Source organism: Oryctolagus cuniculus, chromosome 12 (genome assembly GCF_051225735.1).
Source record: "Oryctolagus cuniculus isolate XC-2025 breed Fujian yellow rabbit chromosome 12, ASM5122573v1, whole genome shotgun sequence".
Lineage (NCBI taxonomy): Eukaryota > Metazoa > Chordata > Mammalia > Lagomorpha > Leporidae > Oryctolagus > Oryctolagus cuniculus.
In genome coordinates this window covers 105,284,916-105,354,445 of record NC_142878.1, presented here as the reverse complement: position 1 = coordinate 105,354,445, position 69,530 = coordinate 105,284,916, and the positions used below count along the sequence as shown (strand labels likewise).

The 69,530-nt window shown below is 53.5% G+C and overlaps 2 protein-coding genes, 1 long non-coding RNA gene and 1 pseudogene across 4 annotated transcripts in view; all 4 read left to right on the top strand.

Annotated features, from left to right (window-relative positions):
- The first annotated feature begins 18,662 nt into the window (after positions 1-18,662).
- LOC103345137 (sorting nexin-2 pseudogene) lies at positions 18,663-19,573 on the top strand (annotated as a pseudogene).
- A 3,350-nt stretch (positions 19,574-22,923) lies between these two features.
- On the top strand, positions 22,924-35,208 carry ANKRD34C (ankyrin repeat domain 34C). The gene is made up of 2 exons (XM_002721598.5): positions 22,924-23,617; positions 33,435-35,208. The coding sequence occupies exon 2, from the start codon at positions 33,479-33,481 to the stop codon at positions 35,090-35,092; it is 1,614 nt and encodes a 537-aa protein (XP_002721644.2). The 5' UTR covers positions 22,924-23,617; positions 33,435-33,478; the 3' UTR covers positions 35,093-35,208.
- A 10,607-nt stretch (positions 35,209-45,815) lies between these two features.
- TMED3 (transmembrane p24 trafficking protein 3) lies at positions 45,816-53,678 on the top strand. 2 transcript variants are annotated; one of them, XM_089309542.1, is made up of 3 exons: positions 45,816-45,955; positions 48,195-48,443; positions 53,054-53,678. In XM_089309542.1, the coding sequence occupies exons 1-3, from the start codon at positions 45,938-45,940 to the stop codon at positions 53,288-53,290; spliced, it is 504 nt and encodes a 167-aa protein (XP_089165668.1). In that variant the 5' UTR covers positions 45,816-45,937; the 3' UTR covers positions 53,291-53,678. The 2 variants fall into 2 exon arrangements, with proteins under 2 accessions (XP_089165668.1, XP_008246659.2); XM_008248437.5 differs by lacking the exon at positions 45,816-45,955 and adding an exon at positions 46,300-46,567.
- A 14,218-nt stretch (positions 53,679-67,896) lies between these two features.
- LOC149123206 (uncharacterized) overlaps positions 67,897-69,530 on the top strand; it is a 2,548-nt gene continuing 914 nt past the window's right edge. The window contains exons 1-2 of the long non-coding RNA XR_016218590.1: positions 67,897-68,062; positions 68,462-68,681. This is a non-coding gene — a long non-coding RNA (uncharacterized LOC149123206). The remainder of the gene's footprint in view (positions 68,063-68,461; positions 68,682-69,530) is intronic.

Here is a 69,530-nt window from a genome sequence, read left to right as displayed (position 1 = left end):
TCAGGGTGGGGGGCGTTGAGGCCAAGATCAGAGACAGAGGGTCATTCTGAGGGCTTTTGTAGCTGAGCAGGTGCAGGTCTCCAGAGAGGGAGGAGAGATGGGCAGGACGCGGTGACGGGCTGATTGGCTGACGGTGGACCTGGGGCCCAGACAAGGGGACTCTGGGCTCCGGTATGTGGCGATGCCAATCAAGGAGGAAAGGTGCTTTGGGGGCTATGCAAGGTCTGACCCTGGATGTGTTGCTTGGGCCCTGGATGCCCAAGAGACATCCTCCAGGTGGAGGGATGCTAAGTGGCTGAAAGGAAGAGAGACCCCTGGGCTGGAGGCAAACGTGTGGGCGTCACTCATCTTCCACTTTCACTTGCAGGAGGACTGAGGTCCCCCCAGAGGCTCTGGCCCAGGCAGTGAGACAGGGCTCTTTCTCCACCTCCAAGAGGAAGGGCTGATGGCTGGACTGATGTGGCCAGTGCTAGGGTCTTCACTGTGCCTGCAGAGAGTCTGATCCTGGGGAACTGTCTGGAAAATGCGGCTTTTCCTGTGCAATCCACGTCGGGATAAGAGGACACTTAAAATACCCATTGACTTTTCGGGACTGAGAAGAGTCAGGAGGTAACGCCTGTACTCTGCTCATTATGCAAATCAATCATCCTGCGGCACACACAGGGCAGTCGGACCGTTCACGTCCCCGCCCCCACCCAGGGTCCTGGATTTGGCTGCAGCTGCCGAAGCTCAGCCCTCACCTTCCTGTGTGTATCTGACAGCGTGCACTTGAACATGATCTCAGTGCTCGGAAGCAGCTTCCTCCACTGAGATAAGAAACGCAGGTGATAGGCCGGCGCCGCAGCTCACTAGGCTAATCCTCCACCTTGCGGCACCGGCACACCGGGTTCTAGTCCTGGTCGGGGCGCCGGATTCTGTCCCGGTTGCCCCTCTTCCAGGCCAGCTCTCTGCTGTGGCCAGGGAGTGCAGTGGAGGATGGCCCAAGTGCTTGGGCCCTGCACCCCATGGGAGACCAGGAGAAGCACCTGGCTCCTGCCATTGGATCAGCGCGGTGCGCTGGCCGCAGCGCGCCGGCCTGGCGGCCACTGGAGAGTGAACCAACAGCAAAGGAAGACCTTTCTCTCTCTCTATCTCTCTCACTGTCCACTCTGCCTGTCAAGTCTCCCTTGTCTCACTTCCTGCACAACCAGGTCGCTTTTTAGCCAAGGAGAAGTGGCCCGGACGGGCCAAGTAGGTGATGCTAGCAGTCAAAAGCGGATCGTGGCTTGTTGGGGTATGAGTCAGAAATATCCCAACGCATTTCAAAGCCGGGAGTTCACAATGGCAGTTTTTGCTGTCTTCACCATTAATGCCTGTGCCCCTGTCTGGATACTCGTTAAGGCCAGTCACTGTGACACCCGGTCTCCCTTGCTTTCCACCCACAGGGCTGCTTGCACGGCCTTGAGGGTGGGGCACAGCACCCCGTCCCGGGATGGATGGAGCCCCACGGCTCACCCCTCTGGACCACAGCGGGCTCCTCAACCTGCGACTGAACTATTTTTAAACGCACTGTCGCCATGGCAGCGGAAGAAGGGTTGGGAAAGATCAGGCTGGCGGGCAGCTGTGAGGCTGCTGGCTGCCTTCTGGCCTGCCTTGGTCTCCTGTGCCGCCGGGGACTGCCCCTCCTCCACTGCGGGGTGCAGCCAACGGCTGTTAGCATTCCACCTGGCAGCTGCTAAGTCGGCAACGTGATGATGTCATCTCCTTTCTCCAGGTTGTAGATACCCTGGCTTCCAGACTGGATGGGTCTCCTGCAGCACCAGTCTCCCCCAGCCCAGGTGGGCGCTGCCCCCAGGGACCCCTAGCACTGTGTCCCTGCCTTACCGCTCCAGTCCAGAGAGCAGAGCCTGGCTGTCTTTTTTTTCTTTTAAATGAAATTTAGATCTATTTATTTGAGAGGCAGAGAGATATTCCATCCAGTGGTTCACCCCCTCCAAATGCTAGCAGTGGCTGGAGCTGGACACCCAATCCAGGTCTCCCTAATTATTTGAGCCATCACTCTGCTTCCCAGGGTCTGAAACTCCCAGGGACTTGGAGCCAGGAACCAGGTCAAAAGCATACGCACTTGCTAATCCAAATGCCTAACTCTAACTCGGGCTTATAGACTCACCCAAATGCAAATAAGTGAAAAGCCATGCTGAAGGCCGTCTGCCGTCCCCCAGCTCAGCTTCCCAGAGTTGCCTGTCCTCATTCTGTGCCCGTTCTCTGCACAAGTCTGCCTGGGACAAGGCCACCAAGGGCCTCCTGTCTGTCTGGGCACTGTTGAGTCTTTAGTGTCACCTGCACACCTGCCTCCTGTCTCCCTCATCTCCTGCGTCCTGGGCGCCCTCTCTCGACTCTCTGCCCACTCCTGACTACCCTGCCTCCTAAGTCTCTTTGAATGTGCACTTTCTCAGCCATCTCTCCTGGCCCCTCTGTTCTCCGAGACCCTGCCTGAACTTGTCTGCGTCCATATCTTCCCAGCTCTGTCCACACGAGCAGGTCCTGCGTCTCCAATTCACACCACTCTCCCGAGCTCCAGGTGCCCACTGAGACACCCCACCGCCCATCAGCGAGTCTAGACAGAACCATGTGCCACGCATGCTGCCTTGCCCCGCCTTGGGTTTCTGTCTTGGGGATGAGTCAGAGTCACATCCTTACTGAAAGGTTAGGGACTCCATTCCGAAGGAATCAAGGCGGGAATTATCTCACTCGCAGCATTTGGGGGAGGAGATGGGGAGGGGCTTCAGGGCCAGTGGGGCCTCCTCCATGTGACACTCTTCTGCCGTGTAGACCCTGACACTCGACAGACGGCAGACACAAGTGCTAAACGAATGGGAACCCCTGAGTCCAAGCGCAATCAGCTTTTTGCAAAATGCCTCAGCAGGATGGGCGGCAGGTGAGTTGGTCCAACTGTAGCCCAGAGCAGGGTCTGTGGTGGTCTGGGTGCAGGGAGGAGACCTCAGCCTGCCCTCTCCCCAGACTGCGTCATTTCTTCGAGGGCCCCCTGGTATGGCTGTCAGAGACCCCCTTGCAATCACTCAAGAGTCCTGGGTCCAGTGAGGGATTGTGACCTAGCCTTGTTTTCCTGTTGTCTTCTGCCTCTTTCTATAGTGATTCTTAGAAAAGGGTAGGGCTTGGGACCGGCGCTGTGGCTTAGTGGGTAAAGCTGCCGCCTGCAGTGCCGGCATCCCATATGGGCACTGTTGGAGACCTGGCTGCTTCACTTCCGATCCGGCTCTCTGCTTTGGCCTGGGAAAGCAATGGAAGATGGCCCAGGTCTTGGAGGAGGCTCCTGGCTCCTGGCTTCAGATCGGTGCAGCTCCAGCCCTTGCAGCCAGTTGGGGGATGAATCAGCGGATGGAAGACCTCTCTCTCTCTCTCTCTCTCTCTCTCTCTCTCTCTCTCTCTCTCTCTTTCTCTCTCTCTCTCCCCCTCTCCTTCTCTCTCTGTGTAGCTCTTTCAAATAAATAAATAAATAAATCTTAAAAAGAAAAGAGTAGGGCTCCATACTACTTGCAAGGAGTTTTCAAAGAAGGATTTATTTGCTTATTTATTCAAAAGGGAGGAAGGGAGGGAGGGAGGGAGAGAGAGAGAATTTCATGAGTTGGCTCACTCCTCAAATGCCCACAACAGCTGGGGCTGGGCCAGGCTCCATCCAGGTCTCCCACATGGGATGCAGGGACCCAAGTGTGGGCCATCTTCTGCTGCCTCCCAGTTGCATCAGCAGGGAGCTGGATCAGAACAGCCAGGACTTGAACTGGCACTCTAATACGACATTTGGGCATCCTAAGGAGTTGCTTAAACCTCTGCACCACGATGCCAACCTCTAAATAACATTAAAAACAGATTTATTTTATATACTTGAAAGGTGGAGTTACAGAGGCAGAGAGATCTTCCAACCACTGGTTCACTCCCCAAATGGCTGCAACAACTGGAGTTGGGCCAGGCTGAAGACAGGAGCCAGGAGCTTCCTCTGGGTCTCCCACATGGGTGCCGGGACCCAGGGACTTGGGCCATCTTCCACTGCTTCTCAGGCACATTAGCAGGGAGCTGGATCAGAAGTTGAGCAGCCAGGACTTGAACCGGCATCCACAGCAGATGCTGGTGCTGCAGGTGACAGCTCAACCCATTATGCCACAACCCCGACCCTGTAAATAACATTTTTAAAGTGAAAAAATATCTATTTTACAACACAGACACTAGCAAGAAGAGTGGCATTGTTTTTGCATTTTTGCAAACTTTCTCAATGTCTGATTTCATGGATAACTGGATTCTCGTGTTCTGCACGGAGCTGGTTTGCACTAACTGTTGGCTTAAAACAGGAAGAAATCTGCCCCTCCCCCATGGAGCTGGCACATGAGGGTGAATGTTAGTAGCCTTTTCAGATGTTGGGGGTTGATACTCAAGTTTGACAAATATTAGTTTGCAACATGTTAGTTGCAATGTGAAATCTGAACTGGTATTGCTGAACTTTTTTTTTTTTTTTTTTGACAGGCAGAGTGGACAGTGAGACAGGGAGAGACAGAGAGAAAGGTCTTCCTTTACCCTCCAATGGCCGCTAAGGCTGGCGCACCGTGCTGATTCAAAGCCAGGATCTGAAGGCAGGAGCCAGGTGCTTCTCCTGGTCTCCCATGGGGTGCAGGGCCCAAGCACTTGGGCCATCCTCCACTGCCTTCCCGGGCCACAGCAGAGAGCTGGCCTGGAAGAGGGGCAACCGGGACAGAATCCAGCGCCTCGGACGGGACTAGAACCCGGTGTGCCGGCGCCGCAGATGGAGGATTAGCCTAGTGAGCCGCGGCGCCGGCTGTTGAACGTTTTGTACTGCGTTAGATAAAAATCCGGTGTTCTCTCGGCACTCTGCATGCTTTGCCCACACAGGGCTCGTTTTCATTGTGCTTCGGTCACGGAGGAGGGTTAGGTCGTGGGAATATTTCAAATGCTGACATGCGTCGTGACGCAAGGCAGACCCTGGCCTCTGTGGGTCTCATCCCCGCGGCCACGGGAACCTCTCCATGTGCCGGCAAGCCGGCAGGTGCACGTTTGCCTCCGTGCCAATTTTCATGGGAAAACTCGCATTTCAGGGCTCGTTTTTGACACTCGACTTTGCCTGCCAGATACCCGAATCTGGACTGGCCATCCTTTACGTCCGTTTCTGACGTACGTACGGGGGCACGTTCCGTGGACAGCGAAGCCAGCTCAGCTCTGAGCCCCGCAGGTACTCAGGCTGCAGCAGCGACGGCAACACTCCCGGGCGCGGCAGAATCGCTTTACCGCAGCTGCAGAATGCGCCTCCCGGGGCGGCGCTGCGGGGTGGCGGGTAAAGCCGCCGCCTGCTATGCCACGCCGCCATTATTGTGTGTGGCCGCCGGTTCGAGTCCCGGCTGCTCCACTTCCCCGCCAGCTCCCTGCTAGTGGGCTGGGAAGGCAACAGCAGATGGCTCTGAGCACTTGGGGCCCTGCACCGATGTGGAAGACCCGAAAGAAGCTCCTGACTTCGCCAGTGGTGCGGCCACCTGGGGAGTGAACCAGCAGATGGAAGACGTGTGTGTGTGTGTGTGTGTGTGTGTCTCTCTCTTTCTCATTGTAAGTCTTTCAAATAAATACATAAATCATTTAAAAAAAGATGCATCTAGAAAGGTAAACACAACACAATAATTTTTATTGCTTCATGCAGCACATTGCTAAGTGGAGTTGGCCTTTTAAAATTTATAGATATTGGCCGGCGCCGCGGCTCACTAGGCTAATCCTCCGCCTAGCGGCGCCGGCACACCGGGTTCTAGTCCCGGTCGGGGCGCCGGATTCTGTCCCGGTTGCCCCTCTTCCAGGCCAGCCCTCTGCTGTGGCCAGGGAGTGCAGTGGAGGATGACCCAGGTGCTTGGGCCCTGCACCCCATGGGAGACCAGGAGAAGCACCTGGCTCCTGGCTCCTGCCATCGGATCAGCGCGCTGCGCCGGCCGCAGCGCGCCGGCCGCGGTGGCCATTGGAGGGTGAACCAACAGCAAAGGAAGACCTTTCTCTCTGTCTCTCTCTCTCTCACTGTCCACTCTGCCCGTCAAAAAATAAAAAATAAAAAAATAATAAAAAAAAAATAAAAATTTATAGATATTTAAATACATTTACATATGTATATATTTTTTACTTTGGACGGGTGGCCATGAAGAACACATCGTCTACTGTGGCAGTTCCACATCCCGTGGAGGCTTCAGCTCCCTCTGCAAATGTGGAAGCCATGAGAAAGGTCAGGAGTTGTTTGAATGTTATTTTCAAAGTGGTGTCAGGGATCCGCTTAGGGGTCTGTGGCTTGGACTTTGAAAAGTGCTTTTTCCTAACTATTTATTCCTTATTTGAAATGGCAAGAGTGAGAGAATGGGAGAGAGATCTATTCCATCCACTTTATATTTCCATGGCTTTTTTTTTTTAAGTTATGTGCATTTTACTTGAAAAGCAGAGAAGCAGAGAGACAGAGGGGCAGTCAGAGAGATCCCCCATCCCCTGGCTCCCTCCCCAAAGGCCTGCAAGAGCTGGGGCTGGGCCAGGCTGAAGCCAGGAGCCTGAACCTCATCCAGGTTTCCCACGTGGGTTACAGGGCTCCAATACGTGGCCGGGATCGGCTGCCTCTCGGGGTCTGCGTTAGCAGGAACCTGGATTGGAAGCAGAGCCAGGACTCCGACCAGGTGTTCTGACCTGGGCTGTAGGCGGCCCCAGCAGCGTTCTGCTGGCAGGACCCATGGCCTGCCCCTGTCATCTCTCTCTCTCTTTTTAAAGATTTATTTTATCTATTTGAAAGACACAGTTACAGAAAAACGTAGAGACAGAGAGAGAGGTCTTCCATCTGCTGGTTCACTCCCCAGATGGCTGCAACGGCCAGAGCTGTGCCAATCCGAAGCCAGGAGCCAGGAGCTTCTTCCAGGTCCAGGTGCAGGGGCCCAAGCACTTGGGCCATCTTCCGCTGCTTTCCCATAGCATAGAGCCATAGCAGAGAGCTGGATCGGAAGAGGAGCAGCCAGGACTCGAACTGGTGCCCCCACATGGGATGCCGGCGCTTTAAAGGCCAGGGCTTTAACCCACTGTGCCCCAGCGCCGGCCCCTGGTCTCATATGGAATATCCGCTCCCCACCCACTCAAGGCACTGTTCTGCTTTTCTTCCTTGGTCCCACAGCCTGCAGATCGCTCCATGGCAGAACAGAGGAATGAACTCAATATTGTCAGTGGTGCCACCGTCACCACCCACATCGGTCACCCAGACAAGTCTCCGTGCAGTCCGTCCTCTCTGCAGGCCCCAGCCCCGCACCTGCGTCCTGTCTCTAATGTTCCTTCCTCTGCGTGCATTGTGCTGTCCAGGAGCGCGTGGGGTCGGGCCCCTGTCACTCACCCTGTTTGGTCACGTGCGCTGTACTGCGTGTCCATGCTTTGCTCATTTTGACGGTCTCGTTGTGTCGCGTCATGAGGCGTTTGGGGGTGGTTATGTACAGTGCTGGGAGAGCACCCCCAAATGCACCATTGAATGGACGTGCATTTTTCAGCACTGACTGGGTTTGTAGGGATGCAAGTGCCACCCACCGCATTTCTTTCTCCAGCGGCACAGTTGGGCTGCGGCTTATCCACCCAGACCCATGCTGATGGGGGAGCTGCTTCTCCTGTGTACTATTACAAACAGGGCTGCAATGTAACCTGCGCACGCGCCATTGGTTCCTTTGCCAGAGTTGTCATTCTGGTACGGCTCCCTTGTGGGTGTCCCATGCGGTGTCTTAGCTGCTGTGCCCTGAGTCTCACGGAAGATGCCTGGGTGGGTAGTGTGTGGGTTCCAGTAGGTTGCTTAGAGCAGGAAGCTCCAGCTGCTCCCCCTGCACCAGATGTTGGAGAGACTGGATCAGGCGTGGTCTAGGTGCTCTCTCTGGTGGGGAACTAAGCCATGAAATTGAGCCACAGGGGGAGAAAATCACTCTGGTCTGGTGGAGACCGAGGAAGAGGACAGAGGGTACAAGGGGCACAGCGCCACCCCCTGGTGGGGACTGGGAGGTAGCGAGGACCTCCTTCCTGGGTGCTGGCCATTTCTGGGGCCTGGTGGCTTGTGATCTTGGCAGTCGCCACTCCTGCTGCAGGTGGAATGATAGTTCCACCAAAGATGTCTACTGGGGCTCAGGTGTGCCCGCCCCCAGTTCACCTGTCGGAGGCTTAGTCCTCCAAGTACGTTAAGGCTGTCACGAGGTGGGGTCCTTGGGAGTCCACTGAGTCTCTATTTCTCCCAGATCACCTGGTCTTGGGCACTTTGTTATGTAACAAAGCAGCCAAGGCAGTGCCCATGCTCGCCGTGAGACCTGTGAGCCCGTCACCTTCCACGGCCCTTTGTGGAGGCTCTCGAGCTGGGAGACTTCTCTGGGTTACCCCAGAGGAACGCGTGTGCCCTGGGGTCCTTTGGAGAGGTGGGAATGATGCAGCCAGGAGCCACAGGAGCTGGCGATCCCGGGTGCAAGGCTGCTGTGAGGAGTGAGCGGGGGGCGTGTGTGTACAAGTGTGCAGTGCGCCCCAGCTCAGCCGGTCGCGGGTTTCCATTGCTGCTCAGCCCTGCCCCCGGGGCTGAAGCCTCATCCCTGAGCACCCCCCCCCTTCCCCTCCCTCCTGGCTTCACCCTGCCTCCCTGTTTAAATCCTGCTTTATTTATTTTTTTGGTTACTAACAGAGTTCAGCATTGAGTAGGGTGTTTGTTGGCCATTTGCATTTCTTCTTCTGTGACGTGTCTGTCTACATCCTTTGCTCCCTTTTTCATGAGTTTTCACCTTGTTCTGATTCATCCACTTGTCACGTAAGCTGGGGCCATTCCCCCAGCGCTTGCTCTGTCTTTTCATCCTGTTTACCCATCAATCACTTCTTTTGCAGCACTGAGCCTTCATTTGATGCTTAAAAAGTTCTCCCTTATAGCAAGGTGATACGTTTTCTCTAATATTTTCTTGCAATGCATTTATGATTATATTATGTGAATTTTAACCCATCTAGAATTTGTTTGGTGTAAGAAATGATGATTTCATTTCTTAAATGCCCAGTTCATTGCCAGTGGTTTAGGATCCCGTATCTGTCATGCACTGACTTTCTGTATTTACTTAGCTTTAGTATCCACTAATCTATTTATCATCAATGTAGTTCTAATGATTATCAGTGTAGTAAATTTATTTTTTTAAAGATTTATTTATTTGAAAGTCAGTGTTACACACACACACACACACACACACACACAGAAGGAGAGAGAGAGAGAGAGCGAGAGAGAGAGGTCTTCCATCCGCTGGTTCACTCCCCAGCTGGCCACAACGGCCGGAGCTGCGCTGATCTGAAGCCAGGAGCCAGGAGCCAGGAGCCTTTTCCGGGTCTCCCACATTGGTGCAGGGGCCCAAGGACTTGAGCCAACTTCTACTGGCTTTCCCAGGCCACAGCAGAGAGCTGGATAGGAAGTGGAGCAGCTGGGACATGAACCCTTGCCAATATGGGATGCCGGCACTGCAGGCGGTGGCTTTACTCGCTACCCCACAGCGCTGGCCCTGTAAATTTCCCATACAAAAATGTGCTTGGATCTTCCAGCTTCCTCCCATGCGATCTTCATTTTTGACATCTTAAGCATTTTTCTAAGCAAAATGTACATAATTAAGATTGAAAACAATGTATCTTTGTGATTAGTGGTTGTGTGAAATTTCTGGATTAATTCTAAGGACTGTTGGCATCTTTAAGGAACTGGTGATTCTAACCCAAGCACATAATGTGTGCACCCCTCCCCCTCACTAAATTCATGGGACATGTCCCCGGTACCCAAGCTCCTAGGGCTGCACTTAACCAAGTGAGCCACAGCACCGGTCCCCTAGTGAGAACATTTTTTACATATCCAGGAATAAGTTTAGCAAGAACGCTCTAATATGAAAGAGATAATGTGCTACTGAGTAAGATGGTTTTATTAAGGGCAAGGGCTGGTAATACACTGAATAAAACATTCAACAGAAATCCCAATCAAATCCCAGTCTCCTGTGTTAGAACACTACATGATGATTCAGAGTGAGTCCAAAAGATCAAATCCATGATGTGTTTCAGGAGCTGGCAAAGGGAATCCGGGGAGAACCCAGTCCCACGACGTATGAAGCTGTGTTATCAACTTAACGTGGTCAAGGCGAGGGGACACAGCACAGATCAGTGGCACAGGGCAAGTTCTCACCACAAATTATTGTTTGACAATGATACTACTCAATGGACTGCTGGCTCACTTGGTTAATCCTCCGCCTGCGGCACCAGCATGCCATATGGGCGCTGGATTCTGTCCTGGTTGCTCCTCTTCCAGGCCAGCTCTCTGCTGTGGCCTGGGAGGGCAGTGGAGGATGGCCCAGGTCCTTGGGCCCTGCACCCCATGGAAGACCAGGAGAAGCACCTGGCTCCTGGCTTCGGATGGGTGCAGCGCCGGCCGTAGTGGCCATTTTAGGGGTGAACCAATGGAAGGAAGACCTTTCTCTCTGTCTCTCTCTCTCTGTCTGTAACTCTACCTGTCAAATAAATAAATTAAAAAAAAAAGTCTGATCCTTTTCATATCAATGTCTTAGAATTCTTAGAATGCAGAGTCCCAGGCCCCTCCCAACCCTCCTGAGACAGAACCTCTGAGGATGAGGCTTGGCGTGTGTGCGTGTGTGTGTGTGTGTGTGTGTGTTTAAAAGATTTATTTATTTGAGAGACAGAGTTACAGAGAGGGATGGGGAGGGAGGGGTCTTCCATCTGCTGGTTCATTACCCAAATGGCTGCAATAGCCAGAGTGGGCCAGGCTGAAGCCAGGAGCCAGGAACTCCATCTGGGTCTCCCACATGAGTGGCAGGGGCCCAAGCACTTGGGCCATCTTCTGCTGTTTTCCCCAGGTCATTAGCAGAGAGCTGGATTAGAAGAGGAGCAGCTGGGATATGAACCGGTGCCCTTATGCGATGCCAGTGTCACAGGCAGTGGCTTAATCCACTCTGCCACAATGTACCCTATGATGGCTTGAATAGTTGGGCCCCGAACACCCACGTGGGAGAACTGGAGAATGCTCCTGGCTCCTGGCTTTGGCCTGGCCCAGCTCTGGGTCTTGCAGCCATCTGGGAAGTGAACCAGCAGATGGAAGATAAATTTAATAAATAAATTTAAATAAAAATTAAATAAATAAAAACAAAGACTTTAAGTAGCTCAATCCTCCTGTGTACCCAACAGCTAAAGCAGGTGCATCTACATACGCACTCACGTATGCATTTATAAATGGCGCTGCCAGTGGTGAGCCTGGCGGTTAAGATGCTGGAGTCGCACATCAGCGTAGCTCCAGCTCCTGACTTCAGCTTCCTCCCTGCGCAGACCATGGAGACAGAGGAGACGCCTCAAATGCTTGGGTCCCTGCCACCTATGGGGGAGCCCTGGAGAGAGTTCTGACTCCCAGCGTTGGCCCCACCCACCCCTGGCCATCGTGGGCATTTGGGGACTGAACCAGTGGACGGCAGCTCTCTTTCTGTTTGTCTGCCTCTCTCTCTGTGTCTCTCAAATAAAATGAATACATTCATATGTAAATACATGCATACACACATACATGCAGAATTGGCACTTCCAACATATGAAGGTTTTTTTTTTTTTTAGATTTATTTATCTATTTGAGAGGTAGAGTTAGACAGAGAGAGGGGAGAAAAGAAACTGCCAAGGCGTGATTCCCCGACTCCCTGGTTATGATCGGACACCCTTGGGTTTTCTCTGGGCCTCTCCGGGGACAATCTAGTGGCTTTTGGTTACTTTTGGAGCATGTTTTTTCCCCATAAACATGACAATTCCAGGCCTGGACTACAAGGCTTCCTGGAGTTTTTGGGGGAGGAGGGGGAATGGGAGGAAACATACAGTGATAGCAAAAATGGTTTGTGCTTGGTGCCGGTTTCATGGGCGGCTTCGATTTTCTTTACATTTTTCTAGACTTTTCCTGTTTTCTTCACTGTATGAGGAGACTCCAGAAAGTTCACGCCAATACAGTAAAACTCTGTCGTACACCTTTGTCAGGCCAGTGGTTAGGAATGCGACCCTCCTGCCTTTTATCTGTGATTGCTTGGAGATTTAACGTGCATGGATGCAATGGCCATTTTTCCATCCTATACTTGTCTATGTGCCCCCTAAACTAGGGCCTTTTTGCTTTTTTATTAAAAAAAAGAAGCTCATGAAAATGGAATTAGAAAGGAAATTATTCTGATGCAAAAGCAAATCTTGAAACCCCCTGTGATACGCATTTCCCAGACGCCCTCACACGTGTGGGTTTCAAATTCCCCTCCCCCCCGAAAGCACTGAGTTTTCAATGCCTGTGAGAAGCCCCTCGTGTTCCCCTTCCGATAAAGGACACGCAGTCATGGTTGTCTGGTGGCTGTTGGACCCACGCTGCACGGCGCCTGCGCCAGGACCCCGAGCCTGCGGCGTCGCCGTCGTGGCCAGGTGTGGCTGCTTCCCCTCTGACCTCTGCTCTGTGCTTGCCTCGGGCTCCCCGGGAGTCCCAGCCACTGTGGATCGGGGTGCTTTTGTCGGCTCTGCCCCTTCGACCTCACCCCCCTTCCCTTCACCTGCAAATGGGGTTTGGTAAGAACCGTCCCTGACCGACTCATACACACTAAATCGCTGTTTTGCATTTAATGTGTCATCGTGGGAAATTCCGTCACCACGGCTCAGCTGAGGGTACCTACAATTCCAGGTCTCGGGAGAGGCAGTTTCTGGCTGCCCGCTCGGGGGACCAGTTTCTGGGTTGTCCAGGACTGTGTTCTCTGGGCACAGTGCTCCTTGGTTCTGCAGCCGTGAGGGTCCCTGCCGGTTGGGACAAGCCCGGTGCTCACCACGGCCTTCGACCCCACTGTCGCTGTCAGCTGCTGTGTTCAGCCTCGAGGAGGCCGCGTGGCTTCCTGCTGCAACAAGCCAAGGACATGCCCACTGCCGTCCGAGATCCCGGTGAGAATCGGACTGAAATACAAGACTTGGGCTGCTCATTATTGCTCTCAAGGGAGTGACAAAGCTGTCAGGGCAGGGACAAGGGGTCTCCAAGGAGAGACCTCTGCTACAGCTGGCTCCATCTGACCACAGCGCCAGAGAAATGCAGCCCACAGAAAGCAATGAGCAAGGCTCCAAAGGCCCATGTGCTCGGACACTGGCCCTGGCTCAAGCCAATGAAGTGCTGCCCTTGGGGTCTGCAAATAAGGGCTGCCTATCTCCAAACAGTGCAGCTCTTTGCTTCCGGTTCTTGGAAATTTGCATATCCCAAGTCCGCTTTGGGAGAAAGAGAGGATTTTTTTCCCGACAAGATTATTTTAAAAACACAAGGCTCTCACAGGACCAAAAGCACAAGCTCACAGCTTCTAACTGGGTTAGCTAAACAAGGACGCTCCTCGGAGGGAACTGCTGGCACTGGCTCTATTTTAGGCATTTCGGAGGAACACTGGTGATCATGCCTTAGACTGGATAGAGTGGCTATTTAGGGATGCCTCTTTTTGCCGAAATATTTGCTGAGCATTTTTATAAAGTGCTTTACATCTGAAAGGACAAAACGGTTTCCGTAGGAGCGGTGGGAGAGGGTGGGCAGGAACACGGTGTTCTTAATGTTGTTGGGTTTGTGTCGCGATGAGTGCTTTGTAGGGTACCTGTCAAGCAACGAGATGAAAAGCCAGAGCAGAGACGGCTGCATAGATGGGCAGAAGACAACCCCATCGGCTCCCTGCCTCTGTGGCCGTCCCAGAGCTGTTACCTTCCCCAGTGGACAGGGCACGAGCAGAGAAGATGTTCCAAGGGGTTGTGTCCCCTTCAGCCTGGGAGGATGGGGATTTGGGGAGAGGGAGACACACTCAGGCTGGGGCGGGGGGGGGAGGGGTCTGTTTCTAGATGGTTCTCCCTTGATGGCTCCCAGCCACTTGGCCACTGTCACTCCAGTGGCCCTGGGCACATTGGCCTCACTGGCTTCGGGGGTCCTGGAGGAAATGTGGTATGGCCAAGAGTCTCGTTCCAGACTCTGCGTGAACTTCGCGGTCTTGGGGGGCAGGTGGTTGGCCTGGGGTTCAGATACCCGTAGCCTGCATTGGAGCACCCGAGTCTGAAGCCTGCTCTGGCTCTGACTGCAGACCCTGGGAGACAGCAGGGATGGCTCAAGCCTCCCACATCGGAGACCTGGACTGAGTTTCTGGCTCCCAGCTTGTTGTGGGCATTTGGAGAATGAACCAGCGGAGAGGAGTGCGGGCAGTGAAATCGTGAGCTCGCAACCAAGAGGGCTTGCAGCCGCCTCCCAGCTCTATTTATAAGGATCCTAAGGACAGACAACGTGGGTGGGGTGGGACAGGTGCATCCTGGGAGGGTGGGCGTATCAATCCCACAGGTAAAGAGAGGAGGTGACATTGCAGAGGCGTAAGAGTTGGCAGCTCACCTGGACTTTAACCACCTGCCTAGCTGCACCGGGCCACGATCATGTGTAGAAGTGAAAGGCAAGAAGACAGATGAAGCAGTTCTCCTTCTGGGAGGAATGCTGCGTGGCTTCCTGTCCCTCCGGTGTTGCGGCCTGGGAAAGCAGCGGAAGATGGCACAAGTGCTTGGGCCCCTGCACCCATGTGGGAGACCTGGAAGAAGCTCCTGGTTCCCAGCTTCATCCTGGCCCAGCCCTGGCCATTGTGACCAGGGAGTAAACCAGTAGATTGATCTCTCTCCCTCTGTAACTCTGCCTTTCAAATAAATAAATCTTTTAAAACAATACTGTCCTGTGGGTGACTTGTTCCCAACATGCACTGAATGAACCAGAACGGGCAATCCAATGAAACTTTCTCTGTGTTTCCATCCACGAACACAGATTGGAAGAGACGGAAGCATCCCAAGGAGTTGTTTTCAGAAAGCATTTCTCGGACCCTTGAGGGTCTCACCCAGGTAGACTCCACAGGCACTCAAGAGAGAGAGCCTTCTGTGCACTGACCACAGGACTGGCCTGGGGAAGCCATGGGCACGTGTGTGTGGACTTGGCCTTGAGAGCTATGGTTGGGGAGACTTTCCTCTGTGGGGGGCTTTGCTCTCATTATCACAACTCCCTTGGGAAGCTCTGAAGTTCTGTATCAGCCTGAAGCTGAAGATTCTTTTTTTTTTTTTTTTTTTTGACAGGCAGAGTGGACAGTGAGACAGGGAGAGACAGAGAGAAAGGTCTTCCTTTGCCATTGGTTCACCCTCCAATGGCCGCCGCAGCTGGCGCGCTGCAGCCAGCGCACTGCGCTGATCCGATGGCTGGAGCCAGGTGCTTCTCCTGGTCTCCCATGGGGTGCAGGGCCCAAGCACTTGGGCCATCCTCCACTGCACTCCAGGGCCACAGCAGAGAGCTGGCCTGGAAGAGGAGCAACCGGGACAGAATCTGGCGCCCCGACTGGGACTAGAACCCAGTGTGCCGGCGCCGCAAGGTGGAGGATTAGCCTAGTGAGCCGCGGCGCCGGCTGCCGAAGATTCTTAAGCACAGCTTCAGAGTTTCAGGAAAGACAGAGATCAAAGTCCTTCTCGGCAAAACAGAGAGTACTGCGTGGTTCCTGACGACCAGAACGGAAAGCGCTCTTTGATCAAAACTGTAACCTTGGGGCCGGTGCTGTGGTGTAGCGGGTTAAGCCACTGCCTGCAGTGTAGGCATCCCATATGGGTGCCGGTTCGAGTCCTGGCTGCTGTACCTCCAATCCAGCTCTCTGCTGTGGCCTGGGAAAGCAGTGGAAGATGGCTCAGGTCCTTGGGCCCTGCACCCATGTGGAAGACCTGGAAGGAGCTCCTGGCTCCTGACTTCAGATCGGCGCAGCTCCAGCTGTTGTGGCCAACTGGGGAGTGAACCAGAGGATGGAAGACCTCTCTCTTTCTCTCTTTCTCTGCCCCTCATTCTCTCTCTGTGTAACTCTGCCTTTCAAATAAATAAATAAATTTTTAAAACTGGCAGTTGTGTGGTACCAGGTTCCAGCCCTCGGAGGATCTGACAGCCACCAGAAGATTCTGTGGGCTCCTTCCAAGCCATGGCGGCCTCATTAGAACGTCTGCACCCTGTTTTCTCAAGTCAGAAGTGGGGGGCAGATTTTCCCTGACTTCTCTCTTATTTGATTCAGTTTCTGAGCCTTTAGATAAGAAATGAAATATGAAAATATACATTTGATAAAGAAGAAATAATTCTTTTTCATATTATACAGTTATATACACAGGAAACTAAGGGAGTTAATTCAAACATTAAGGGAACCAAGAAGATTGGCAGATTTTATTTATAAAAATCAATTGTTACCTTATGTTTCAACTAAATCAAGTTATAAGATAGAATATATCAAAGATACTGTTTACATTAACAAGCGAGAACCTTTTTAAGAATTTATTTGACAGGTAGAGTTACAGAGAGAGAGAGAGAGAGAGAGAGAGACAGAGAGAAAGGTCTTCCTTCCATTAGTTTACACCCCCCCCCCCCAAATGGCTGCCACGGCTAGAGCTGCACTGATCCAAAGCCAGGAGCCAGGTGCTTCCTCCTGGTCTCCCATGGGGTGCAGGGCCCAAGCATCTGGGCCACCTTCCACTGCCCTCCTAGGCCACAGCAGAGAGCTGGACTGGAAGAGGAGCAACCAGTACTAGAACTGCCACCCATATGGGATGCTGGCACCGCAGGCGGAGGATTAACCAAGTGAGCCACAGCACCGGCCCCCTAGTGAGAACATTTTTTACATATCCAGGAATAAGTTTAGCAAGAATGCTCTAATATGAAAGAGATAATGTGCTACTGAGTAAGATGGTTTTATTAAGGGCAAGGGCTGGTAATACACTGAGTAAAACATTCAACAGAAATCCCAATCAAATCCCAGTCTCCTGTGTTAGAACACTACATGATGATTCAGAGTGAGTCCAAAAGATCAAATCCATGATGTGTTTCAGGAGCTGGCAGAGGGAATCCGGGGAGAACCCAGTCCCACGACGTATGAAGCTGTGTTATCAACTTAATGTGGTCAGGGCAGGGGACACAGCACAGATCAGTGGCACAGGGCAAGTTCTCACCACAAATTATTGTTTGACAACGATACTACCCGACGGACTGTTGTAAAAAACTGCATGGGGGGAAGTCAGTTGATTGTTTGGACTGCAGTGGATCTCAATGAACATCTAGTTAATTGCAGAACATGAATGGCAGATGGAGCAAGATTCTAACTGTGAAACATTGAATTACGAGGGTGTGACAAGGTGGGTGGGAGTTCTTCACGTTACTGTGACTTCATCAGTCCGTGGCGTGTAAATGTCTTAAAATATCACATCGTGTCCCATAAATATGTCCAACTCTCACACGTTGATAAAAAGATAGGAAACTTGTGGGAGGTAAAAACGTTAAGATTATAAACAATTTCTAAGCACGATGCTGAAGATGACAATTTTAAAGAAAAATACAAACTGACCCAGAAACCTTACACTTAAAACTCACGTGTGGAAAAGCCAAGAAAATAAAACTAACATGCACATAAAAACATGGGAAACGTGTGTAGTATTGATGCAGGGTAAAATATAAAATATGGAGGGAATAATAATAGAAATTACTAAGGAACTCGGAGAGGCTGTGTCCAATCCGTTCACACACAGATGGGCACAAGTTACACATCCTGTGAAACATGAAACGTCATTGGTTAACTGGAAAAAATGCAAATAAAAATACGAATTATTTTGCCTATCAAATTGTCAGAGATTGAAAAGATTGATAACCTCCAGAATTGGTGAGGATGTAAGAAAATGGTTAGTCTCCTTCTCTGTGGAAGTGTAAGTTTTTATAACCTTCTAGAAGGAGGTTTAGAAATAATGATTCATGGGTTAAATACTGGGGCCTGTGTTCTGATGCAATGGGTTACACTGCTGCTTGCCCCATATGGGAGCAACTGTTCAAATCCTGTCTGCTCTGTTTCCCATCCAGCTCCCTGCTACTGTGCCTGGGAAAGCCATGGAGGATGGGCCAAGTACTTGGGCTCCTGCAACCCACATGGGAGACCCAGATGGAATGCTTGGTCTTAGCTTCCTCCTGGCCCAGGAGATAGATAGATAGGTAGGTAGGTAGGTAGATAGATAGAGAGATAGATAGATAGGGAGATGACATGGAGAGGTAGAGAGAGAGGTGGGGAGAGAGAGAATCCAGATGAGTAACAGCTGGATAATTATAGATGAACGGTACTGAATCTCTCTGGATGTGGAAATCACGAACACTTATTTACGTGCATTTTCTGCTAAACTATGAATCATAATCACTGATGAATAGGAGACATAAATGGGAAATTTGCAGATAGATAGCCAATAAACCCTTTAAAAATTCAACCTGACTCATCATAAGAGAATAAAAACAATGATCTGACATGGTTTGAAATGATCACATTGGCAGTTGTCTCCGATGATGAGCTCCGCTGTGACTGAGGCACATAGAAACATGATCAAGGGATGATGAGAATTAGCACAATCTTTCTGGACAATAACTGTGAAACCTGTAACAAAAGTGCGAAAGTTGTGCACACCTGTTAGTCTAAAACTGAAAATGTTATGCACCAAGGAAACTATCCTGAAATTTGAAAAGGGTTAGCTTCATTGCAGTGGTATTTAAAACTGAGAGAAGATTTGTGAAACTTCAACCTTAAATGGACATTATGGTGCCTGCAAACAAGTCTTTCCACGTTGGTTATATTGTGCCACCAGCTCCAAAAACAAGGATGACTGAGGCCAACGTGGGTGAAGAAGAAGACTCATCACCCACAGAGTTTATAGAAAACTGGAGAGCAGCTCTTGGAAGGTATCCGGATCCTGCTTTCAAGCAGTTCTTGGAAACTCGAAGCTGCTTAGAACAGTCAACACACAGGTCTGGGTGGGGAATGAACATTGAAGATGGTGAACCAGGTGGTGATGCTGTCCACTAAAGGACAATCAAGAAAAGCAGCAGCAATTTGAGAATCTGGTTCAACAACTTGAGAAGCTTCAGGCCACGGTCGAAGCCTTGGTCTGTCATAGGAAAGAACTTCAAGCCAACACAGCTGCCTTTGCCAGGAGTGCTGCCACGTTGGGTCATCCCGGGCAATCCATGTTGCTTGGTCTCAGCTCACAGGGGTTGAGAAGATGGACGAGTCACATCAAGAACAAGTGTTTGCCAACTTGTGTTGTTTTCAGAAGGAATTAGTGATGGCATTCCTCTTCCTGCTGTAGGTTGTTGTTTGACCATCGAATGAAGTGCTGGCAGAAGTGGAAAGATGCTCAAGTTAATTTGCTCCAAGAAAACGTGAAACCGAGGCCAAAATGATGGTTGCTAGCAAACCAGATAGAATGCAGCAAGCTAAAAATGAGATAAGAGAGGAGGAGGCAGAAGTACAACAAGGAGAAAGAGATTTCGAGCGGAGCTCTCTAACAGTTCTGAGAGGTGGAAAGATCTTAGAAAGAAAGAGTAAAGGATTTTAACACTGCCCCCTGGAGTCCTCACAATCGTGGGCACAAACAGTACTGGAGGCTTGCCTACCTGAAGCCACGGCCACGGCCAAGCCGGCAGATGACTCCTGCTGGGAAGACTTAGGATATTCGTCCAGTTACGCTGAATTCCACAGTAAGAACATCTAAAACCATCTAGATCAACCACTAGATACTTTATGAGTGACGTGGGCTTTTGTGTATATGCTCAGACGTGTTATTATTGGCTGCATGTCCTGGCTGTCTTGAACTAAGTGGACTGCGACACGGCATTGTGCAATGCTATGCTGAACTGAACGCCTTTATGTCTCAAATATTTGCATTTAAGAAGAGCAATGCAAGGTGAGAAAAACTTACCCTGGTTTTTTCTTTACAGTATGTTCTGTAGGTTCACTGCCCTTATGATGTAAATTATCAGTGCATGGGTTAATGTTCACTTATATGTTCCTATACAGTAATTATGATTTTGTGATGACACTAACACAAGGATGTTCCTTGTGGGGGAAAAAATGAACCTTCCAGTAGTGATTGATAAAAAGATCATTTAAGATCTGTCCTCAAGGGCCGGCGCTGCGGCTCACTAGGCTAATCCTCTGCCTTGCGGCGCTGGCACACTGGGTTCTAGTCCCGGTCGGGGTGCCAGATTCTGTCCCGGTTACCCCTCTTCCAGGCAAGCTCTCTGCTGTGGTCAGGGAGTGCAGTGGAGGATGGCCCAAGTGCTTGGGTCCTGCACCCCATGGCAGACCAGGATAAGCACCTGGCTCCTGCCATCGGATCAGCGTGGTGTGCCGGCCGCAGCGCGCCGGCCGCGGCGGCCATTGGAGGGTGAACCAACGGCAAAGGAAGACCTTTCTCTCTCTCTCTCACTGTCCACTCTGCCTGTAAAAAAAAAATCTGTCCTCAAATCCATCATACCTAGGTTTTTAAGGTTTTACTGGTGCGTTCTTCTAAGCTTTCAGTAAGTAGAGAGTTAACTTGATAACTTAAGTATTCTTGATAGGAAAAACTGAAATGCTTTTAAAAATCATTCTGTAAGATCAGCTTAACCTTGTAGCAAAACAGAATGAGAACCCCACCAAATCCCCTGAAATGGAAGAAACATGCATTAACATAGGCTGACAAAAACTAGCCTAAAACAAATGACACCAGCCCTTCAGTGTGTATAAAGAATACATTGACCAGAGGGTTCATTTTGGGAATCTACAGTGCTGTGGTTCAAGATGGCATTTCAAATCAGCGAAAAGAGTGGGCTTTTCAGAATCCGTGTTGGAGCCAATGACCTCTCTTTGTCGTTAGATTCTTACTTTACCCTGTGCACAAATGCAATTTCTGGAGCAACTAATAGTCTCACCAACAGAACTGTCACTTGTTCAAACATTTAGGGAAGGCTTCATGGAATTCTGGGGTAGGAAGCCTCCCAAAACGAGATGGAGAACTTAGAAGCCCTGAAAGATAGGACTAGCAGATTGGACTGTGGAAAGCTTAAAGTACTTTCCAGGAAAAATCTCCATGAGCAGTAGCCAGTCATTTACCAACCATGGATACCAGATGGAAATGTTCCCAGAAGCACTGCTGTGGAAACCCAAACGGATAAAGGCCAAATACAAAGCAATATACTTTTTTATTATTTTTATTTTTTATTATTTTGACAGGCAGAGTTAGACAGTGAGAAAGAGAGACAGAGAGAAAGGTCTTCCTTTTTCCGTTGGTTCACCCCCCAAGTGGCCGCTACGGCCAGCGCGTTGTGGCCGACGCACCGCACTGATCCGAAGCCAGGAGCCAGGTGCTTCTCCTGGTCTCCCATGGGGGTGCAGGGCCCAAGCACTTGGGCCATCCTCCACTGCACTCCCGGGCCACAGCAGAGAGCTGGCCTGGAAGAGGGGCAACCAGGACAGAATCCGGCACCCCAACCAGGACTAGAACCTGGGGTGTTGGCATCGCAGGTGGAGGATTAGCCTAGTGAGCTATGGTGCCGGCCAAAGCACTATACTTTTAAAAGATCAATAAAATTGATAATCCTTCAGCAAGGTTGGCAACAAATTTAGGAATGAGGAAGTAGGAAACAGATTACTAGGAATGAAAAGGGTACTCGGAACAGTAGCAAAGGAGATGAAGAATTGAATTGGAATTGTAATCAGGCTCTTTGTGACTCCATGGCAGAAGTTTGCAAATGTCCATGGAGGGTAATTTTTAGGAAAATATAAATTATTAAAATTGACACAAGAAATATTTTGTAGGACAAATAGAATTCATTTGTGCATATAAATGAAATATATACATGTATTAGATACATGCTAGATTTGTACATGAGGTATATAGACATATACTAGATATACATACCACTTATATACACACACACTAGATATATACTGGATATATCTTACATATTAGATATTTAAATAGATATACTACATTATATATATAGACACTAGGTGTATCTAATACACAGATATGCTAGCTATGTAGTATGTGCAAATACTAGGCATATCCATACACTAGTATAAGAATGTATAGATACATGCGATATATACATATATAAACATGAGATACATATATTTATAAATCTATAGATAAGATGTATATATACACACATGTATCATATAGTTTATATATGTGTATATATAATTGATGTATACCATATCTATAAAAACTAGATATGTCTAAAAACTGGATACATAATATACATGACATATTAGGTATATCTGTATAGTAGATATGGATACATAAATATACAAGATACATATGTATGATATATAAATGAGATTTATACCATATCTGTAAGTACTAGATATACCTATGTACCAGATGTATAGATACACAAAGGTACTATATACATATATATAGTATTCATATCTATAAATACTGGGTATACCTATATACCAAAGGTATATCTACACAGATGTACCATATATAGTACACACACACACACATATATATACACAAATGCTGCATATGCACCATATCTATATATTGAATATATCTATAGAGCAGATGTAGAGATACACAGATGTACCATATATAGCATACAAAAGCTGTATAAATACTGGGTACACCTGTAGACCGGATGTGTAGATGCAGAGAGGTCCCATGTACAGCGCCTATGTATGAAGGCTGCACACACACATGTCTATAAACACTAGATGCACCATGCCTAGATGCAAGCCCCTGTTCCCTCCGGAGAAGCGCTCTGCGGGGCGGGGACGAGATGGGGCTCACTTTCTAAACGCCACACTTCAGAGTTGCAGACAACAACCCTCCACCGAGTTTATAAAAAGGAACAGGCACAGTTGGCAAAAGACTCCGCAGGAAGTCCCGGAGCAGTCGGAGCTGTGAGGACCAGCACAGGGAATCGAAGAGCCCCCGTTTCGGGGTTGCACTTGCCCCCACCCCCACCCCGCGCTCTCCCTCTGCTTCTCACTGCCTGTGACCCCCAGGCGTTGGTTGAGGAAGGCAGAAAGGACAAAGGAGCCACGAGTTCGAATCTCTACCTCGGCTAGGGCCAGGGTCTGAGGGCTCCGGGTCCCTGCGCGGGATCTGCGCCCACCCTCTGGGGCTGCAGCAGACGCCCGGGAAGTGCGGGGCCAGTCTGGTCCCGAGGCGCTGGGCGGGGGCGGGGCCGCAGGTGCCTCCCCCGCGGCCGCTCGCCTCTCGCCGCCCTCTCACACCCACACCCGCTCGCGCCAGGGTGCGGAGCGGCTCCCGGGCGCGCGGGGCCAGCGGAGGACGGAGCCCAGGCCGGGGCTGCGCGGGAGACCCGCGAACCAGCGGTTGGAACCGGAGTCGGAGAGGGTGGGGTGGCCACTTCTCATCTTTCTTTCACGCTTTTTTTCCTTTCTCTTAAAGAAGGAAAAAAAAAAAAAAAAAACCCAAACCCTCCCCCGTTCCCAGAGCGACTTGGACGAGCAGGGAGTGATTGGAAGGACTGACGCAGAGGTTTTATTTCTGAGCCTTGGAGAAGTTCTGGGCAAGTCGCCGGCCGGGACGCGCGACGCCCCGGGGCAGCGCTAGCCCCCTGCGCCGGCTCAGCCCGGCCGTGCCCACGGGCAGTTGAGCGCACAGGGGCCAGGCGCCCCACGACTGTGTTTGGCGAGTAATGGTGCTGCTGGTGGGCTGCACCCAGGTGTCTTGGCTCGGCGAGCGTTCCCACCAGGTAAGCGCCCCGCAAGGGTCTCCACGGGGCGGCTGGGTGGGGCCGCTTGCTCCCCAGAAGTCCTCTCTGTTTGCCACCGGCAGGCGCGGGGACCGGTGGAGACAGCCCGCTTTCATCACAGGAAATCGTGGCAGACGGGGGTGGAAGGCGGTGTAAAATGTCTTATTTCTGCCTGGGTGTTCCGCGGCGCGGGGCGGGGGTGGGGGCAGCAGAGCCTGACGCTTTTTGCCGTGAGAGGTTTTGGTCCTGCAAACGTGCGCGACGTTGAAGAGCATTTCCGGGCAACGGTGCGGGAAGCACTTACCGCCCAGGCCCCGCCTGACCCTTCCTTCCTTCCTCGGCCTCCGCTAAGGCGCCCACGGACACCGGCGGCCTCGGCGGGCTTCAGCACCTCGGACAGCGCCCGGCCCCGGGGCGCGCCTGGGCTCCTGCGTCCCGGGGGCCCCCCAGCCGCCGCTCCCCTCCCAGGGCCGCTGCGTCACACCGCCCCCAGCTCCGAATCGGAAAAGCCGACGTGGAGTTGATTCTTTATCTGCTTTTAGCGGCTTTCCTGGATTGTATAAGGAAGGGGCGGAGTAGAGAGACCCCACCACCACCCCGAGCAAACTTGCGCGAATACCGCAGCTGACCGGCTGTGGCTTCCTGGGTTTTAAGTATCCCCAAACTTCTGCAAGCGTGTAAGGTTGGATAAGTGCTTACCGTGGGCCAGGGCCCTATGCCAAGCACTTCCCAGGAGCTACAAGTTTGTGCACTGTTATTAACCTCATTTTATAAATGATGAAACTGACAGGAGAGGACAAGGCCGCTTCCTGAAACCCTGTGTCGGCTGTAACAGTGGGAGCCTGTGCCTGAGCAGAATTTCCTTCGTGAAATAGTCGCGTGCATGCATTTCCAACCCTTGTCTGCACCGAATGAAGCTTCTCTTTTAATTCCACTTTCCACCCACTCTTTGACGTACCCTTGTATCTCTGCACTTCCGATTAGAGGAACGGAGTTTGAATCAGAGGTGCTGCCGCCTACAAAGGTGTGCCCCTAGACAAAGTCACCAACCTATCTGAACTTCAGGCTCCTTGTGTGTGAAGTTAAGAGGACACTTTTCTTGCAGAAGTGTGTGTGTAGGGGGGTGGGGTGGGAGGTAGTCAGAGGGTCTTGAATGTGGAGACACTCAGTAAACTGCAGATTGTGATTGGGTTATGGGAGCAGGGCCCTGGAAGAGACGGAGGGTGAGTAACGAATGCTGGTGCACCTGCCAGGGGCCTGGGCTCGGGGGAGCTCAGTGCTAAGAATTCTGCACGTGGCCATGCAGCAAAATAGTCACTGACTTTTCCAGGATGCTGTAGAGAGTGTCCACATGGTGCCTATCATTTGGTCCTTATTAGCAATTCAGTGAAGGAGGCAGATTTGGGGTTATTCTAGTATCTGGTGGAAGGGTGCTTGCCCTCAGTTACTCAGGTCTGTAGCAGCAGAGCTGGGCTTAGAGACCAGGTCTTCTGTGTTTATGTCCCTCAACCCTGCCTCCAGCGACAGGAATATCCTCTAGAGTATGGGTCACGGAGCTGCACACAGTGCACTATGCAGGTCCCATAAATACGTGAACTCGATGGCTTTCAATGAAGTCTGACCAGCAGAAACAGCAATTTCGTATGGATCAATCAAAAATATCTTTTGATTATGTTCTCTAAGAAATTTAAAGCACTTTATAAAGATCTGCAAAATTTCATATTTACAAAGAGAAGAATTCTTCAAAAAAGTTGTAGAAAAATGGAATTAAAAGTTGAGCTTATTTTGGTGCAAAAATAATCTTTTATATCCACACAGAGTTGTTTCACAATCATCATTTTTCATACACTTTTTGAAGGCCCTTCATGGAGAAGTAGTTGAGAAAATAGAGGAGAAATGGGGGCAAGGCTATACTCAAAATGAATATCAAACATATTATTGCAAAGTTCTAGAAACCTACTCTGATTCACTAAGTGCAGTAAGTGCCTATCTATGCCCCTGCTTGGAGGATCTAAAGAGCTTTTCAGATGTTTGCAAAACTCCTGAGGCTCCTTCTCTTTTCCATAAAGCAACCTCTGAGCTGTCTGAGAATGCTGTCACTGTGCTGTACGGGTGAGATCTGCCTGGAAACCCAGTGTCAGTGCGTCTCAAGAAAGGAGGACTAACATCAAGAGTGCTGTGTCTGTGCGGAAGCAGTTGTTACTTATGTAATTTATAATGGCTCACACGAGCACACCTCACTTCAGACTTACAAAAAGGCACTTCTCCAGCTATCGGCTTGTTTCAGCCTCCTAACAGACCCAGAGACTGGAGCAGTGACAGGAAGGACAAGATCGCAGCATCCTGATTCAGATCTCATGTGGTTTACTTTTACCCACAAAGCCACATTTTGGGGACGGGTGTTAGGTGTGCGGTTGAGTTGCCTCTTGAAATGGCCACACTCTGGATTGGAGTGCCCTGGGTTTCAGTCCCAGCTCTTCTTTCCTGCTAGTGTGCACCCTGGGGGGGCAGTGGTAGTTTGGTCAAATAGATGGGTCCCTGGCATCCTTGTGAAACATCTGATTGAGTTCCCGGCTCCAGACTTCAGCCTGGTCCCGCCTTGGCTGTTGCTGGCATTTGGAGAGTGAACCAGTACATGGGAGATCTCTGTCTGTCTCTGTTTCTCTTTCTTCAGATCCTGGGTTCGGAGAGATAAAAGGCTCAGTTTCTAAACTCGCTGAGAAAGGTTGAACAGGTTAGCTCCTCACAGTCAAAAAAGACAATGACTTTCATAGTCTTGTGGACAATGACATAAGAGCTTCAGGACAAAGATGGTGAACCCTCCCTTCACCTGCTGCTGCTGTTACAGAGGTGTCGTTTTGAAAGTTTGGTGTTGGTTTTTAGTCTTTAGTGCTTCTTCTCCATCCGTTGTGCCACTGGAAGTTATATAAGAGGACTTCATGGGAAGTAGAACTAAAAGATAAGTTTATTTTGGTGCAAAAAATTTTGAAATCCATGTATGCCTAGGTATCTTTGAAAAGTTCATGCAAAATGTGTGTTATGAAAAAACAGTGCATAGATTTCAAAAATGTTTTGCCCTGAAATACCTTTTTAGTATATGTGCTGCCAAAGCGAGCACGAAATATCTTATCTTTTAATTTCATTTTCCATGGTCTTTTAGAAATCTGTCATATTAGTTGTTGTTGTAATGGAGCTGTGTCAAGCAATGAGATGGGGGTGGGGTTGAGATATGACGGAAGGAACTGGGCAGTTTGCCGAGTCCTCCATGTATCCTTATTTTGAAACTATGAGAAAGAACCACTTTGGATTTTGATAATTTTTATTTATGAGAGAGAGAGACTGAAAAATAGCTTTCATCTACTGGTTCACTCCTTAAATGCCCTCAATGGCCAGAGCTGGGAGCCAGGGACTCAATCCAGGTCTCCTGCGTACTTAAGCTATCACTGCTGTCTTTGGGGTCTGCAGTGGCAGGAAGCTGGAGGCAGGAGCCAGAGGCAGGTTCTAAGTCCCACTCCTCGGATATGGGATGCAGGCATCCTGACTGATGGGCTAAATGCCTGTCACATGGGGTTGCTCATTTTTTTTTGACAGGCAGAGTGGATAGTGAGAGAGAGAGACAGAGAGAAAGGTTTTCCTTTTGCCGTTGGTTCACCCTCCAATGGCTGCCGTGGCCGGCACACTGCGGCCGGTGCACCGCGCTGATCCGAAGGCAGGAGCCAGGTACTTCTCCTGGTCTCCCATGGGGTGCAGGGCCCAAGCACTTGGGCCATCCTTCACTGCACTCCCGGGCCACAGCAGAGAGCTGGCCTGGAAGAGGGGCAACCGGGACAGAATCCGGTGGCCCGACTGGGACTAGAACCCAGTGTGCCGGCGCCGCAAGGAGGAGGATTAGCCTAGTGAGCCGCGGCGCCAGCCAAGGGGTTGCTCATTTTTGAAGATGAAAACTTGGTACCTAGACTAGCCCAGGTGGGTGAAATGTCAGCATTCTGGATGTGTAACAGCTCCTCAGTCAGGATTGCTGCCTTTTCCTCCAACAAAATCTAATCTTTCCAGCCTTAGTTGTTCTCAACCTTTATCTTCTGTGAGGTGCAACGGGAGGCAAATCCTCCAGGTCAATTGGACTCTGGTTGACCCTGCTATCCTATCTGGATCAGAATCAGAGTAGCTGAGACTCCTACAAGCTCTTAGATATGGGATGCGGGCATTGCAAACAGCAGCTTAACCCGTTGCAGCCTCCTGTTCCTGATTGTATACATCTCTCTGTCCTTAACACCCAGCACAGAATAGATGGTAAATGCATGTTTGGTGAATGAATGGATGAGGATGAATGAGTAAATGAACAAGTAATTCTGCTGCTTTTGCCAAGATTTGTGTAACTATAAGAACTATCAGTAAAGAAATTAAGTCAAGCTATCAGAAATAGAAGCGTACTCCTTTATTGGGAGGATTCTAAGCTTTGAAGTCCAAATAGCTCAAGACTCAGCTTCTCCCTCTTGCATCACCCCATCTGCACATGCGGCTGGCCCATAGACGTGGTCTTACCCCCAGAATTCTCAGCACTTCAGTTCCTACAAACAGCTCAAAGGAACAGGTGTTTCTCAGCCTCAATTTCAAATCCCAGTCCAGGCTGAGTCAGCCATGCACATGGGGTAGGTCACGTGGTACAAACTCACCTGCCAAGGGCTTGGGGAGGGGGGCAGGGAGCATAGGTATCAGAGAGAAAGGGCCACTCTGAGCAGGCAAAAATGCTCTGAACAGTCACCCGCAGATGAGCCACTTCTTCACCTTGGCTCCAGTTTCTTCACCTGCAAAGTAGGGGAGAAACTTTCCTGAATGGGGCGTCCAGTTAGGGTTGAAGGAAGGCAGCAAGAACACACATATTAATGCCTGTTGAAGTCATCAAACTTCGGACAAAAGGATGAAGGAGAAAGGGAAGGGATGCGTTATCAAGCTCTCCCCAGCTTCCTGCCAAGTGCACTGCTTGCTTGCGTGTGTGGAAGTTGTTTATTCTCTTGTGTCTTGGAAAGGCTATTGGGTGATGAAGGGAGAAGAGTCTCTCTTCCATCTCTTTCTTGTCCCCAATCTCTTATTGGTCAACATCTCTTCTACCAGGGTTAATGCTGCCTCACACGCAGGTTGGGTGCCTTTGTCTGTCCCAGGCACCTGCTGGAGAATTGTGAGGTCAGGTTCAGTTTCTCCTTGTCCATTGAAACCAGGTGTGGGGCCCTCCACCATGGCAGAAGCAGCAGCAGTGACCTGAGTCCAAGACTGTGGAAATGGCATGGCAAGGCCACTCAAGCAAGAAAGCCAGGCCAAGGACAGGAGGAATGGAGAAAGCTATGCAAATCTGGGATGATGCATGCATACTCGAAATGAAAAGAGTAAGAGAAACCAGCATGCCAACGGTTAATGTTAGCCCTGTACATTTTATCTGGGCTACGAGAGTGAGGGAAGAACCTGATTCTGTCCTCAAACAAAGCTCTTGCATTTTCATCATGTAAGGAATTCAGTAAGGAGCCCCACAGTGAGAAAAAAAAATGGTGATAGACAACATGCAAAATAGCTCACTGAGCACACAGAGTGTTCTGGCTGTGGGTGGACTGGATATTCCAGGCCACGGTAAAGAACTTGGCTGCTTTGTCTCACTGCTGCTTTCTCCCTAGGGGCTGGGTCCGGGGTGGGGTTGATTGGGGGGCAAGGCCTGAACCTAGGGGAGGAAGTGGCTGCTGGCTCCCAGTGAAGGGGTGGGAGGACCAGTCTCCGAGGTGGACCATCCTCTTCCTCTCTTCTTCTTTTCCTCCGTCCTTTGATTTTGAAGTAGACCAGAGGTACGTGATTTGCAGCACACGCAACACAAGATAAGATGATCAGCTGTTTGCCCTCCTTCCACCTTCTCTTCCTCCTTCCCCCCGGACTTTCCTTTATTCTACTTTCCCATTATTGCACCCCTGGCAAGGGAGAAGAGAGAATTTCTGCCTCAAGGAGCTCGAGTTCTGTGGCCAAGGTTGACCCAGATCATGGCCAAGATCAATACCCAGTGGAGGGCGTTGCCAAGTCTGCAGCAACACGGGGATTCAGCATGCAGTTTTTATCCTTGGGTGTGTTGCGTGTATGTGTGTGCACACATGTGCATACGTGTGAGAAAGGAAAATAGAACCCAAAGAGAGTGTAGGGGCTATCAGGGGGGTCTTCAAAAAGTTCATGAAAATACACTTTATGAAAAAAACTATGCATGCAGCTCAATTTTTTGCATGAAAACAAACCTATCTCTCAATTCAATGTTCTACAAACCTTTTGAAGTACCCTTGAACTACAATTTCTCATCTATTTTCTCCTTGATGGGTTGTGTCCAGTTTTTGTCCATCCTGAACAGTGCTGCCAGGGTCTTCTGCTTCACATATTCATTAGTAATCCACTGCTGTGAACAGGCCAACCCCAAACGAGAGGCTCAAAACAATGCCTGTTCAGTGGCTCCCATTTCTGCGATGTTGGCCGGGCTCGGGGTGTTTGCTCCGCTGCCCTCATCTTGGCTCACGCGTGCAGCTGTCGTTAGCTGGGGGCTGGCCAGGACCAGGTGGCCCAAGGTGTTCTCACCCCTATCCTGGGGCTGTCAGCTGGAGCTCCAGGTGCCCTTTCTGGGGGCACAGCCCAGACTTCTCTAGGAAGCAGCTAGGTCTTCAGGGATTTTGCACATAAAATTACTTTGGCTGTACTTTCTCGGTCAGAGCAGTCCCAAAGCTGACTCCTCATGTCTATGGCAACATGGCAGGCCATCGTGGCCTTGTGTTGTGGTCTGCCACAGGTGTAAAGTGAGGCATGGAATGACCAGGCTGATGTTTGGGGACACCAACGTACCGTGCCAGCAGGTTCACCCGTCTGTCCATCCCCACCCGTCCTGGGTCCTCGCAGCCTATCTCATTCTCCCCACCTCACTGAGCTGTCGTCAGACTTCCCTGGAGAACTAGAGAAGCTGAGGGCCTCTTTGCGTGCTCACTGGCCATTTGCGTATCCTCTTTCAGAGGGAGTGATTTGTAGGAGTTCTTTATATAGCCTGTGTATGAGTCAGTGGCGTCTTCCTCCTCCCCCTCTCAGATCTGGAGTGATTTTCCTCTTGATTACATAGGAAGTAACATTTGAGCTGCAGTTTGACGGGTGATGAATAATTAAGGAAGAGCAGGGAAGTCTTATAGTTAGAAACATGAACAGTGCCAAGAGGGGGGAGAGTGCAGTGCATTTGAGAAAGAACGAGACTTGCAGGCAGGTCGAGTGTGGTGAGGACCGGAATAGCAGCAATGGTGCTGGCGGTGGGGGGATCCGGCAGATGCAGGTCCCCTCCAGGGATTGCAAGCAAGTGGGTTTCCCCTGCGCTTTCCCCCTCATCTGTCCACCTTGGAAACCCTGCTTCGAGACTTGCAAACTTACCCGTGCGGAGGCCTTTAACACAACCTCCACATGTCGGGCCACAGAAGGGCTAAAATAATCCAAATGGTGGAGAGAGAAGGAAGCTAAAGGCTCACACGCCCTCTCTCTTTCACACTCACGCACACGCACACACATAGAGAAAGTAGATCATGGACATGGAGTAGGACATGGAGGGAGAGAGAGGGAAGGAGAAGCTGAGACAGAGGAGACCTCTTGTCAAGATATGGGAAGACACAGTGTCTTGTTGTGCAGAAAATTCAGTGGAGTCACGGTGACCTCGCAATCAGATGTAGTTATCAGAGCAACGCTTCCAAAGAAACAGGGAATGGCCGAAGCAGACAGAGTGTGAGTAGTTGATGCTTCAGGAGGGGTCGGGGCGAGCAAATCCTGTTCTTCTTCAGAGACTTCAGTGTGGTTTGGGTGTTTTATACACACACACACACACATACACACATATATACACACACACATATATATACACACACATATATACACACACATATACACACATATATACACACACATATACACACATATGTATATATACACATATATATGTATCTTTATATATTAAACTTTTATTTAAAAGGTTTTTTCCCCAAAGTATTAATTATTTATTCAAAAGGCAGACATACACACACACAGATATTTTCCATTTGGGGGGACAGGGACTGGGCTGGGCTGAAGCCAGGAGCCACGAACTCAATCCTACCTCAGTGGCAGGGACTCTGTTACTTTTTTTTAAAAAAATATTTATTTATTTTACTTGAAAGTCACAGTTACACACACACACACACAGAGAGAGAGAGAGAGAGAGAGAGGTCTTCCATCCACTGGTTCACTCCCCAGATGGTCGCAACAGCTGGAGCTACGCCAATCCGAAGCCAGGAGCCAGGAGCTTCTTCCAGGTCTCCCAAGTGGGTGCAGGGCCCAAGGACTCTGGCCATCTTCTACTGCTTTCCCAGGCCACAGCAGAGAGCTGGATCAGAAGTGGAGCAGCCGGGACTTGAACTGGTGCTCATATGGGATGCCGGCACAGCAGGCGACAGCTTTACCCACTATGCCACAGTGCCAGCCCCGGGACCCTGTTACTTGAACCAGCACCTGCTGCTTCCCAGGGTCTGTGTCAGTGGGGAGCTGGAATCAGGAGCAGAGCCGGGACTTGAACCCAGGCCCTCCGACATCCTATGTGGCTGTCCCAAGCAGTGTTTTCACCACTGCACCAATGCCCACCCCATATCAAGTGTTTGGAAAGCTTATATCTGTCTCTCCACTTACACCCAGAGAAGCTTGCATCTGGCTATCTGACAGAGGAGTGCACCTGTTCAGGGTGGTAGAGTGAGACGGCAGGACGTGGATCAGGTGAGAGGGTGGCTGGACTCTGCCTCGTGGGGCACACGGCCCAGCTGCTTGTCAGGACCCTGGAGGCACACACGTCCACGGGAAGGGGCTCTGCTGGGCGAGACGTGGGCCGGTGTGGTCCTCTCAGGCTGACCCGTGCATCGGTGTCAAGTGTGGTGACCCGTGCATCCCGGGGCTGCTCTCTGAGCGTGGGAACTCTTAAGTCCAGAAAGGAGGCGATTGATACCGGGAGAATCAAAGCAGAAAACCCAGGTTTGTCAGATCTCGGCCGAGGGAACACAGGCTTGAGCTTTATTTCCTAATATTGATGAGCAAAAATGCAATTCCCCGGTTCACCCAGAGGGGAAGGGAGCCGGGCGTGATGCCAGCTGTTGCGTGAGAGTCGAAGGAGAATTCTGACACCTGCTGGACAAGTCGGGGCTGCGACTTGCAAAGCAGGCGAGATGTGGATGTGATTGTTTGCATTTGTTTGACTGTTTTCCTCTTTATTATAAGAGTGATGCATATTTATTTTAGCAGCGCAGTGAGAATAAATGAAACCATCTATAAGCCCATTACCCACAGGAAGGGTTAGCATTTTAATGCGTCTCCTACTGGTCTTTCCAATGTACATCTAACAACAGCACACGCCAAGTTGTGTATGGGTAACCTATTTGTCGCGTGTGAGTCATTGCTAAATACCGAGCTTCTAGCAATGAGCAAGCTTAGAACTTAGAGGGCCACCTCCGTGTTGAGTGTCTTGCATTTTCAGGGACTGACCGTGTTCCTGGCCTTCGGTTAACGACCTCTCCCGGTTGAGTATTTTGGGCATGGCACCTCGCGCAGTGTTCACGGTGACTCTGCAAGGTTGGGACTTGCCGTGCCCCTCACTCCCAGAGGAAGGCACCGCCTCCCAGATGCTGAACTTGGCCCGGGTGACCTAACTTGGGATCAGGCTGGGCTGTGACGGTTCAAGGGTCTTGTGTCCATCATCTTCCTGTGCACATCAGCTCTGGAGCACCTGACCTGTCCCCCCCTCTTCTTCCCTCGCTAGGTCTGACTGCCACCGTGGCTCCGAGACCCGAAGCCGTCGCCAGGATGATGGAGGATGACACGGAACTGAGGACGGATGGCAACTCCCTTTTGAAGGCCGTGTGGCTGGGGAGGCTCCGGCTCACCAGACTCCTCCTGGAAGGGGGCGCTTACATCAACGAGAGCAACGACAAAGGGGAGACGGCGCTCATGGTGGCGTGCATCACCCAGCACGTGGACCAGCAAAGCATCAGCAAGCCCAAGATGGTGAAGTACCTGCTGGACAACAGGGCAGACCCCAACATCCAGGACAAGTCCGGCAAGACGGCGCTCATCCATGCCTGCATTAGAAGAGCGGGCGGGGACGTGGTCTCCCTACTGCTGGAGAGTGGAGCCGACCCCAGCCTGGAGGACCAGACTGGGGCTTCGGCTCTGGTCTACGCCATAAATGCGGATGACAAAGACGCACTGAAGCCCCTCCTTGCTGCCTGCAAAGCCAAAGGCAAGGAGGTGATTATCATAACAACCGATAAGTCCTCCTCGGGCACCAAAACCACCAAGCAGTACCTCAACGTCCCTCCCTCCCCCAAAGTGGAAGGCAGGCAGTCGCCACCCCTGTGTGCGTCCCCCTCGGATGTCCAAGTGACAGCTCCAAGCCTGGGCTCTCCGCCCAGGGAGAAGGAAGATGACTTCTTCAGCCTCCAGACAGGGCACTCAAGTGGCTACAGCGCCTCCAAGGCCCTCCACGAGCCTGGGTCGCCCACCAGGAGGGTGGGCGGTCTCAAGAGGGCCCGTTTGCCACAGCTGAAGAGGTTGCAGTCTGAGCCGTGGGGCCTGGTGGCGCCATCCGTGCTGGCAGCGTCCGCTCGGCAGGACGAGGCCCGCGGCTCTGGCACGGACAGTGAGGTCCTCAAGGGCATCGGCGACGCATCCCTTGTTAAACGGGGGCCCTTGTCCAGGACCAGCAGCACGGACGGCAAGGACCCCACGCTCTTCCCCACGGTCACGGAGCAGGTGCTGAAGATCCCGGGTTCTTCAGCACCGGCGGCCTGGAAAGCGACCTATGAGAAGGGTCAGGCCCCCCACCCGCGTCTGGCCAGGAGGGGAACCCTCCCTGCTGACCAAGAGAAGGGGGGTGCCGGCCCAGCCGGGCCCTCAGCTCTCAAAGAGCCAGCCTCCCTCAAGTGGCTGGAAAGTGACCTCTACAGCCTGGATTTTCAATCAGGGGCAGAGTCGCCCAGCTCCAGCTCCGTCTCCCTTGAGCCAGGCAAAGGACCCTTAGACAGGAGGAAGGTCAACAGCTCCCACTTGTCCCTGTTCCACGGCTCCCGGGAGTCCCTGGACGCCGTCCCCAGCACATCTCCCAGCTCCGCGCGCCGCAGGCCCCCGCACCTGCTGGAAAGACGAGGCTCTGGGACCCTGTTGCTGGACCGCATCGCTCACACCAGGCCCGGCTTTCTACCCCCTCTGAACGTGAACCTGAACCCTCCCATCCCAGACATTAGATCTGGCGGCAAAGCTGCTTCCCCACTTGCCAGTGGGTTGAAGTCCATGGTCCCTGTTGCTCCAAGTTCGCCCAAGAGAGTCGACTTGAGAAGTACAAAGAAGTTGCTTAGGAGGCACTCGATGCAGATCGAGCAGATGAAGCAGCTCTCGGGCTTCGAAGAGATCACGACCTAGAAGCGGGGAGAAGGGCTGCTCTTTCCTCTGCGTCCGTAGCTTAGGAGAGGGACGGCCACCCAGGCGGACACGGCCGCACCCCTCTGCATCCCCACCCCTCCTGAATGTCCCGGAGTGGTCCCAAATGGGTGCAGGTTCACTTCTGAAACAGACCCAGGGGTCATCCCAGAATCCCCCCTTCTAGAATAATCCCTGGGTTTCTAGAGGCCTAATTGTGAAGAGCTCAAGGTCATCAGGTTTTGCAGATAAAAATCACACACACACACATATGCACACACACACATGCACCCACATGCAAACACACATGCACACAACACACACGCACATGCACACAATACACACACAATACACACACGCACATGCGCACACATACATGCACACACGCACCCACATGCAAACACACATGCACACAACACACATATGCACATGCACACACATACATACACACCCGCACATGCACACACATATATGCACACACACATGCACACACATGCACCCACATGCAAACACACATGCGCACACATACACACACATGCACACAATACACACACGCACATGCACACACATGCACATACACACACATGCACATGCACACACACACACGGGTTCTCCAAAGAAAGGAAATTGTTAGAGTTCAAACATAGCAAGTCCACCGAGGGACGCTGTGCACACCAGGTGATTTCTATCACACACCCAGAAAATGATTTTGCAAATTGCAAGGTGGTCTTGGGGGCGTGTCATTTCCTACAACGCTATAAAGTGCCTACAAAGACGGTGAGGCTTCCACGTGAGCTAGAACGTGGGAAATCTCTCAAAACCAATCCCTGGGTTGCCGTGTCTGGGTGCTGGGTCCTATTTGATGGGGTGCAAAGAGAAATCCCCATCCAACTAGCCCTGCCGTGTGGGTCCTGCCTCCTTCTGTGGCCTGGGCACTGGCCAGCCTGCCTGGGAGAGATTGCTCAGAGCTGCCTTCAGAGAATCCGCTCACATACCAGCCTGAACCTGCTCCGAGTCCCTAGGGGCCACAGAGCCATCAGACCCCCAGGAGCTGGTGGGCGACAGCAGCGGGTGCCTCGGCATGAAATTTCCTGTGGAGACGAGACCTCCCCAGGCCCCAGCCCCGACACAGGCTCCGGGTTGGAATCTTGTGAGTCCAGGTGAGCTAACTTGGAGCTGAGCACGATGCAGTTTGTAGAACAGACCCGTAGGAAGTGTTTCCAGATTATTCTTTTTTTTTATTTTTTGACAGGCAGAGTGGACAGTGAGAGAGAGAGAGAGACAGAGAGAAAGGTCTTCCTTTTCCGTTGGTTCACCCTCCAATGGCCGCCGCGGCCGACACACTGCGGCCGGTGCACCGCGCTGGTCCGAAGCCAGGAGCCAGGTGCTTCTCCTGGTCTCCCATGGGGTGCAGGGCCCAAGCACCTGGGCCATCCTCCACTGCACTCCCTGGCCACAGCAGAGAGCTGGCCTGGAAGAGGGGCAACCGGGACAGAATCCGGCGCCCCAACTGGGACTAGAACCCGGTGTGCCAGCGCCGCAAGGTGGAGGATTAGCCTAGTGAGTCGCGGCGCTGGCCCAGATTATTCTTAAGAAAGCTTAATGGGATCTACCAAAGCCAGACTGACACCTGCTGATGGGGTGTGCACGGGCTCCCAGGTTGGAAGCAGGAAGGATCATTTCTCTTTGTAGCCTAAAAATTACAGGCAATTCACGAAAAATCTGGCTCCTTCTGCGGCTGGGTGAGCGAGGTGACAGGAGGTGTGCAGAGGTAACCTGCACAACAACCTTTTCAAGTGGCTTTGAACAAATCCAGAGCAGGAAGAGGAGAGCACGTGTGGCGTCATGTGGCCACGGTTAGGTGAAGATGCCCCTGGCTATTTCCCATCTCACTAAGAGGTGTGTTTGAAAGGTCAGTAGCTCCTGGGGACAGCATCCTGCAGAGAGAAGAGGAACGGCTTTGAGTCTGACAGAGCTGAGTTTGCATCCCGGCTGTGTGACCTGAAGGAAGCAGCTTACCCTCTCTGAGCCTCTGTTCCTCCAGCTACAAAAATGCCGTTAGCCACACTCCACTCTACAAGGTCGCGGTAGGGACTAGAGGTCATTATAAGATATGAAACAGTCTGCAGTTGTGCCTAGAAGTTACTGGAAAAGAGGTAGCAAGTTTTTTAAAAAAGTATTTGTCTATTTGAGATGCAGAGTGACAGAGAGACAGAGAGGGAGAGAGATCTTCCCTCCGGTGGCTCACGCCTCATGTGCCCTCATCAATCTGGGCTGGGCCAGGCAGAACCCAGGAACCCGGAGCTATGTCTGGGTCTCCCACACGGGTGGTGGGGGTCCAGATAATTTGGCCATCATTGGCTGCCTTCCCAGGTGTGTTGATAAGAAGCTGTGTCAGATGCAGAGTACCTGGGACTCGGACTGGCACCGCAACGTGGGATACGGGTATCCCGAGAGGTGGCTTAGCCTGGTGCACCCCGATGCACACCCAAGGCAGCTAACTGTAATTATTTCTAGCTACCTCTTAAGTTTCAGAATCCCGAATCGTACACAACGTGCTACGCAAAGTGGAGTAAAGTCGAGGTGCAAATTCTGGGCCTCCTGAGATCTCCTTGATCCAACAGCGCTGCTTCCTAAGCGTGTTTGTAAAGAAAGACTTCCACATACGATCTCGATGTTTCTAAAGCATCTTGTAGGAATTTATCTGATTCCAGAATTAAAAAAAAGTGTCAGTGAGGCTGGGCACTGGGCCGAGTGCTTCATATGTCCCACAGCAGAGGGCCTTGGCCCGTGGTGGCTCTGCTCCTGCTAACAGGCGCCACTGGAGGCAGCAGGTGACAGCTCAAGTGGCCAGGCCCCTCCCACTCATGTCGGAGGCCTGGATTGAGCTCCTGGCTCCCAGCTTTGGCCTGGCCCAGCCCTGGACATTGTGAGTATCTGGAGAGTGAACCAGCATCTCTCCATCTCAAATATATATATATACACACACACACACACACACACACATATAATAATAGTAGTAGCAAGGGACCAGTGCTGCAGCACAGCTGGTTAAGCCGTGGCTATGATATCAGCAGCCCGTATGAGTGTCAGTTTGCGTTTTGGCTGCTGCACTTCCAATCCAATTCCCTGCTAATGCACCTGGGAAAGCAGTGGAAGGTGGCTCATGTACTTGACCCTGCCACCCACATGGGAGACCCAGATAGAGTTCCAGGCTCCTGGATTTGGCCCCAGCCATTGCAGAGTGAACCAGCAGATGGAAGATTCTGTCTCTCCTCTCCTCTCTCTCTCTCTTTCTGTAACTCTGCCTTTCAAATAAATAAATAAATATTCTAAAAAATGTAAAGAAAAAAGAACAAAGTTTAAGGAAGTGTTAATGGTGGTTATAGACAAGACGAATTGCTTATTTTTTTGAGAGTCCTCTAATGCAGGCTGCGATCCCCCTCAGCCCTGATGACATTTAGGGTTTGACGCGCTGGGTTGTGGGTGGCTGTCCCCTGCGCTTTGCAGGATGTTTAGCGGCACTCTGGCCTCCATCCACTAGATGGCAGTAGCGCCTTCCTCCTACTTGGGGCCCACTGTCTGCAGACTTGGCTGCAAGTCCCTTGCAGGCAGCAGTGTCTCAGCTCCAGAGAAACACTATGTACGTGGTAGAAATAGGCCAAGAACTGCACAGACGACAGAGGCTATGGCTTTCAGGATTCTGGTAAACACACAGGCATGAGTGCCAGGGGTCTCTTGCACTTTGCAGTAAGAGAAGAAAATGAGAATGCGCAAGGTCTTGAAAATCTAGCTCATGCAGGAGGCTCCCGTGGCCACCCACGTGCTTCTCAGAACCATGAGTCGTTAATGGTGCCCGCCAGTTGAACGCCATGACAGGCAAAGAAGTATTTTAATGCATTAAAGAGAATCCTGCAGACAACATTCCCAGCTGTTCATTGAACACACAAAACACACATGCTACACTAAGCACGTTTCCAGTTGCTGCTAGTGCCAGTGAACACACCTCTGCTGGCGGTCTCTAGCCGTAGGGATAGCAAGACCCCCTCATAGGAGCATTTCTCTAAACCTTGCCCTAAGATCTGGAAGCCCGCATTTGTACTATGTAGCACATGTAGTCCATTCGTAGTCACTAGCTTGAAACAGCACATGTGGTGAGCCACTCCTTCAGGACGGCCGAGGCCAGTGCACAGACGAGTAATGCCGGGTACTCTCCTCCTGCTTGTCTTCTGCCTCGGTCAGTTCAGGTCTTCCCCTCAGCCTTTCTCTAGACACTGGGACAGCCCCTTATCTCGTCTCTTCTGGATGACGCGTTAGCCGAATTAGACTGTTCTCAACTACTGCAGCGAGTAGAAGACTTCATTGTGACTTGTGCATCGATAAGCAGTGTCGTCCCTGTCCACACACCCCCACAGACGCTTCTGAAGGGCGTCGTTTGGATTCAAGCGTGTGCTCTAGATCAGAGGTTAGCTTCCCCGTTTGGAGTCCTGCCGTCAGCTGCACACGTTAGCTGGAAGCTCTTGTTATCAACAGTCCATCCACCTAGGATTCTCTGAGCCGTTCATCTGTTACCCAGAATGTGAGCCCAAAGTGTCACGTTGGAAACTTCTGTTTAATTTCTAGACATTCCAAAGCCTTTAATAGTAATAAAAACAAACATAAAAAACCAGATCCATGGTCAAATCTCTTAGACTTTCATCCAGTTCCTTGCAGTGGTTCCTCGCAAGCGCAGCTGCGTCCGTCCTTTCTCCCGCGTGCGCGTGCTGGTACTGCAGGTGCACCCTGTGCTGCCTGGTCTTGGTTCTGTGGTGTAGCCTCGTCTCAAGCCAGCGCTGTGATCAAAGATGTATCAAACTCCGTGTGATGAAACTAATTAGATGTTTCTGGTACGTCAATAAAAGATCTATTGCAGACTTTCAGCAGTATTTCTCATTTTTCTCAGTGAAATTGCAAGTATAAACATTACCTTTTCCTCACAATGAGATTGGCATGATTGCCGAGTGGTGTCAACCTTAGTAAACACCCAGTCTTTTATATGCACTTAACTTTAAAAATAATGTTTTTTGACAGGCAGAGTTAGTGAGTGAGAGAGAGAGAGAGAGAGAGAGAGAGAGAAAGGTCTTGGCTTTTCTGTTGGTTCACCCCCCAAGTGGCCGCCACGGCCGGCGCGTTGCGGCCAGCACTGCGCCAATCCGAAGCCAGGAGCCAGGTGCTTCCTCCTGGTTTCCCATGTGGGTGCAGGGCCCAAGCACTTGGGCCATCCTCCACTGCACTCCCGGGCCACAGCAGAGAGCTGGACTGGAAGAGGAGCGACTGGGACAGAATCCAGCACCCCAACCGGGACTAGAACTCAGGGTGCCAGTGCCACAGGCAGAGGATTAGCCTAGTGAGCCACGGCACTGGCAAATATTATGAACCTGGCATTGCCAGGTTCAGGGGTAAATTTCTTCTAGGGCCCTGCTGCTCAGGTTGTAGGTGACCTGTAGCAAGGACTATGAATCACTGGAGACCCCTCCATGGGCCCGTTTCAGATGGCGACCTCTGTTGGTGGAAGCTGATTGCTATTAGTGTGTATTTAAGGCCAGGGCAGTGGTATATACAAAATGAACAAATGGACTGATGAACAGACAGACCACCTGGAAGGTCCCATTTGTATTAATTTGAGAGATGGGGGAGGGTGGAATAGCACTCCCATCCACTGGCTCACTCCCTACATTCTCAGCGCCGGGACTTGAACTTAGGTACTCCAATATGCACTGTGGATGTCTGAACTGCCAGACCCAAGATCTTCCCATCCCTTGGCCTTTAAACCCTAGTGTTTTTGGTTCAAATTCATCCAGACTCCTTCATTCTCTGTAAGTTCTCAAACTTACCCTTACATTGTCCCTGAGATTGTTGCAATAGGTAAGTTACCAAAAAAGAAACATAGAAGAGGCCTAGTGATAGCCTGTCTTCTCCCCTACTTTGTCATCAGGAAGGGAGGCCAACGGTCTTTACAAATCCCCTGAGAGGTAATGATAGACCCAGGGACCGTTCCGGAAGAGTAGAACATGGTGGGGGAGGGGGAGAGGTGAAGAGAGACCTTGGAAGAGGGGACTGATAAAGGGGTTGGGAGTTCGGGATCCCATCCCTGGAACCTGTTCCTTTCTGGAGCAAACTCTAAGAGGGGGATAGGATTCCTGGTGCATCTTGGGAGGCTGGGCCTGGCCAAGCTCGGAGGGAGGGGTCTGCAGCTTGGATGACGAGCTCATCAGCATGCTTACCTTGAGCAAGAAGATGCCCTGAGCCTGGATGCTGGGGACGCCTGCAGAACTCTCCAGAACGGAGCTGGGAGAGCTCCACCAAGACCCCGATGGGCTTTCCTGTCCTCCTTGTTAGAAGGGACAGGGGCTGGGGTCCATTTGAGTTTGAGTTAGAAAATGTAAACAAGTGTGGCTTTTCTTACCCCCGGAGGTAGCACAGCGAAGTTCCCAGCGTACAACCTACACAATGGCAAGTGAACAGCACCCTTCAGTCTGCTTGGGGAGGGATGTGAAAGACGAGAATGGATCTCAGGAGGAGAGGAGCTCAGCGGGGGACAGCCCTGACAGCGCAGGGTTATGGTGACCCAGGAAAAGAGTCTGGCTTTGTCAGCAGGGACTCCTTAGCCAGCCGTAGATCTGTGGTCTGATCTGAGAGGGGAAGGAGGTCTTCTGAAATCACACAGTTAGGGTGCCCAGTGGAGCAAAGGATGGCCATGAGGCATGAGAAGTGGGGGGAAGTAGAAGAGAAAGAAGGAATGAGGAGACCAGAGAGTTAGGATCTGGGCTGTTTGGCTGGTGCCGTGGCTCAATAGGCTAATGCTCCGTCTTGCGGCGCCGGCACACCGGGTTCTAGTCCCGGTCAGGGTGTCGGATTCTGTCCCAGTTGCCCCTCTTCCAGGCCAGCTCTCTGCTGTGGCCAGGGAGTGCAGTGGAAGATGACCCAAGTGCTTGGGCCCTGCACCCGCATGAGAGACCAGGAGAAGCACCTGGCTCCTGGCTTCGGATCAGCGTGGTGCACTGGCCACGGTGGCCATTGGAGGGTGAACCAACGGCAAAGGAAGACCTTTCTCTCTGTCTCTCTTTCTCACTGTCCACTCTGCCTGTCAAAAAAAAAAAAAAAAAAAAAAAGGATCTGGGCTGTGGGAACCAACCCCAACAAACAGCTGATGAAAGATGGCCGCCTGGGTCCTCCACCCCACTGGGCTGACCCACCCCGAATCACAGGTGCTCCTGATCCAGGGCAGAAGGGATTCCTCATCTGGCGAGAGGCAAGGTCTCCATTAATTTCTTAACTGTCCCATTCTAACGTAACAAGTATTTAACATGTAGGTCTCTGTAGTAGGTACTGCTGGTGGCATACCCAGTTGGAGTCCTCTTGTCTCCTCCTCCCTATTAAATCCTGTCTTTGTTCCTAAGGGAAGCTGGCCCCATTCGCTACTCAGAGGGAAGTCCTACATGGTCTGAGTTAATCCTTACCAGTGATGGGTTAAGGGATGCAGCCAATCAGCACGTGGCTCGCCCTTGTCAATACCTTAGATGCAGAGATTCTGAGAGCCAAGTCAGACTTACTGGGCCGAAGACAGGGTGTTTGCCCAGGCCTGAAGGACAAAGTTTCTTGTGATGATGACAGACTATGGAGTCCAAGGTTGAAGCCAACATGCCCAGGAGGGCGGAGCCCAGGGTGGAGAGGAGAAATCCATGTGACGCCCTGCTCATGCTGTGCCTGGAGTCCACTTCCCCTCCGGGCTCTGTCACCCGGGCTCCTGTCTTCTGATTGGAGTTGTCGAAAGCATCCTGATCTTATTCAACAAGTTGAGAAGTTGTCTTTCTAGCAGGCTGCATCCTGGGCTTCTTACAATTTCTTGGCTCTCTCTCTGGACTTCCTCACCCAACCCCGTCTGGTTTCATTCCGTTCCGTTTCACTGATGTCATTATCTTTGGGCACCAGGCTCACAGCATTTTGATTGCTGCAGGGTCTTAACTCACTGTCACAAGCCGTGGTCGAGTCCATGCTCAGTTCTCGTTATAGGACAGGTACTCCTTTAGAACCGTTTTAGTAAGTGTGAAAACCGTACTGGGATTATGGTTGATATTCCATTATATTATTTAGTTATAGTCCCACTAATTTTAAGAGATTAAATCCAGAAACATGAATTATTACTCTAAAAATCAATTTTTTATTCTTTTAGCCTTTATTAAAGAGTTTAGTTAGAGGGAGACCTGGAAGAAGCTCCTGGCTCCTGGCTTTGGATTGGCGCAGCTCCAGCCATGGCGGCCATCTGGAGAGTGAACCAGCGGGTGGAAGACCTCTCTCTCTCTCTGTCTCTACCTTTCTCTGTAACTCTGTCTTTCAAATAAATAAAATAAATCTTAAAAAAAGTAAACATTTAAAAAAAACTGGAATTGATTCTTATTCTGTAGCCTCTATCTACAAACCTAAGTGAAAAAAGCAATTCAGCCTTTTGATGATGAATTTGTATTTATGCTTGTAAAGGAGATGTCCTGGTTCCTCCCCTTCATATACTTTGTCTGGCTTTGACATTGACCTTACACAGACGAGCCTTCTATGGTGCGTCTGAGCGTTGGCCTTTGTTTGACATTTTCTGGAAAAGTTCACTTGTGTTTGCATTGCAGTGTTCCTCTCACCTGCAGGTGTTCTTGGAAGTCGACCTTGCTGGCACAAGCACCTGGGCCAGGAGGGATTGTGTGTGTGTGTGTGTGTGTGTGTGCTCACCTGTGTCCATACCGGCATGTGCAAATAGGCACGGCTGTCTCCACTGACAAGTGAGCCAACTGAGATAGGGAGAGGTCAGGTGACCTGCCCAAGCTCCGGCATCAGGGGAAGTGGGAGCCGGCGCGGGAGCTCAGCTCTCTTTAAACCAAGTGTTGAACTCCGGTACTTCAGAGGCTCATGAGGCTCACTTAACGGCAATGGGGTTTCTTGGAGGGGCGTATTAGTCTGCTTTCAGCCACTTTAACGAAACGGGCTCAGGCAAGCTTCTTGGGGGAGCAGAAGGCTTCTCTCAGGTTAGAGAGTGGAGGTTACGGTGCCTGGTGGAGACCGGTCGGGGCGGATGTGGAGGAGTGATCACACGGATGGTCTCTCTCTCTCTCTCTCTCTCTCTCCCCTCCCTGTCAAATAAACAAAATTCCCTCTTTGAGATGCAAGCAAATGCGCCTTTGAAAAACAAGTCTCTCCAAAGGACGGACGTCCTGCCTCTTGCTTCGGTCTGTGGTGGGCTGTGGGCTGAGACTGTTCTGACAATCTGCAATCTGGGGGTGATTCTTGGGAGACCGCGAGACGCTCCAGAGACTGTGCGTTTTGCACGGCAGCTGGGGCTGGAAAGGGAATCCAGACAGGGCACCTGGGCAGTCCCGATTGTGTTTCCAGCTCTCAGCCTTGGCCTCGCTCCCAGGCCGGCCCTGGTGCTCATGGTCTCTGGGCTCTCATTTGTGTCTCCACTTGGTGACATCTTGAGTTGAGGATGAATACTTCCGGGTTTTCTATCAGTCACTAAAAAATGATGCTAAATAGGACAAAACCAGGGAAGGAACTTCAAGGCGCACCACTGATACCTCTCCCAAATCTGGCATAGGGAATGCCAGTATATTTTATTTGTAAGTATATTCTGCACGCCTGTTGTCCAATAGCCTACAGGTTGCTTTCATACACGTTAGCATGGTCATCAGGGTCACCTGTGACCAGTGGCTGACCCAGTCTACCGTGGCACCTCAAAAATTGATAGAAAATTGAGTTCAAAGATGAGCTGATTTTGACACCAAAAACTCTGAAATTTATTTATATGAGAAAGTCTTGGGAATTCATGAAAATGCATATTATCAAACATTTGTGATGAATTTCAAAATCTTTTGAAGTAAACTTATCTTTAAAAAATTTTTATTCATGGGGCCGGCACCGTGGCGCAGTAGGTTAATCCTCCACCTGCGGTGCCAGCATCCCACATGGGTGCCGGTTTGAGTCCCGGTTGCTCCCCTCCCAATCCAGCTCTCTGCTGTGGCCTGGGAAAGCAGTAGAAGATGGCCCAACTTCTTAGGCCCCTGCACCCACATGGGAGACCGGGAAGAAGCTCCTGGCTCCTGGCTTCAGATCGGCGCAGCTCTGGCCATTGTGGCCATCTGGGGAGTGAACCAATAGAAGGAAGACCTCTCTCTCTGTCTCTCCCTCTCACTGTAACTCCACCTCTCAAATAAATAAAATCTTTTAAAAATTGTTATTGATTTATCATTTGTTTGGAAGGCAGAGAGAGAGAGAATACCTTTCCATCCCTTGGTTCATTCTTCGAATGTCCACAACAGCTTGTTCTTGACAAAGCCAGGAGTCTGGAACTCCATCCGGGTCTCCCACGTGGGTGTCAGGGACCCACGTCCTTGCACCATCACTTGCGCACTCCCAGGGCGCGCATCAGCGGGAAGCAGTCGGCCCCAGCAGCTCCAGCTCCGCATCGCGACCCATTTCTATTCGAAGACCCTAAAAGCAGCTGGCGTTCTCCAAAGCTTTCACGCACATTTCCCGGAGGGATGAGAGCAGCCCCAGTCTCCCGGGCCTGGCGCAGACCCCACGCAAGAGCAGCGCCTGCAGGCGGGCCAAGGAGCATCCGAGGGCCGCCGTGTGCTCCAGCCTCACACCCGGACCTCCGCCCCCGAGCCGGGGAAGCCTGGGTCCCTCCCTGCGCCTGCGTGGACTGCTACCCGCCCCTGCCCGTGATGACAAGGATGCCCTCGGCTCCTCCCACAATAACAGACACCCATTCCCGCCGCTCGCTCGGGGAGTCTCGGCTCTGGCAATGAGTCCTCGCGGTCTCAAATGCTGCAAATCCTTCTGGTAGGTTCCTCGGGATTCTGCAGGGGGGCCGACGCGCGACAGCTCTCCAAGGCCGAGGCAAACGTTTGCAGCAGAGGCGGGACGGGGCAGGCTGCGACCGGGGGGCGCTCGGTCCCGCGTGTCTGCAGACGCACGGGAGCGCGCGGCGCTGCGTTCTCCCCGGGGCGAACCCTCGGAGCCCCGCGGTCGGGGGAGGGGGCGTGTCCCGGCGCCAGCGCGCACGCGCACAGGGCGAGGCACCCACCCCCGCCGCCACCCCGCCCCGCATCCTCCCCGGGTCCCCGAGCGCGCGGCTGCGCACTGAACCGCCGCCGCCCGGAAGCGCCGCGCCCGCCCGCCCGCCCGCGCCACGTCGGTGCTGGCGGGTCCTGCCCGGCTCCGCCGCTGCCGAGGGGCGCAGAGGCCGAACCGCAGCGCACGGGTCGGACGCAGGGGGCCATGGGCCGCGCGGCCCCGCGCGCCGCCTCCGCGCTGCTCCCGCTGGTGCTGCTGCTCCTGCTGCGCGCCGAGCGGCCGCGCGCCGCCGAGCTCACCTTCGAGCTGCCGGACAACGCCAAGCAGTGCTTCCACGAGGACGTGGAGCAGGGCGTGAAGTTCTCGCTGGATTACCAGGTGCGGCCGGGGCCCGGGCGGCGCCCGCCTCGCACCTGCGCCCCGCGCCCTGACCCGCGGAGGCCGTAGAGGGCCGCGGGTGGCCCGGAGACCGGCGGTCGTCCGGGGAGGAGAGATGTTTGGGTCCCTCAGAGACCCCCCTGGGTCGGACCAGGGGTGGGGATGGGGAGCGGTCAGCGGCGCAGGTGCGTGGCCGGAATGGGGGATGCCCCGGCCCCGCACCCTGGGGAGTTGGAGTGATCTCCTGTGGGTCCTCCAGTTGTGATGTGCTGGACACAGGCTCTGAGCCCGCCCCAGGCAGCTCCTGGACCGCCGGGCGCTGCGAACGGCAGGGAGAGGGAGTGGTTTCATCGTTAATGTGGCTTTTTCTTCTGTCTTCTCCCGCATTGATTGCTGGAGCAGGGGTCGGCGCAGCGAGGTGGGAAAGGAGGCGACGCGTGCCAGGGGCCGTGCTGGGGCGCGCTGGCCATCTGGCTCCTGCTCTGCCCGCCCTTGCAGAGGTGTCCTGGGGCTGGTCTGGGCCGGGGGTCTGCGGTGAGCAGAGGGAGGGTTGCAGGCCGAGCGCCTGCGGGCTGGCACCTGCAGAAGTGAGCCGGTGCGGCGGCGGCAGTGGTCAGAGGCACTGGAGGCTTTGCTTAGGGACTCCTTTGTCGTGATGCTGAATGGCTGAGTGTGGTTGGCTAACAGCGTGGCTGGAGGTGCGTGACTGCCAGGCAGGGCTCTTCTCCCGAGGGGCGTCCGGTGTGGGTATAAACCCGCCCGGCCACGGACACGCAGGGGAGCCCGCGTCTGGGAGCCTTTAGGGGGACACAAAGGGCATTTCCAGTTTGGAAACAGGTGGTGGCTCCTGCTGGCCGCCTAACAGAGTGCGGAGGGAGTGGTTTCCAGGGCTCCGCCCCACCGTGGCACTGGCCCTGTGAACTCTTCCGTCTCTTTGGCCTTTCCCTTGCGATCCATCGGCAGCTCTGGGTTACACACTCCTGGACCCCTTCTGCAAATCAGAGCGGCCCCGCGCTGGGGGGCTCCTGTCTCTTATTGAAGGGAGGAGCAGCAGGGGCGGCCCGCACCGCACCTGCTCCTGACCCGGCGGCAGAGCCACCTGTCCACCTCTGCCCCGCCACGGCCGCTCTGCTGCGATCTGAGGGTTCGTCCAGCAGGTGGCCAGCGCGGAGAGCGTCCGTGAGGTCCCCCGCGCATCCTCGGCCCCGCTGTGTGACAAGGGCGCTCCCAGACGGACACGGGTCCTCAGAGGCTCCAGGACCTGGGGCAGGGTCTCACAGCTGAGCACTGGCGCTGTGTAGGGAACAAGGATAACACACAGTTTCCTGGGCGTCTCTGTTTCCTGTTCCTCTTGATTTCCGAAAGCGTCCTTGGCTCCCTCCTGGGGGTGTATTCCCTCCTCGGGAATGAATGAATGAATGCTGCAGGGGCAGGGGAGAAAGAAAAGGGTGGACGGGATTCAGATCTGAGCCCTGGCCACTTGCCCTCGCGCAGAAAAGCGACTTCGCCCCTGCCTTGGGCGCTGGGTGGTCAGGTGCCCGAGTGGAGCCTGCCCTCTGTGTCTGGTGCTGGGTCTGCCGTGGTGGGGGGAGCCCTCTGGTGACAGCAGATGCCTTGTGGTCATCAGGTCATCGCCGGAGGCCACTACGACGTGGACTGCCACGTGGAGGACCCCCTGGGGAACACCATCTACAGGGAGACCAAGAAGCAGTACGACAGCTTCACGCACCAGGCCGAGGTCAAGGGCGTCTATCAGTTTTGCTTCAGCAATGAGTTCTCCACCTTTTCTCACAAGACCGTCTACTTCGACTTCCAAGTGGGCGACGAGCCCCCCATCCTCCCAGACATGGGGAACAAGGTCACAGCTCTCACCCAGGTGAGTGGGCGCTAGGGGTGGCAGGCCTGGCCGGTTCCTCCTCTCTGATCCCTGGGTGCCCATGTGCCAGGCCTCTCTGCTTGTACATATGCATTCACTGTAGAGACAAGCCGTCTGCTTTGCGTGGTGCGTTAGTTCCAAGATTTAATCTAAGCTCCCAGCAGGGGCCTTTCCTCCCTGGGGTGACTCTGCGATCCAGGCTCTTTCTTCATGGTCATCCTTGTGCCTACCCTGAGACCTTCAGGGCCCTGCACCTGCAGTGAACGAGAAAGGCCCCCCTGCCACTAGGAAGTCACCTGCCCCCGTGCCCCGCTTCTGCTCCTGTCCCGCTGAGCAGAGCCAGTCAGGTGGCACAGCTGGAAGCGAGGCAGGCTGGCGGGTTCAGGCCGGGCTGGGCGCTCCCCGCTGAGCCCCGTGACCCCGTGGCAGGGCAGAGTCACCCGCCAGCCTGCTCCCGGGGTTGGCGGTCCTCCATCTGCAGCCGCCTGCCCCTTCCTTCCTGAGGGCCAACACTGGGGCACCTTGGGTCCTCAAGGAGGCCAAGATGGCCTCTGGGCTGTCGTGCGGGGTGGCCCTGTGCCACGCTACTCTGCGGCTGCAGTACACTCCAGCGGCCCTGTGCCGCCTGAGCCGGGTCCCCCACCTTCCCCAGGCAGCAGAGGCTAGAGCTGCATTGCTGCAGCCTGGCCTGTGTAGAGTTACAAAGTCACTTCCCCCTTGGTGCTACAGTGCCATTGCCATTGGTCAGGGGCAGCTTGTGGCCAGGCACAGGAAGTCCCGTTGCACAGTGCTGGGTTTGAGCCTGGCCACGTGGCGGCTCTTGGAAGACCTTGTCAAGGGAGTGTGTAGTGTGTGAGGTCTTCCGGTCTTTGGCCATTGGTGTTGGTGAGTGATGAAACCGTGGGAGCTGCCTCTGACTTCACCCGTCCCTGCCCCACCTCGGGGGAAGCGCAGGTGACACTTTGGGGCACGGTCTTTCTCATCTGCCGCTTGCAGCCAGCACTGGTCCTCTCACTCCCTCCCCCCGCCCCCTGCCTGGACTTTTGCAGCACAGTGATGGGTCGGAGGCCACGCTTTCTGGCACCAAGATGAACGCTAGGAGGAAAGAGCAGGACCTGCTGTGACCTGGCTGAGACCAGGGGGCCCGGGGTCAGGATGACCGAGCATCGAGGAACAGGCACGGCCAGGAGGGGGCTGCTGCCGGGCAATGAGCTTCCTGAGCCCCTGGGCGGATCCCCGGGGGGGGCGGGGGGCCAAGGTGTCCTGCCCATCGTGGAAGGATGCAGGGTTTCCCCCAGCGCTGCCGTGAGCCCACCGCTCGCTGCCCTGAGCCCAGTGCTCACTGCCCTGCCGTTGAATTCTGCGAGAGTTGACAGAGCCAAGTCCTGTGTTGACAGAGGCCCTGGTGAGGTGAGGGCTGCTGGCCGTGACGTCAGCCAGTGGCGGAGGCAGCAGAGGAGGACAATGCAGCCCCAGGCACAGCCGGCACGGATGGAGCGGCGGCCAGGCTCCCTGCCAGGCTCCAGGATGCGGAAGGCAGCCGGGACTGGTGGTTGTGGCGGGGTGGGGGGTCAAACCTCCGGGGAACCAGGCCCCGTGGCCCCGGGGTTTTCGTATATTAGGCCTCTCTTCCCAGCAGGCGGGTTTGGCTGGTTTCCTGCTGGCCAGGAAGCAGGCTGGGGGCAGTAGCCTGAAGACTCCAGTCCAGGGGCCTGTGTTCCTGGGGGGCCTGTGCCACGCCCTGAAGGGGTGCCGTGGTCTGGCTGTGCTTTGTCCCCCCAGGGTTCACGTGTTGGGAGTAGTGGTGGGACCTCGCGGGAGGTGATGGGGCCGTGGGGTTATCGCTCCAAGTGGGGACTCATGACCATCTCTGGGGAATGGGCTGGCCTCCCGGATCTGCATGTACTCCCATGGGGCGGGCTGATGGCGAGCAAGGCCGACCCCCAGTTTCGGTCTCCCTGCTGCCCTGTTGCGTGGTACCGGCCGCTGGGTTAGGAGGTGGCGCAAGGTGCGGAGCAGGTGCAGCCGCCGGACCATGAACTTCCTGTCTGAGCGCCTTTGCTTCGTGAAGCTCCCGCGCTCAGTGTGATTGATGCCACAGGAGCAGAAAGCGGGCGGAGCCGGCGTTGGCAGGCCTCGGTGCTGCACAGTCCCCTTTGGTGCTGCGTCAGCACCCAGAGCTGGCCCGCTCCCTCCCTGCCACAGCGCTGGTCCCAGGGTGTGCCCTTGCAGGCCCAGGGCCCTCTGTGCGGTGCCACCGCCTGCGTCCAGAGCAAGGCCCCCCGTGGTGTCTGGCCTCTCCCCTCTTCCTCCCTCCCTCCCTCCTCGCCAGGACTTCTGGATCCTGGAAGAAGGCTGGAGACACAGGCCTGATTCCCTCCCGGTGGAGCCCCCTCTTCCATCTCCATGATGGTCGACGTGCACTGGGGCGCTCGGGCAGTGTTGCCGACAAGCTGGGAGGGGCAGGGCCCTGTGCCCGAGAGGCCTCCTGCAGCTGTTGGCATCAAAGCCGGCAGGCACTGGAAAGCCCCCTTGGAATCTACTTTTCTTTTTAAATGTTTGTTTTATTTACTTTCATCTACTTGAAAGGCAGAACAACAGAGAGAGAAACAGAGACAGAGAGCGTCCATCTGCTGGTGTACTCCCCACATGGCTGCAACAGCCAGGGCTGGGCCATGGCCAGAGCCAGAAGCCCGTGGGTCTCCGACGTGGGTGCAGGGGCCCAAGCACCTGGGCCATCTTTGGCCGCCTCCCAGGGTGCATTAGCCGGGAGCTGAATTGGGAGCGGAATAGCTGGCTCTTGAATCAGCGCTCCAGTATGGGCTGCAGGCTGGACACCAGCAGTGGCTTAGCCCGCTGCACCCCGCACCCGTCTGGAACCTCTCTCGGGAGGTGTTTCAGGATCAAGCGTCTGTGGGTGCACAGGTGGCGGGGGCCGAGGGCGAGGAGCCGGGGCTGACTGCGGCCCAGGCCGCGCTCTGCTCCATACACGGCTTTGCCTGTGGAGCTCGGCAGGTGCGCAGGTGTCTGGCAGGTGCATCCGGGGCCCCTGCAGCCTGAGAACTCACTCCTGGGAAATCTTGGAGGCCTTGCAGGCAGTGGTGCTCCCGCGGTTGCCTCTGGGTTCTTCCACAGGCGTATTGCTGGTCACTAACTCATCGCCACCGGGCGCCTCACACCTGCCTCTGTGCGCTCTGGGCCTGGGCAGGCGTGGCCGGATTCTGAACCCCAGGCGGGGATCTTCCCTGGGAGCTGTAGGGCATCTGCTCTCAGGCTCTTGCAATGCAGATGCAGTTCCCTTCCGTGCAGCTGTGGGACCAAGGTCAGGCTGTCTCATGGCTGGCCGCAGTGCCCTCAGCCCCCAAGGCCTTCCTCTGCCTCCTGCAACCTGGTGGAGAACGGGCTGTACGTTTAAGGGCCGGTGTGAGCAGATCAGGCCCTGGGCCGTCACCCTGTCTCTGTCAGCTGTGCCGTGGGACACGGCTCAGTCACAGCTGTGACGGGCCATCATGGTTACAGGTTCCTGGAACTGGGCGGGGCATCTTGCCATGTGGCCTTGGTAGGGGACCCTTTTAGAATTCTGCCTGCTGGGGCTGGCCCTGTGGCATGGTGAGCTAAGCCTCTGCCTGTGGCACCAGTATCCTGTATGAGTGCTGGTTCGAGTCCCGGCTGCCCCACTTCCGATCCAGCTCTCTGCTGTGGCCTGGGAGAGCAGTGGAAGATGGCCCAAGTCCTTGGGCCCCTGCACCTGCATGGGAGACCCAGAAGAAGCTCCTGGCTTCAGATCAGCTCAGCTCTGGCCGTTGTAGCTATTTAGGGGAGTGGACCAGCAATGGAAGACCTCTCTCTGTAACTCCACCTCTCAAATAAACAAATAAAATCTTAAAAAAGAATAAAAAGCAGCACAGAATATTCCAGCAGGAAATTGTGACGTGTGTGTGGCACACGAGTGTGTGTGCGTGCCTGAGTGTGTGACTCACGAGCGTGCCTGTGTGTGTGACTCACGAGCGTGCCTGTGTGTGTGTTTGTGCGTGTTTGTGTGTGCGTGTTTGTGTGCGTGTTTGTGTGTGTGTGTGAGTGCCTGCGTGTGTCTTGTGAACGTGGGAAGCATGTCAGGTGTTTGTATGTAGGCCCATGGGCAGCAGCTGAGCAGTAGCCTTGGCAGTGGCTCCAGCATTAACGCTGGCCTGGTTCACTGTCTCTTGCTTACTAGCTGTGTGGCCTTGAGCAGTCCAGGTGGCCTGTTGGAGCCTCGGTGTGCTCATCAGGGTCATGGGTGAGCAGTGGGTCGGCCTTGTGTAACAGGGGGCTGACCCGTGCCTCCCCAGGGTGTCCAGAGCTCGAAAGAAGACAAGGCAGGGCCGTGCTGAACGGCTTAGGCTTGGGGCTCCGTGCCTGGAGTCAGACGCTGACTGCCGTGTGGCACCTGTGCGACTCCGGGCAGCGTGCGGGACCTCTCTGAGCCCTGGCTTATCAACGAAGCCACGCGAGAGCCGCAGCCCAGGCCCCCAGTAGGCACCGCGCGGAGGGGACCCTGGAGGTTGCCTGTCGGTGCATCTGCTGTTGCTGGCTCGGGGGTAGCCGCCTGACTGCCTGTCTCTCCTGCCCAGATGGAGTCCGCCTGCGTGACCATCCACGAGGCCCTGAAGACGGTGATCGACTCACAGACCCACTACCGGCTCCGCGAGGCCCAGGACCGGGCCCGAGCCGAGGACCTCAACAGCCGCGTCTCCTACTGGTCCGTGGGCGAGACCATCGCCCTGTTCGTGGTCAGCCTCAGCCAGGTGCTGCTACTGAAGAGCTTCTTCACCGAGCGGCGCCCCCTCAACAGGGCCGTGCACTCCTAGCGCCGCGGCCGGGCCCCTGGGTGCAGCCTGGTGTTGGGGCAGGGGGTGGGGAGAGCTCCCCGCCTTCCGTGCAGGGGCCTGGACCTCGGCCTCAAGGCATCACACCTGCCGTGTGCCTGCGTGCCACACCGGTGTTGGCAGTGAAGCCAGACCCCGCTGGTGGGAGGGACCCCTCGTGCCCAGGACTCCGGCCAGCTTCTCCCGGTGGGCAGAGACAGGTGCACTGGGTGCTCGCCCTGCCTCCTTGGGGCGCCTCTGGCCCTGGAACAGCTGTGGTGCGTGCACCCCTTGGGGGAGGACCCTGCTGGTGACTGGGGGCCCTTGGGTGGCTCCGCCCCTCCTGGGGGTGGGAGCATGGCTAATAAAACGGAAGTGTGAGTGGCCTGGAGACTGACTGTGTCCTCGCTTCTTTGCTGTGGGGGAGCCGCCAGCTGGCTGGGGAGCCCGTGTCTGTACACAGATGATTGGAGTCACGGCAGGTGACGGCCAGGGGCTGTGTGCGGGGCCGTGTGGAGGGGGCTGAGTCTGCCAGGGGAACCCAAACAGGGATAGGCTGGCGAGTGTCCTTGCTGTTGCTGTCCCAAAAACGCTTATTTTATTGATTTATAAGTCGGAGAGAGAGGTCTTCCATCTGCTAGGTCACTCCCCAGGTGGCCGCAATGGCCAAGGGCAAAGCCAGGCCAAAGCCAAGAGCCAGGAGCTGCATCTGGGTCTCCCATGTGGATGCAGGGGCCCCAGCACTTGGGCCGTCTTCCACTGCTTTCCCAGGCCATCATCAGGGAGCTGGATGGGAAGTGGAGCAGCCGGGATTTAAACCGTCGCCCACCTGGGATTACCAGTATGGCAGCCATGGGGTTAGCCAATTGCTATGCCACAGCACCGGCCCCTGTACTTTTTTAATTTTTTTTTTTTAATTTTTTTTTTTTTTTTTGACAGGCAGAGTGGACAGTGAGAGAGAGAGACAGAGAGAAAGGTCTTCCTTTTGCCGTTGGTTCACCCTCCAATGGCCGCCGCGGCCGGCGCGCTGCGGCCGGCGCACCGCGCTGATCCGATGGCAGGAGCCAGGAGCCAGGTGCTTTTCCTGGTCTCCCATGGGGTGCAGGGCCCAAGCACCTGGGCCATCCTCCACTGCACTCCCTGGCCACAGCAGAGGGCTGGCCTGGAAGAGGGGCAACCGGGACAGAATCCGGCGCCCCGACCGGGACTAGAACCCGGTGTGCCGGCGCCGCTAGGCGGAGGATTAGCCTAGTGAGCCGCGGCGCCGGCCTGTACTTTTTTTTTATGGTATTTCTTTCCTCTCACTTTGAAATTAAGTTCTGAGGATACGTAAAAGATTACAAAAGTTCGTGGGAAATGGAATGAAAAGATACGTGGTTTTTTTGGTGCAAAAATACCCTTTGAAGTTTATGTGAGTGAGGCGTCTTCAAAAAGTTAATGAAAAATGTGTAGTATGGAAATACAATGCATGGTTGCCAATTAAAAGTTATCTTTTGGCTCTTTGCCACAACCTTGTTGAAGTCCCTGCCAATCCCTGTGTGCCCCCTGCCTGAATTCAGGTTTGTGCAGCGCTGGGGGACTCCTCATAGCGTCTTCAACCCGGGAAACCAGAAAGTAGAATTTCTGCTCAGAAGAGCTCGGGCAGCCTTGTGATCATTCACCCCAGAGTCAATGGAAGGAAAATAAAACCCTGCCCCATTGCTGGCGTTAGATTTTTGCAATAAGATTTTACTTTTTTAATAAAATGATTGCTGTTTATCAAATATTTGTTTTGATCAATGAAGTAGCCTATACAGAAGAAATATTATTTTAACACCTAGAGCTTCAGGGTTAGAGCACAAGAAACAGATTTTTTTTTTAAGATTTATTTATTTATTTGAAAGAGTTACACAGAGAGAGGAGAGGCAGAGAGAGAGAGAGAGACTGTGTGTGGTCTTCCATCGGTTGGTTCCCTACTCAATTGGCCGCAACGGCCAGAGCTGCATCTGTCTGAAGCCAGGAGCCAGTAGCTTCTGGGTCTCCCACATGGGTGCAGGGGCCTCAAGGATGTGGGCCATCTTCTACTGCTTTCTCTGCCATAGCAGTGAGTTGGATTGGAAGTGGAGCCGCCGGGTCTCGAACCGGCACCCATATGGGATGCCTGTGCTTCAGGCCATGGTGTTAACCCGCTGCGCCACAGTGCTGGCCCCAAGAAACAAATTTTGAAGCTAAAGATTTGGGGGTTTGGGTGGTGGGTGTGGTGGTGTGGTGGGTTGAGCCACCACTCGGCATGCCAGCATTCCACTTCAGTGCCTGGTTTGGGTCCCAGCTACTCTGCTTCTGATCCAGCTCCCTGCTAATGCCCCTGGGAAGGAGCAGAAGCTGGCTCAGGTATTTGGGTCCCTGCCGCCCCTGTGGGAGACCCAGATGGAGCTCCTGGCTCCTGGCTTTGGCCTGGCCCAGCGCTGGCTGTTGCAGGCATTTGGGGAGTGAACTAGTGGACAGGAGATATTTTTCGGTCTCTCCCTCTCTTTCACTCTGTCTTACAAATGAATACATTTTTTTTAAAAAAAGGTTGTATTTAAAATTTTTTTCAAAGATTTTATTATTTGAGAGGTAGAGTTACAGATAGAGAGAGGGAAAGACAGAGAGAAAAGTCTTCAATCCGCTGATTCACTCCGCAAATGGCCACAACAGCTGTAGCTGTGACCATCCAATCCGAAGCCAGGAGCCAGGATCTTCTTCCCGGTGCAGGGGCCCAAGAACCTGGGCCATTTTCTGCTGCTTTCCCAGGTCATGGCAGAGAGCTGGATGGGAAGTGGAGCAGCCGGGACAGGAACTGGCGCCCATATGCGATCCTGGTGCTGTAGGTGGCAGCTTTACCTACTACACCACAGTATCAGCCTCCCTAAAAAAATATTTTTAAAGACGAAAGTACAGTGAGGTACTCTGTAAAAATTTAAAACATAGGAAGGGTGCAGTTGTGTAGGATAGGTGACATGGAAGTTGAATTTAAGAAAGAAGGGCCTCTGGGCGATGGGGGTCACTGTGATGAGGGCCCTTTGCATGGGTTCAGTGGTGCTATAACTGGCAAGAAATTCACGCTTCAGATACGCCAGACGTCACCTTTGTATCTCCATTCATGGTGGAGCATTTTTGGTGGCAGCATAAACACGGACGAGGCTTTGCAGGTTCTCAAGTTCTCTCCCAGGATATTTGAGAAAAAGAAACAGGACATGCTGCCTCGCTTTGCCCCCAGATTCTCTGGGGACATCTGTGCCGTGACACCTGTGCCCTGTGCTGGGAGCGGGTTGGCACTTGAGCAGAAAGGGTGCCTGGGGGGTCTGACCTTCTGACCTGAGTCCAGGTCTGTCGGAGGCTAATGCATGGTCTGGGACGAGGTCCTGAGCTCCTGGCAGGTGGGGTTTGGAGCCCATCTATGAGCTTGCCCAGGAGATGGAGAAGTGCCCAAGGAAGAGAGAGGAACTTGGAGTCCTCCTGAGGTTCCGGATCATCAAGACAGAGATGTGTTTATAAAGGTGACTTAATGATTTGCCCCCTGCGACAGAATTCAGGAGAGACTGGAAGTCCTGGGAGAAATCCCCTGTAATCAGGGATCTGGGTGGGTGACCTGGGCTCAGCCCCAAAGACCAAGAGTTGGCGCGTGCCATCTGCCACTGCCTTCCCAGGCACTTTGGCAGGGAGCTGGGTCAGAAAAGAGCAGCCGGGACTCAAACTGGAGCTCCGATTTGGGATGTGAGCCTTGCAAGTGGCAGCTTACCCCACTGCGCCACGTTGCCCGCCCCTGTGTATCTCAGGGACAGCAGCTCTCTGCGGCCATACCCAGAAAGGGACGGCGCAGCTCCGTGGTCGATTGGGATCCGCAGGACACGTCCAGCCCGCTGGGGAGAGGCGGGTACCTGTCCAGACAAGCGAAAACCTGCAGCCAGTTCTCACTACTGAGCAGTGAGAGACTCGTGGTTGCCTCCTGGCAGACTCAGCGCCCTGGTTGTAGCCTGGCATGGATTAGAATATGCCTCCTGGCTGGTGCCACGGCTCACTAGGCTAATCCTCTGCCTTGCAGCACCGGCACATTGGGTTCTAGTACCGGTCGGGGCACCCGATTCTGTCCTGGTTGCCCCTCTTCCAGGCCAGCTCTCTGCTGTGGCCAGGGAGTACAGTAGAGGATGGCCCAAGTGCTTGGGCCCTGCACCCCATGGGAGACCAGGAGAAGCACCTGGCTCCTGGCTTCGGATCAGCGCGGTGCGCCGGCCGCAGCGTGCCAGCCGTGGCGGCCATTGGAGGGTGAACCAATGGCAAAGGAAGACCTTTCTCTCTGTCTCTCTCTCTCACTGTCCACTTTGTCTGTCTCAAAAAAAAAAAAAAAAAAAAAGAAAAAAGAAAAAAAAAAGAAAAAAAAAATGTGCCTCCTATAGCACATGTGGGTGCTGTTCTGAATCCAGTATCTGTGACGTTGTATTCTGGGCTTTCCTGTGGTATGCTGGGAGATGTGGCATGGAACACATCCATGTCCTCCTTTCCAAGTGTCAAGTTCAGCTCCCTGGCAGCCGAGGTCCATGGGCCACTTTGGATTGAATGCTCACTGACTGCACCTGCTAGCGGAGATGAGGGGAACGGCGGGTCTTGTTTTCGCACAAGAAGGAATTCAGAGGTGAGACAGAGCAGTGGGAAGCGAGGGAGCACGGTTCAACGGACGGGCACCTCTCCAGACGGGGCCGAGAACGGGTGCCTAGCTGTGTGTCACGCTGGGGTTTATAAGGGAAATGGGGTCCACTTCTTCCCTGGTTTTTCCTTCTGCCCTCTCCTCCCGGACAAAGCGTGTGCTGGGTGTGAAATAGGTAAAATCCCATCTAAGATTTCCTTACCTGGGGTTCTCAGAGTGGGGAGCCCACCCGGAGCTGGGCAGAGGAGATTCCCCTAAAGGTGCCTTCCTTGGGGAGAAGGCTGGGACCACCTGCCAAGTGTGGGCAGGGCTTGGCCGTGTGAAACCCTGGGCTGCTTCCAGGCGTGGTTCTGAGGCTGCCGGAGCCTGCTGCGCTCCTCTCGCTCCTCTCCGTGCAGCCTTGTTTGCCTTAGCACTCGGTGAATTTCTGACTTCCCGCCTGACAGCCCTGTTTCCCATCCCCCCCTTAACTGGCCTCTGTACTCTAACGTTGGAGTATCTCCTACTTTTGCGCTCTCCATTCTTTTTTTTCTTTTAAAGGTGTATTTATTTCTCTGAAAGACAGAGTTACAGAAAGAGAGAGAGAGAGAGAGAATCTTCCATTTGCTGGTTCACTCCCCCAATGGCTGCAACAGCCAGGGCTGGGCCAGGCCAAAGCCAGGAGCCTGGAACTCCACCTGGGTTTCCCATGGGGATGGCAGGGGCCCAAGCACTTGGGCCACCTTCCACTGCTTTCCCAGGCGCATTAGCAGGGAGCTGCATTGGAAGTGGAGCAGCCGGGACTCTAACTGGTTCTCTTATGGGATGCCGGCTTAACTCACTGTGCTGCAGCACCAGCTCCCAGGTTTCTATTCTGGCTGCGTGCTTATGTTGTAGAACCCTCCAGGAGCGAGTCTGCTCACCCCCACAGAGCAATCCAGTCACTGACACCAGCAGTTATGGCTCAATCCCCCACGCGCCTTGGGGGACTGGGGCGGGCCAGAGCCTGAGCAATGCATGATGTATTTGCATACAGGTCTCTGATTGGTCCACAGTACCCGTGGCTTTCCTTTGATTGGTCAGTGGTAGGAGGCTGGCCAGCAAGGTCTTCAGAAGATGCAATGATGACAAATGGGGTCTGCAGGGGCCTGCAGGTGAGCGGGGCCTGGGTTCCTGTGAAGCGTAGGTTAGGACACTCACTAACGGAGGCGACCGTTGCATCCTGAGTCTTGTGAGCTGGGGTCTTGGGGGCCAGCCCTGACCCACGCGCCACTCCTTCAACTCAGCGCATTCATGTTCAGGAAGGAGCTGACTTGTATCAAAGTGGAGTCAGAGGAAGGGAGAACTGGGGCCAGATAAAGTCTGCATCAAAGGCATTAGGGACCGGGGCTCAGTTTCAGTGATGGAGGGAGAGTCTTTAAATTCTGTGTTTTTGGTGCCGGTGCTGTGGCATAGTGGGTGAACGCCCTGACTTGAAGCGCCGGCATTCCATATGGGCACCGGTTCGAGACCCGGCCACTCCACTTCCGATCCAGCTCTCTGCTATGGGCTGGGAAAGCAGAGGAAGATGGCCCAAGTCCTTGGGCCCCTGCACCCGCATGGGAGACCTGGAAGAAGCTCCTGGCTCCTGGCTTCAGATCGGCGCAGCTCCGGCTGTTGCAGCCATCTGGGGAGTGAACCAGCGGATGGAAGACCTCTCTCTCTCTCTCCCTTCCTCCCTCTCTCCCTCTCATCTCTCTGTGTAACTCTTTCAAATAAATAAATAAATCTTAAAAAAAATAAATTCTGTGTTTTCTAGGACAACCATTGGAGAGGCAGAGCCAGGGTGCGTAGATGCTCGGGCTTTTCCCGATCTAGACATTTCTTAAGCAAAATGACAAGAAAGCAGAAAGAACATTCTGGGGCAAACTCACAAGTGGGTGGAACCCAGCTCTACTGAATGACAAGAAGGGGAGCCAGGTTAAGGGGAGCCTGTTTTTCCAGTCCCAGAAGGCTGGAGGCTGTTGTTGGTAGCTCCTCCCAGCTCACCACTGGGCTTCTGGGTAATGCGGAAAGCCTTGACCTTGGCCATCAGCCGAGCTGGTGTGATTCTGCAGAGGCTGACACAGCCTGTCTCGCACATCTGTGAAATGGGCTTCTCGCCAGGCACCCCCTCCAGGAACTTGATAAGCCTGTTGACACCTTTGCTCCGCCTTTGTTGCTGTTTGTTTGGGCTCCCCTATAGCCTTTGTGTACAGCTGGGCTGAGAGTGAGGATTAGCAGGAAAGGACAACAGAACATTCTCAGATCAAATAAAGCAGCCAGGAGGGACTTGTCACTCTGGGTCGGGGTCGCTGGAGGAAACCCCAGGCGGGACCAAGCACCAATGGGGAGACCAAGGACCGGACCGCAAGAGTGTGGGGTTCAGGGATCCTGCACCACTTCCTCAAGTCAGTGAATTAATTTTAGTGAAAAGCAAGGCATGGAAGTGTGGGGAGAAACTGGGAGCAACTCGGACTAGACTAAGTTACTGGAATTAAGACTTATTCTATGCATCTGCTCTCCCACAATATGGCGCTGGGAGAGGAGGTAACAGCTTCTACACAGCTGCCTCCAGTTCAACCAATAAACTGTAGGACCTGCTCCTGATTGGAGGAGAGTAGCGTACTCGGCGTGTGGGTAGCAGAGTTGGGATTGGTGGAAAAGGACTATAAAGGAGGAGAGAGCCAACATGCACCAGGAACATCTATCCGAATATCTGAGCAGCCCCCCGAGAGAGCCGGAAGTGGGGAAAGCGGCCAGGGGGAACCGCCCTTCCACGGAGGTGGAAGGGACGGTAGCCAACCCGGGAAGAACCAGCAGCAAACCCGGGGAGGGCCGAGCAGACAAAAGAACAGCGCAGGGTCCTGTGTCGTTCCTCCACGAAGACGGGGAGCAACACGGAAGCTTTCTGCTAAGTGAGGGAGCTGGGAGAAGGCCAGGGGCTGGGAGCGCATGGCACCCCGCAAAGGCACGGCGGGCGGTGAGGACCCTGGAGCTCAGGGGAAGCAGGTGCAGGCCTCAGGCAAGTACAGCCCTGCTCACTTGTCATTCCAGTCCAAAGGCAGCTGGCGGCTCTCCTGAAAGGGGGGGGGCAGGGGACAGAGCGCCTGGGCGCGGAGGAGGAGCCCCCTACCCCCATGCGAAGTTCTACTGACATCTGTGGAAAATCTAGTTCAGATAAACTTGTGACTCCTCGTCACTTAGCAAAAGCAGGACAGAAAGTTGAAATCGCAAACTAGGATTTGAGGGAAGCTAGGAGAAGGTGGAGTCTAGGGGACACAGTTCTAGCTCAGCCTAGGACAGATGGTACTGGAGACGCCGTCCCACTCGATCGACCCGTGCAGCTGTTAAAAAGAGAAATGGTGCTCATTCAGAACTTTGCCTTTGCCAAAAGTAGCTTGAATCAGCTAATTAATGTTTTTTTTTAAGATTTTATTTATTTATTTGAGGGGTAGAATTACAGACGAAGAGAGACAGAGGTCTTCCATTGGCTGGTTCACGCTCCAAGTGGCCACAATGGATAGAGCTGGCCTGATCCAAAACCAGGAGCCAGGAGCTTCCTCTGGGCCTCCCATGTGGGTGCAGAGGTCCAAGGACTAGGGCCATCTTCCACTGCTTTCCCAGGCCACAGCAGAGAGCTGGATGGGAAGTGGAGCAACGGGGACTTGAACCAGCACCCACAGGGGATGTCGGCACTGCAGGAGGAGACTTAGCCCACCGTGCCACAGCATGGACCCCCACTTAGTCTCTGATGAGATGTGGACCACACCAGGCGTCAGCAGGGAACTTGTGTAAAAGACACAGAGCAATGTGGAACAACCAGGTCTCCACTCTGCCTCCCTCTGAACCCCGCCTCCTTTCATGATCAAATGTGAGCTTCAAGAACCTGTTTAATGATGTTCACAGTCCTATTGGGTACAGTGATAAAGCCCTGGCCTTGACCCAAGTGCCACTGCCAAGGGGGCGTGGGTAGGTACCAGACAGCGTATGAACCTTTGTGGGAATACATGACATCGCTGCCAATGACTGCAACAACTCCTTGTTCAGCAACGTGAAACGATACTGGAAACAGTGGCTGGCACTGTGGTGTAGCAGGTTAAGTCGCTGCCTACAGTGCCAGCATCCTGTATCAGTGCTGGTTCGAGTCCCGGCTGCTCCTCTTCCAATCCAGCTCTCTGCTATGGCCTGGGAAAGCAGTAGAAGATGGCCCAAGTGCTTGGGTACCTGCACCTGCGTGGGAGACCCGGAGGAAGCACCTGGCTCCTGCTTTCAGATTGGCGCAGCTCTGCCCATTGCAGCCAATTGGGGAGTGAACCAGCAGGTGGAAGACCTCTCTGTGTCTCTCTCTCTCTCTCTGCCTCTGCTTCTCTCTGTGTAATTCTGACTTTCAAATAAATAAATGGATCTTAAAAAAAAGAAACAGAATTCTGTATGACATGTGAAAAGCATACGTGTGCATATATTAAATATATTAAATATGCTATAATGTATGTATATAGGAAAATTATAAAAACATGGATTGTATGCAAAATTGTAAATAAAAAGGCCATCTCTGGGAATGAAGGAGGGGAATGGGGACAGGGCACAGATAGGAAGAGAACTCCTGTTTTGTGTGGGGTGCATTTGTTTGTTCTTTCTGTAAAAAAAAAAAAGAAATCTGGAATGTGGATGCAAACTCCTTAGAATGTGCTGGTTCCGGGTGGCAGATCTGCTGGTGCTTGTTACATCACCTTCTGCACTTTTCTGTATTAAAAGTCTCAAAAGCAAACTGAATAAGCGGGTGGCGACGGCTTCTTCTCTCCCCTGAGGGCTATGGCAAGGTTTCGATCATGAAGTATTTTCCTGAAAGGTCTTTGCAAAATCCAAAGCCCTGTACAAATTGACCAGGAGTTTTCAGAGAGTTCCCGGGAACTGTGTATGAGGTAATAATAGCTATTCATAGGTTTCAAAAAATTTGGCAGCAAAATAAACTTATCACTTAAGTTCATTGTCTACAACCTTCGTGGAGTACTAATCTGAGCCATTCGCTGCTGAGCCTACTGACTTCCATTTAAAAGGTGTCGTCTCATCGCTCCAAATTTGGGGTGGTGTTGGGCATGATGGGAGGGGCAGTGGTGGTGGTGGGGTTGGGGCTGGTAAAGAGTAGGGTAGCTGGTACCCCGATTCAGCTTGTCCACGCTGTGCATACTACACAGTACCTGTTTAACAGTTTAACGCAGCGCTGGAGCAGGAAGTCCTATGTCCAGTAAGACTAAACCTTCCCAAGGCACACAGCATCCCTGTGTGCCTCCTTCTGCTGCAGTGGGGGGAATTCGTGTTTTCTGTACTTGGCGAACCCCCACTTTTTTTTTAGGATTGCTGCAATATGAGAAACGAACACAAGAGGGCAGTAGAGAAACATCCACGAAGCTCCACGTTCTCTCCAGGGCTGAGGCTGGCACGGGCCAGGGTCTGCGCTCAGGATAAGCGCTCCTCAGCAGGGAGGAAGGAGGCTCCGTGGGAAACTCAGGGGGTGGGGGTTTCCAGGGCTGTTTCGGGAGCCATAGGGCAGCTGTTGAGACCCCTAGCTCAGTCTTCCCAGCTCGAGCCAGGAACCTGCCTGCCACTCCATGACGGAGGAGGGGGCTGCGCTGTGAGTGGGTGTGCGACTGCCGGCCAGGGAGACCCTCCAATCGCCCCCTACAGGGGCGCCAGCGGGAGCAGCCCCGTCCAGGCTCCCAGGCTCCTGGGAAGCCGGTGGAGTTGGTCTGATAGCAAGGAGAGATGAGTTGCCCAGCCACACACAGTGGGATTGCCACCTGCGGCAGTGGGCGTGGGCGAGGGGGTTACCTCTGGGCCCCGCCCCCAGCTCCCCTCCCCCAACCTCCGGCAGCCACTGGGGAGCAGGCAGGAGGGTGAGCCCAGGTGTGCAGAGCAGAGGGAGACACAGCCCCTGCCATTCTATCTGTCAAGATGGACCCGAGCCAAGAGGAATGTCGCTTGGTGAAAAAAGGTGAGCGGGGGTCTCCCCGCGGACCCCACCCACACCACAAGACCGCTGGGCCACTTCTTGCTGGGGAGCACCGAGGCCCCGCCAGGCTCCCCACCCAGCCTGGGGAGCTGCCCCCTGCACTGCTGCATTGCCCCCTGAAGACAGCCCAGCCCCTGCTGTACCCTCCCCATCCGTCTGCCCACTTGGGGTCCCGAGAAGCAGCTACTCCCAGCAGCTCCAGGGACCCAGCCCTCTGAGCCCAGCGGGAGGCCCCAGAAGCAGTTGGCTGGCCCCGCCTACCTGCCCTCCGCTCCCAAAGGACCCAGACCTCTGCAGAAGTCCCCTGGGAAGAAGAGCGGGAAGCACCAACCCCCCCCCCCCCCGACCTTGAACAGCTCAGTGTGTGTGCCAAGTCCCCGGGGAGACGGCTGGGCCGCCCTGCCCCATCCTCCCCGGGTCCCTAGAAGCAGCCAAGAGGGCTGTCCTCAGCCGCTCAGCCCACTGCTGCTCTTAGAAGCGGATGCTGGACCTCAGCCACCCAGCCTTGGTCCAGAGAAACAGCTGGGTAGACCTGCCGGAGCGGTCAGCTCCCAGAAGCCCCCGGAAGTTGCCCGTGTGGCTCTCAGACACAGACAGGCACCGTCCCCACTGCTGGGCACAGCTGGGTGCCGTGTGCACAAAGCTACCAGGGACCCTGCCCCGCCTAGGGGAGCTGCATCCCAGCTCGGGGAGCAGTCCCACCACCACTGCAGCCCAGGCCTGGGCAGCCACGGTCATCACCCGTGTGGATCACGGAGGAAGATGCCACGGACACGACACGGAGGCGGCCGCCTGGGGCAGAAGCTGTGGCAACCCGGTAGCCAGCACCTAGGGCACATCACCAGGACGGAGTGTTTTAGAACAGAAGCTACTCTGTAAAATTGGTAGAAGCAGTGGACGCACTGGATACACAAACAAGGTCAGGGCACACCACACATGGCTCCGTAGTCAGAAGGAAATATTGAAGATGCTGTTCTTGCTTTTTTTTAAAAAAAAAAATTTATTTATTTATTTGCAAGTCAGAATTGCGCAGAGAGAGAGAGAGCGAGAGAGAGAGAGAGAGAGATCTTCCATCCGCTGGTTCACTCCCCAATTGGCCGCAGTGGCCGGAGCTGCGCCAATCTGAAGCCAGGAGCCAGGAGTTTCTTCTGGGTTTCCCACGTGGGTGCAGGGGCCCAAGGACCTGGGCCATCTTCTACTGCTCTCCCAGGCCGTAGCAGAGAGCTGGATTGGAAGAGGAGCAGCCGGATCTCGAACCGGCGCCCGTATGGGATGCCGGCACTTCAGGCCAGGGCATTAACCTGCTGCACCACAGCGCCGGCCCCTGTTCTTGCTTTTTAAGATGGGAAGTGGTGCAGCGTATGGGAAACTTATGGAAATTCTCATGCAGCAAAGGGAAAAATGAACTCTTAAAAACACAGAGCTGCAAGTCAAGAAGAAAAGCCTCTGTCGACTCACATCATTTACCACGTGGCTTGCGACAGTGAACACAGGAAGTGAATTCACACGCAGGAATGTTGATGGGAATGCCAATGAAGGGAGCGAAACAAGTAGTAGCAGTCTCATTTGTTAATGACATCTTCCTCCAATGAAATATTAAGCAAATACCACAAAGAATTAGATAGCAAGTTAGATCAATTGCAAGGTGCATTGTTAAATGGACAGCAAAAGATGTAGACCAGGCTGTCTGGAATGATGCCGTGTGTGTAAAATGTAGACTTGCACCATCTTACAGAATACCTCCTGGATGGGAAGAGGAGCCGCCGGGACTCGAACCAGCGTCCGTATGGTATGCAGGGACCACAGGCACAGGCTTGACCTACTCTCCCACAGTGCCGGCCCCAGCCATCTCCTTTCTAAGCTTCCGTTTGCCCAGCTGTGTCCCGAGGATGTTGGAGCAGGGTCAGGTGGCTGGCAAGGCCCCTGGCCCTGACCCCTGGGGCTTCTCGCGGAAACTTTGCTCACGGAAGTGAATTTTCTGCTCTTGCACAGGTCTGCTAGGGGGCCGGGTTTTTGGTTCTTTGGCAGTACTGTGTCTGTTGAAAAGATGGAAGAAATTTGGAATCGCCGTTGCCTCAAAATAAATGTCTCTTTTTTTGAACAACAGATTCTTCGTGGAATGAAATGATAAAGATGAGTCTCAAAAACACATCGGTGGCCGGCGCTGCGGCTCACTAGGCTAATCCTCCACCTGCGGCGCTGGCACCCGGGTTCTAGTCCCGGTTGGGGCACCGGATTCTGTTCCGATTGCTCCTCTTCCAGGCCAGCTCTCTGCTGTAGCCAGGGAGTGTAGTGGAGGATGGCCCAAGTGCTTGGGCCCTGCACCCGCATGGGAGACCAGGAGGAAGCACCTGGCTCCCCGCTTCGGATCAGCACAGCGCTGGCCGTAGTGGCCATATGGGGGGTGAACCAACAGAAGGAAGACCTTTGTCTCTCTCTCTCTCACTGTCTAACTCTGCCTGTCAAAAACAAACAAACAAACAAAATACATCGGTGACACACGGGCAGGTGGCACTGGCCCCCGGTTCTGACCTTCCTCTACCCGGTGCGCCCCCACTGTTGGACTCTCCATGATACACTGCGGCCTCCCAGTCATGCTCGGGTCGCCGGCGGACACTCGCGCCTCTGCTGTCATCTGTGATGAACCTACAGAGATTTTTAGAAGACAAAGTGCCCAGCGCCACTGTGTCGGGCATGGCGTGGTCTCTCCCAGGGAGGCTGTGCACAAGATCTCCAACACAGCAAAGCTGGGGAAAGCCCAACGTTCACCCGCGTGCCACGGTCCTCTTAGAAACGGCCTTTTCTCTCTGCACTGAAACTATAAAAAAATAAACTCAGCATCATCATTTTAAAGGACAAAAGTCTTTTGCTGGTAGCTAAGGTCGTCCCCGGTGTGGAAAATATAAGATGATGTACTAAAAACGCATCATTTGGAGCAAGAGTATAGTATGGGGCCTTGGCACAAGTGCATGCAAAATCTCTGCTTCCTAATAAGCCGACAGAGCTGTTAGACATTTAATGAGACAAAGTACCAGTGATTATCGCACCAGAATCACATATATTTTACCAGCAGAGGAAAAGAATGATTTAAATATGCAGAAACTTTACGAGGAAAATAACTTTCCTGAGAGCCAACAAGGAGGCTATAAAACACTCTCCATTAAGTGGTCCCCCAGGGCCAGCGTGGTGGCACAGTGGGGTGAACTGCCGCTTGCAACCCTGACATCCCATGGCGGAGCGTTGGTTCCAGTCTCAGCTGCTCTGCTTCTGATCCAGCTCCCTGTGGGGTGCCTGGGAGGCAGCAGGTGATGGCCCAAGTCCTCAGACCCCTGTCACCCACATGGGAAACCCAGATGGAGTTACCGGCTCCTGGCTTTGGCCTGGCCCAGCTCTGGCTATTGAAGCCATTTCGGGGAGTGAGCCAACAAATGGAAGCACTCATTCTCTCTCTTCGTCTCTCTCTTTCTCTCTCTCTTCCTTTCTCTCTGTTACTCTTTCAAATAAATAATTAAATAACTAAATTCTTCTTAAAGTTTTTTTTTATTTATTTGAGAGGCAAAGTTACAGGTTTTCCATCCACTTGTCACTCCCCAGATGGCCTCAATGGCAAGAGCTGCGCCGATCCGAAGCCAGGAGCCAGGAGCTTCTTCCGGGTCTCCCACGTGGGTGCAGGGGCCCAAGGACCTGGGCCATCTTCTACTGCTTTCCCAGGCTGTAGCAGAGAGCTGGATTGGAAGAGGAGCAGCTGGGACTAGAACTGGTGCTCATATGGGATGCCGGCACTTCAGGCCAGGTCTTTAACCCGCTGTGCCAAGCGCCGGCCGCATTGTCCACGTTTTAATAAGGGAAGACCCACCCATATTATTATGTAATAAAACTCATTCTGGAAAAGGAAGAATTTCCAGCCACTCCTTCGTTTCTGCCTGCCCCCAGTTCACAGGTCACCGCTTGCTTCCTCCTGTCCTGCAGCTGTGACCTCAGGGCCAACACAGCGACCACGGCTTCCCCTCGGATCCTGTCTACACCAGACGCATGCTTGTGGGGCTGGTGGCCTGGTCCCTGCACCTGCTCTCAGGAACATCCTGCAGGAGGCGGGCTCTCGGTGAGTAGCTGGGAGGTTTCTCTGCAGTTTCGGAAGAATCGGGGCCTGTAGCCTCTGGGACAGTAGGAATGTGTGAATCTCTCCATTTGCTCCGAGGCCAGCGTCCCAGCCCTAGGGCCACTGTTCTTTCTAGAACATGCAATTGCAGGCTTGACTGTTCTCTGGCTGGGGGAGGGCAGACTCGGCCAGGCTGGGGTCTAGAAAGCCCAGGTCCTGGGCCACAGTACTCCAGCTAGGCAGATGCAGAGAGACAAGCTCAAGACATTCTCAGTGCCCAAGGCTTTGCCTAGAGACCCTGCTGAGCGCGCCTGCTCGCGAGCGTCCATGGATGGGTGGGTGGGACTCCATGCGTCTGACTGCCACCGCAGCCCCGTAGCAGCTAGATTCTTGGTCTCTTAGGCTTTCGGGGTAAACTCCCCGTGTCCACATGGGAATGGAAAATTGAAGAAAAAGAAGGATCCAAGGGAAGGGGCGCTGTCTTTGCAGGCAGAGCCTCTGACCCGTCTGATTCCTCACGGCCCACGGCAGGGGCGGACACAGCGGAGAGGACCCTGCGTCCCAGGAGATGGAAGACAACAGAGCTCCAAATGTCACCTCCCCGGAAGTCCCCTCCCCACAGGTTTGGCTTCATTCTGATCTATTTTTTTATTTGAAAGAGAGGGAGACCTTCCATCCACTGGTTTACTTGCCAAATGACCTCAGCAGTCAGATCTGATTCAGGCCAAAGCCCGGAACGCCATCTGGGTCTCCCACGTCGTGGGTAGCAGGGACCCAACCGCTCCAGCCGTCACCTGCTGCCTCCCAGGATCCGTGAGCAGGAAGCTGGATCAGAAGCAGAGCAGCAGGGACTCGAACTGGCACTAATACACTGGATGTGGGCATCCCGGGGAGGCGAGAGAAAGGTGGAGGGGGTGGGAGGGGCTTTGGTCCTGCCCTCTGGACGGTGCGCGTGGCTGCAGCGGGGACACTGTTCTGGAACTCCCTCACCTCCCAAGAGACTCCTCCTTCCTAGGAGGGCGAGGAATGCCTGCATGACCTTTAGCAGAGGTCTGGGGGCCCTGCCACCCATCGCCAGTGAGACCGTGTGGAGACCGAATCAGCACTAGGGGCCGGGCAGAGCGAACAGCAGCCAGGAGTGAGTCTGCCAGTCTGCAGGGCCGGGGGCCTGTGCTGGGGATTAGGTGCCCGTGAGGAAGCAGGCCCAGGGTGCTGGCGGAAGCGCTCCTTCCTGGAATGGAGCACCTTGGTCTGTTGGAAGTGTGTTCTGGATTTTTGGGGACCAGAGTCCAGTGGGCAACTTGCAAAAATGACAGAAGGGCCCCAAGTAGGGTTGGTTGCATTTACCCGTTTGCCCAGGTCCGTTTGCAAATCAGCCTAAACAAGAAACCCTCTGAATTAGCCAGGCTTCATCTGATTTGCTCCTAACCCCCCAAGTCCTGTTCATCGGGTGTATAACGGGACAGGCAGA

Coding starts and splice junctions, on each gene's coding strand:
- ANKRD34C (XM_002721598.5), top strand. CDS start 33,479: ATGATGGAGGATGACACGGAACTGAGGACGGATGGCAACTCCCTTTTG.
- TMED3 (XM_008248437.5), top strand. CDS start 46,394: ATGGGCCGCGCGGCCCCGCGCGCCGCCTCCGCGCTGCTCCCGCTGGTG. Junction 46,568..48,194: donor AGTTCTCGCTGGATTACCAG/GTGCGGCCGGGG, acceptor TGTGGTCATCAG/GTCATCGCCGGAGGCCACTA. Junction 48,444..53,053: donor AGGTCACAGCTCTCACCCAG/GTGAGTGGGCGC, acceptor TCTCCTGCCCAG/ATGGAGTCCGCCTGCGTGAC.